The sequence below is a fragment of the Octopus sinensis genome, linkage group LG8 (assembly GCF_006345805.1).
Source record: "Octopus sinensis linkage group LG8, ASM634580v1, whole genome shotgun sequence".
Taxonomy (NCBI): Eukaryota; Metazoa; Mollusca; class Cephalopoda; order Octopoda; family Octopodidae; genus Octopus; species Octopus sinensis.
This window is the reverse complement of record NC_043004.1, coordinates 38,433,882-38,505,970: the sequence shown is the minus strand read 5'-3', so window position 1 is coordinate 38,505,970 and position 72,089 is coordinate 38,433,882. Positions and strand designations below refer to the sequence as shown.

The window sequence follows — 72,089 nt, the reverse complement described above, 5'->3', positions numbered from 1 at the left end:
GAATATTCCTCTTCTAATGGGGATGTCTTTGGTTTTCATGAGTCCCTCTTTTGTTTGGAGGTGTAGGACTGTTTGCCATTTATTCATAGAGTGCTCTATGAATTTTATGATTGTTGGTGCTACTTTGTTAATGGCTAGTGTTTCGAGGATCCATGTGTGGGGGATGCTATCAAACGCCTTTTTGTAGTCAATCCAGGCCATACTGAGGCCTTTCTTCTTTCTGTGGCTGTCTTCAGTTACGGCTTTATTAATCATTAGTTGATCTTTACAGCCATATGAGCCCTTGCGGCATCCTTTCTGCTCTTCTGGGAACAGTTTGTTTTCGTCCAGGTGCTTGTTCAGCCTTTGCGATATCACTGCAGTAAATGCCTTGAACATAGTAGGGAGGCAGGTTATTGGTCTGTAGTTTTCTGGTTTTGTTGTTTCATTTGATTTGGGAATTAAGATGGTTTTCCCCTTCGTGAGCCATTCAGGCATTGTCTCTGGCTCTGCTAGTATGCTGTTAAAGTTTTCAGCCAGCTTTTTGTGCATTCCTGTTAGATATTTCAACCAGTTGGGGATCTTGTCATGCCCAGGTGCCTTCCAGTTGCTTAGTTTTTGCAGTGCCTGGGTGACCTCTTCAGTTGTTATGGGGGTCCAAGTTTGTTCAGATGCCGAGTTTGTTATTTTGATACTCCTTTTTTTTGGTGGTTCGTTCGCCGACCATATAACAACAGAAAAAAGATGGTGTAGGCACACACCAGAAAAGGTCACAAAAATCGAGAAAGCAACCATACTCTGGGATATGCCAATACACACAGATATAGAAATTAAGGCCAACAAACCAGATATAGTTGTCAGTGATCATGAAGAAAAAAAATGTTTTCTAATTGATGTATCAATGCCAGCGGATGACAACGTGGCTCTAAAAGAAATGGAGAAACTTTCAAAATACAAAGACCTGGAAATAGAGGTAGCTAGAATGTGGAATCTGAAAACAGAAACAATTCCTATCATAATAGGTGCATTAGGCATGATAAAAAATATTCAGACAAATACATAACAAAAACACCAGGACTTACAACACATATATCATACAGAAAATTGCACTACTAGGCACTGCACGCATCCTACGCAGAACACTTTCCATACAATAACCATCAGAGCATCACAACAAATCACAGCACATACCCAAGGCACACAGAGCTGCGCTCGGTAGTGAAGTGAAAGCACGATATAAAAAATATACTACTGAATAATAATAATAATAATAATAATAATAATAATGATAATACCCAAGGCACACAGAGCTGCGCTCGGTAGTGAAGTGAAAGCACGCTATAAAAATAAAACTACTGAATAATAATAATGATAATAACAATAATAATAATAATAATAAAAAGATGGGCTACATTTGTCTTGGTATAAAAGATGGGCTACATTTGTCTTGGTATAAAAGATGGGCTACAGCAAATTATTATTATTGTTATTATTATTATTATTATTATTATTATTATTATTATTATTATTATTATTATTATTATTATTATTATTATTATTATTATTATTCTATGTTTGACTTTTGCTTTATATTTGTACAAGTTGGCTCCAAGTCTCACCCAGAGACCTCAAGAAACAACAGGGTTGGAAGTTCATGTTGTTGATATGCCTAGTGTGCCATATATTTGGGGGGTGGGGATGTTGTACTAATGAATGTCTAAAAAGAAAAAGGTTTTTTTTTTTTTTTTAAACCGAAAATTATGTTTGTTTTAAACCTTGAGATTACATAGAGAGTATTTTGCGTAGGATATGAGCAGTTCCCATGAGCACTATCTTTTGAACTTCTGCCATTTTTGGGTTTCCTGGTATCTGAGTTAGGTAGCTATCAGCCCCTTTTGCTATCATTCCCAGGGCACCTATGACAACAGGTATTGTTTTAGTCTTCAGCTTCCACATTTTGCTGATTTCTATTTCAAGATCTTTATATTTGCTCAGTTTTTGGTAGGTCTTGACAGATACGTTTATATCGATTGGGACAGTCATATCAATGAGGAGGCATGTTCTTTGTTTGAAGTCTTTCAATATGATGTCTGGCCTATTTGCATCTATCTTCCTGTCAGTTTGAATGGTGAAGTTCCAGAGGAGTGAGATGTGGTCATTTTCAAGCACTGGGGGTGGTTTGTGTTCCCACCAGTTTTTTTCGTGGGGCAAATCCAGGTTTTTACAGATTACCCAGTGAATATATTGTGCAGCTCTATCGTGCCTGTTGAGATACTCTGTAGGCGCTAGAAGACTGCACTTGGAGACCACATGATCAATGGTTTCATTTTGTTGCTTGCATACACGACACGTTGGACTGCTTCTGATCTTTAATATGTTGGCCTGGTAGTTTCTTGTTGGTAGGCATTGATCTTGAGCTACTATGATAAACCCCTCTGTTTCAGATTTTAAGCCAGAGGCCATTAGCCATTGATGGGTCAGGGCTTTGTCGATATCTGCATTATTCGCTCTCTTTGGGTATTTGCCATAGAGAGGTTTTTCTTGCCATTTATTATTCAGAATATCTAAGGCCGCAGTTTTGGCACGGGTTTTCATGCGCCTAGCTTTTTCTGTGCTTGTTTCTTGTATATCTATCTCTAATTCCGAAATTGGTTGCATTCGGAATTCACTTAGATATTCCTTTGCCTGTTTTGTTACTGAGTATGATGCTTTCTTGTTTTCATGTTTTGAGACAAGTTTTAACATCCAGTCCTCAGAGTTTTTCAGGTAGGTGTCTAGGCCAATTGTAGCAATCTTCATTGTTATTGCCAGTTGCAAAAGACCACGGCCTCCCTCTTTTCTTGGCAGATAGAGTCGTTCTGTATCTGCCTTAGGGTGGTGCATTCTATGCATTGTCAACAGTTTCCTTATTTTTCTGTCGAGCTGACATATTTCAGTAATTGACCAGTTAACAATATTGAAACTGTAAGTCACGACTGGTATAGCTAATGCATTGATTGCTTCGATCCTGTTTCTTGCATTCAGCTCTGTCTTGAGTATTGCTCTCACTCTTCGATAGCATTCTCTCCTGATCCTTTCCTTCATCTCTGAATGCCTTATTCCGTTCCCTTCAATTACCCCTAGGTACTTGTAGCTCTCCGCTGGGTCTAGTTCTTTTATGACATTCTGTTGGTCAAGGTTAACGTTAGATGTTTCTGTCATTTTTCCTTTGATAAAGGTAGCCTTTGCACATTTATCGAGGCCGAATTGCATTCTGATGTCGTCACTGAATTGTTTGACTATCGCTAGTAAGCCCTTGAGTTGTTGTTCTGATGTCGTCACTGAATTGTTTGACTATCGCTAGTAAGCCCTTGAGTTGTTGTTATTTATTATTATTATTATTATTATCATTATTATTTATGGGTTTTTCTTCTTCTTTCAAATTTGCTTCCATTTCTTGCCGAGTGTCTTCCCGACTCCTAGGGCAAAGAAACTCATAGTATACATTGGTAGGCCATTAAAACTAAACTCACTAGTTCGTTCATTTTTTTTTTTTTGATAGAAATAAAGTTAAATTAAAATACATGGATAGTAATAGTTCTCACATCGACAATGCTCTTCTTAATACGTGTGATGTACCAGTTAAGACAATCTTTTGCACTTCTTGCAGGGATGGTAAGCCAGGGATCATTCTCATATAATTTTCGGTTCCCTTCTTGATCATTCCTAGTGCTCCTACGATCACTGGTATTGTAACCGCCTTGAGATGCCAGATTTTCTCAATTTCATTGAGCAGGTCTTTATATTTTCTGAGCTTGTCAAATTCTTTCGCCGAGATATTATGATCACAGGGGATGCTCATGTCGATCAATAAACAAACTTTATTGTTTTGGTCTTTCACAACAATATCCGGTTTATTGGCTTTGATAGTTCGGTCTGTATGTACTGGAAAGTCCCACAAAATCGTTACATTTTCTCCTTCAGTTACAGCTTCAGGGTGGTGATTATACCACTTGTCGGCAGTTTTGATATTGTAATGCCGACTTATTAGCCAGTGTAGATATTGGCCAACTCTGTCATGTCTTAATTTATACTCCACTGGTGCTAAGACTTTACATCCAGAGATTAGGTGGTCCACTGTTTCAATCATGTCGTTGCAGAATCGGCATTTTGGGTCTGGTCCATTTTTCATCACATTGGCCTGGTAGTTCCGGGTTAATAGGCTTTGATCTTGAGCAGCCAGGATGAAACCTTCGCTCTCTGCTTTTAGCCCTGAGCTCCGTAGCCACTGATGGGTTTGCTTCTGGTCAACATCAGCTTGTTTGCTACGGGCCACATATTTGCTGTGCAGAGGTTTCTCCTCCCACCTATCAGTCAATTGCTCGTGCGCTTTTTTCGTTGCTATTATTTTCACCTTCTTTGCAACAATAGTTGCCGTACTTCCCTCGGGTTGTTCAGTTTGGGTATCCTGCACGAGATCAATAGCAAATTTTTTGCTTTCCTTTATGATAGAATGAAGCTTCTTTCGTCTCTCGTGATTTTCCACGAGCTTTAGCATCCAGTCATTCGTTATTTCAAGATATTTGGCCAGTCCAATTGTGGTTGTTTTGTAAGCTAGTTCAAATTGGATCAGGCCTCGACCTCCTTGGGCTCTGGGGAGGTAAAGGCGATCTACGTCTGCTTTGGGTGGTGCATCCTATTACAACTCAGCAGCTTGCGTATTTTCCTATCTATATTCTTTACTTCACTTATATTCCAGTTCAACACATTGTAGCTATAAGTAACAACTGGAACTGCTAAGGAATTTATAGCTAACACCTTGTTACGTGCATTAAGTTCAGATTTCAGGACTGCTCGTACTCTCCTATAACATTCCTTCCTGATCTTTTCTTTCGTGCTTGCATGCTGAATACCAGAGCCTTCATTTATCCCTAAATATTTGTATGTTTGTTTTTGCTCAAGCTCTCTTTTGACTGTGCCAACATCTAACACCGCTGAATTTGTGGTCTTCACTTTCCCTTTCTGGAAAGTGGCCTTGGCACACTTCTCAAGCCCAAACTCCATCCCGATGTCATCGCTGAAAGCTTTCACAGTGCGCAATAGGCCTTCAATTTCATTATGGCTTATTTTTTTATTGACAATTTTATATCCATACCCTGTTCTGTTTAATTCACTTGTAAGGGGTATTAGGGCTATGCAGAATATTAGAGGTGAAAGTGAGTCACCTTGAAAAATGCCACAGTTGATGTTTATATTCTCTGAGGAAAGTACTCCATTAGATTGGTATAATTGGAGATTCGTATTCCACAACGACATATTGTGCTTCAGGAAGCTTGAAATCACAGGGGAAATTTTGAAGATGTCCAGCGATTTCAAGATCCATGAATGCGGTATACTGTCGAAGGCCTTTTTATAGTCAATCTGCGCTTGTGAAAATTCTCAAGGATCATACGATTAATTAGCAGTTGATCTTTGCATCCGTATGAGCCTCGGCGGCACCCTTTTTGTTCAATGGGGAAAATATCGTTCTTCTCCATGAATGCATATGTTTTCTCCGCCAGGATAGATGTCAGGATTTTATACGTGGTGGATAAACAGGTTATAGGCCGATAGTTTTTTGGAAGTTTGGTTTCGTTATCCTTTGGGAGTAGGTAAGTAATACCACTTGCTAACCATTCAGGTGTTTTCTTTGGGTCTCTCATAATTCCATTGAGCAGCTGAACTAGCTTACCGTGTGCGCATGGGAGCGATGCGAGCCAGAAATTCGGCACCCTATCTTTACCGGGAGATTTCCGATTATGGGCCTTCGTGAGTGCATTTCTTAGGTCTGCTATTGTGATGTCTTCCCATGCTTGTTGTAAATTGTGGTAGGATCCTTCTGTTTGTATAATCCAGTCTGCATTTATGTTGTACGTCTTCTCGTCACTCCAAATCCTTTTCCAAAAGTTTTGAACTTCTTCCATGAGAGGGGGGGGGGTCTTTAACGGTTACTTTCTCCTTCCCTATTTCTCTGTAGATTTTTTTGGCAATGGATGTGAACAGCTTATTTTGCATGTAAAACTTGTTTCTCTTCTCAAATCTTCGTATTCTTTGTGCTTTTGCTTGGACTTTTTGTTTCAGCGTTTCTTTTATTGATATCAGTTCTTCTCTTGGTGAGGATCCAAATTTTCTCTTCATCTTTCTTCCTGTTCTGGATCTTACATCATTTCCACATATTAGTTAATTTAATATTGATATTTCCCCTCTCATAAATTCAATATCTTTTTCAATTTTACTTCTCCAGGTTTGATTTCTTCCCAGGTTTGGTTTTCTTTGTTTTTTCGTGGGCATACAGCTGGTTTCAATTGCCCTAGCAGAAGCGTAGATGATTTCCTTTAACTCAGTAAAATCAGGTTTTAATTCTTGTATTATTACTATCATTATTATCATCATCGCCATCACCATCATCATCATCATCATCATCAATGATATTGTTTTATGTGTAGTCACAGCAGTATCTTATTATTGTTATTTTTGTTTTTATCATTGTCACCATCACAGTACGTTGGCAGCGGGTTGAGTTGTGTCTGTCTGTCTGTCTCGTTGGCTGGCTGGGTGGTTGGCTGGCTGGCTGTCCTCAACGCCAGAATTCTTGCCTGTCAGATGATACTTTCATATTTGGTTAACATCTAAAGAGCCGAGGTGAAGTTTGTGTTGGCTGAACTCTGTGTGTGTGTGTGTGTGTGTGTGTGTGTGTATGTGTGTGTGTACGTGTGTGTAGATAGTTAGATAGATTATCACCACTATTACTATCATTATTATCATCATCACCATCACCATCATCATCATCATCATCATCAATGATATTGTTTTATGTGTAGTCACAGCAGTATCTTATTGTTATTTTTGTTTTTATCATTATCACCATCACCACCACTACTACCATTGTTTGGGGCAGTAATTGGTGAAGAGGTCATGCTCTATGGGTCTATAACTAGATTCAGCAGATGGTGGAGAGAAAGCCCAAGAGACAAAGGACATTAATGGTCAGGAGAGGTCAAACCTGTTTACTTTTTTTTTTCAGCGCTGCCTTGAAAAGCAATTCAGCTTGTTATATTTGTAATTAATGGTAGGAAGAGAGAAAAAAACTATGTATATATATATATATATATATACCCACACACATATGCATGTGTATATGTATACTCACACACACATATGTATATGTATATGTATACTCACACACACATATGTATATGTATATGTATACTCACACACACATATTATCTGATATTCACGTTGATGATTTTTTTTATTTCTGAATTCAATTGTATGTATATATTAGCAGGTGCTTACTTCCATAATTTTTTATCGTGCATTTAATTGTGTTGTTACATTAAAAGGCAATTTTACATATTCTGATAGTCAAGGAAGAAGGGACGACAAAATGTTCACACAAAATTGGAGATATTTATGTTTCTAATTTTTTTGTTAGGTGTTCGTTTGTATGTCCTAAGCTGTAGATATGTAAGTTCCTTAACTTATTTTGAGGGAAATTCAAATTACTCACAGAAAACAGTAGATCTTCCAGTTTTTTACAGTTGTTTTTTCAGTTGTCCTGCTGAGTTAGCTGCTGACAGGTCAGAGACTTATTATTATTATTATTATTATATTATTATTATTATTATTATTATTATTATTATTATTATTTTAATATTATTATTATTATATTATTATTATTATTATTATTATTATTATTATTATTATTATCATTATCATTATTATTGTTATTATTATTATTATTATTATTATTATTTTATTATTATTATTATTATTTATTATTATTATATTATTATTATTATTATTATTATTATTATTATTACTTCTCTCTCTTTTTACTCCTTTACTTGTTTCAGTCATGTGACTGTGGCCATAGTGGAGCACCGCCTATAGTCGAGCAAATCGACCCCAGGACTTATTCTTTGTAAGCCTAGTACTTATTCTATCGGTCTCTTTTGCCGAACCGCTAAGGTACGGGGGCGTAAACACTCCAGCATCGGTTGTCAAGCGATGTTGGTGGGGACAAACACAGACACACAAACACACACACACACATATATATATATATATATATATATATATATATATATACATATATACGACGGGCTTCTTTCAGTTTCCGTCTACCAAATCCATTCAGAAGGCTTTGGTCGGGCCGAGGCTATAGTAGAAGACACTTGCACAAGGTGCCACTCAGTGAGACTGAACCCGGAACCTTGTGGTTGGTAAGCAAGCTACTTTCCACACAGCCACTCCTACGCTCATGTATTATTAAAAGCTATTATTAAATGTTGCTTAGTTTCAACTGTTGACTTGTACGTGAGATATTCATAAATATGAGGTGGTTAAATGGAATAATAGGAGGAAACAATCAGCTTGGTAAACAGACCAAATTCTCAGGTCTGTAAATAGATTCGGCGGATGGTGAGGAGATCAGCAATAGACATTCCTGTGCGATAAGGAGACAAAAGAGGCCTCACACCCTTGGGATCAGAAGAGGTCAAATGTTATTACTAGTACTAGCGATCAATGAGAGTGATGACCTTAGCCTTGAAAAGAACTAATTCACCTTCTTCTACTTTTAATTACTGATAGGAAAAATTATATATATTACTAGTATTGTTGCTATACATACATACATACATACAAGCATACGTAATAATAATAATAATAATAATGATAATAATAATAAGTGGGTGTAAACACATGAACAAAATAAGAATAAACAAAAACAAATTATACGAACGTATATAAACAGAAGATACAAATATTACAGGCATTTCCCCCAAACACACACACACTAACTAAACATAGACGCACATAGAGATATACGCATGCGCAAATGAAGACACATACAATAGAAATACAAAATGGCTGACGGTTAGTAAGGAGAGACACACAAATAAGAAAGAAGAAAGCAAAGGACCACTGATGCGGTCACAGGAGTGTCACGAAAGAACTCTGGCCGAAATAAGATTAAGATTAATGTAATAAATAAATAACACTGAAGCAAAGTAACACCAAATATAGAGAACGTGTGTTTTTATTGGCTAAACTAGCAAAATGACCGAAATACAACAATATATAATAGTTGTCCGGGGTCGCGATGGGGACGAGAATGGGCCCCAATTTCGCCAATCTCTTTCTTGGCTACATTGAGGCCCAAGTGTTCTCCCAATTCTCCGGGCCGACCCCTGAACTATACGGTCGCTATATAGACGACTGCATAGGCGCCACCTCCCTTTCCCGCGAACTTCTCTGCCAATTCATCTCTTTCCTCTCCAACTTCCACCCCTCTCTACAATTCACTTCAACCATCTCCAACACCTCTGTCAACTTCCTTGATATCTCTCTCAGCATCGACCACCCCTCCCACTCTCTCACCACCTCCGCCTTCTTTAAACCCACGGATTCCCACCTCTATCTCAACTTCTCCTCCTCCCACCCCTTCCACACCAAACGGGCCATCCCCTACTCCCAGTTCCTCCGCCTCCGACGCTTGTGCAGCCGCGACCAGGATTTCGAGACCCAATCTCAATACCTGGCCCGCCTGTTCAGGTACCGAGGATACCCACCCACACTAATCTCAAACGCCCTCGCCCGCGCCCGTCGCATCGACCGCACCACCGCCCTTTCTCCTTCCTCTCACCCACCCCCCAACCGCACCCCCTTCCCCTCCTTTTCCACCCCTCTACTCTACCCCTTCGTCGGAAGATACTACGTGCCTTCCGTCGCCTCCAGCTCGATCCCACGACCCGCCCCATTTTCCCCAACCCACCCTTGTCCTCCTTCAAACGAGCCCGGAATCTACACGACCTCCTGGTCCATAGCACCCTCTCTCCTTCCCCCTCAGCCCCACACGGATCATTCCCGTGCTCTAGATCCCGCTGCAACACCTGCCCCTTCATCACCAACACCACTGCTGTCACCGGCTCCAACCAGCGAACTGTACGTATCAGACATTCTTTTACGTGCACTTCGTCTGGCCTCATATACTGTATTAAATGCAACCTCTGCGGAATGCTGTATATAGGACAGACGGGACGCCGTTTGTCAGACCGATTCGCCGAACATCTGCGGGACGTTCGCCTACGGTTCTTTTCTCCCGTCGCACGTCACTTCCGCTCGGCCAGCCGTTCCCCCGATGACATCTCAGTGTTTGATCTCGCCCCACATAACGGTCTTCCACAATCCAGGCTCCACTTGGAGCAACGCTTCATCTTCACTCTACAAACCAATACCCCACACGGACTCAACACAGCCCCCTCCTCTTAGTATCTGCGCTCCACCTCTCTTTCTCCCCCCTCTCCTTTTTTTAAAAAATCCTTATACAGAAACACACACACGCGTACCCACGTATCCACGAACACCCCCCCCCCACATACCAACTTCCAACACACCTACCTCCAACACACCACACACATACGACCTAGTTGCACGCACACATACTTCCACACCTATACACACCACTACACACCCCCACGCGCACACCCACGCGCACACCCACGCACACACACATATGCCCGTGCACACACACCAACAAAACAATACCCTACAGATAGGCACACCCTTATAAACACCCAGTAGAGACACACACACACACATACACACACGTCACGCGCATGTACATTACGCCCACAAAACCCCAGAGGAAACCCCACGCACACACGCATACATTTACACACACACACATACATACGTATACACACATACATACATACATTCACACATTTAATCACACATACATACATACATACACACACAAACAAACATACACATACACATACACATACATACATACACACATACACACACACACATACGTACATACATACTTTACATACATACATACACACACACATTCAGACATACACGCATGCATACACACATGCATACACACGCACACGTTTACACACATGCACACACACATACATATATTTGTATCCAGGCGCACGTTTTTCAGTTGAGGAATTGATGGAGTTCGTTTTTTTTTGTGGGTGTTTGTGAGTGTTAGTGGATCCGCGGGCGCGCGCCTGGGGTGCGGCCGGCCCCATATGCGTGCGTTGTGTGTTTGTGTGTTGTGTGTGTGTGTGTGCGTTCGTGTGTGTGCGTTCGTGTGTGTGTGTGTATACATCCATACACACATACATGCATGCATGCACGCGCGCACACATACATACCTACATACATACACGCACACACATTTACACATATACACACATACATACATACACACACACATACATACCTACACACATACACACATACACACATACATACACACACACATACATACATACACAAGACATACATACATACAGACATACACCTATACACTCACACATTCACACATACATACACACACACATACACACCCACATACACACGCACACGCACACGCATACATACACACACACGCATACATACATACATTACGCCCACACAACTCCAGAGGAAACCCCCCACACACACGCATACATTCACACACACACACACATACGTACATACACATACATACATACATTCATACTTTCATTCATACATACATACATACACACACACAAACATACACACACATACACACATACATACATACACACATACATACACATATACATATATACACACACGCATACACACAAACATACACACACACACATACATACAAACACATATGCATACACACACATATACGCACATACACATATACATACACACATGCATACACACACACATACATACGCACATGCATGCATACATACATACACACACACACATACACGCATGCACACATACATACATACACACGCATACATACATACATACACACACATACATACATACACACACACACTTCCGCACATACACACATACACACATACACACATACACACACACATACATACACGCACACATACATAGACACATACACATATACACACACATACTTACATACACTCATACGGACATACATACATACAGACATACACACATACACACTCACACATACATACATACATACATACACACACACATACCTACATACACACTCGCATGCACACGCACACACATGCATGCGCACGCACACACACACATTTACATATATATATACAATACACGCACACACACTTACACACGTACAAACACACACTAATTCACATACACACTGACACATATACATACACACAACATATACCTCCACATGCACGCACACATACACATATGTACACACATATAAGCACAGACACACACATACATACGCACACCAAAACATGCGCACACATACACACGCACACGCGCAAAAAGAAACTCAACGCACATACATACACACGCACACGCACACACACACAAATGAACCCACACATACATCCCATACGGCACACAACCATACATACACGCACACACATACATACACGCACACAATTATACATATACGCACGTACAAGCACACACGCACACATACACTTAGTTAAGCACAGTTACTCGCCATGCACACATAAAAAAGGAAACGTACACACACACATACTACAACAAAACACACAGACGATACATATACACGCACACACACATACCTCCCTGTTTCTGACCTGCCTTTCTGACTTGCTAGGGTACCCCCACACCACTCCTTTAATTCTACTACTGCCTGCCACTGGCCATTGTCCACCATACACACACATACACACACACGCACACACTCACACACACACCCTTGTCATCTCGCACACCCTTTTTACCATTCCTTCTTTGATTCAGCTTTCCTGTTTTTAAAAACATTTTCCTCCTTTTTTACCACTTCCGTCTTTTTAGTATGTGACCTCGTGAAAACTACCTGCATTTTTTTCCTCTGTCCTCCCGTCTCGGGATCTTTCTTTCTCCTATGTTTCCGACGAAGAGCACCTGCTCAAAAGGTCCCTGAATAAGGATTGTTTAAGGTTGTTGAACGAACGACCCATGTTTCCAAAGGTGAATTATCCAAACCTCTAAGAATTCCTTTCAACACACGGCTATGATGCTCCCCCACTACTTCTGGTTGTGATCAGAGATGCACATATCGTCAGCCACTAAGGGGCATGGTCAACTGGTTAAGGTCAAGCAACTGACAAGCAAATCTGTGGTATTGAGCAGAATATTTGCAGTAGCCCATCTTTTATACCAAGACAAAACAATGTACATGATAACACTTCCAATCAGTTAAGATCAGGAGCCACGAGAGCCACTGTCTGGTACTTCATCAGGGCATTGCCACCGTCTGGTACTTATTATTATTATTATTATTATTATTATTGTTGTTGTTGTTGTGGTTGTTGTTATTATTATTATCATTATCAATATCATTATCATTATCATCATCATTATCATTATCATTATTATTATTATTATTATTATTATTATTATTATTATTATTATTATTATTACTATTATCATTATCATTATCATTATCATCATCATTATCATTATCATTATCATTATCACTATCATTATCATCATCATTAGCATTATCATCAGCATTATCATTATCATTATCATTATCATTATCATTATCATTATTATTATTATTTTTTTTTATTATACCAATATACCAGCTGTTACTTCAAAAGCTTTTACTTTCTTCGGGGTCAAGTCTCACATTGTGGTTAACCTTTCCACTCGGCTTTTGATAAACACTTTTCTGGCCTTATCGGAACAATCTGTTGATTCTATATTATTCAATTATTAGGTCATATCTCTTGACTGTTGACGCTTTAGCCTGCAATATTTATATCAGCTCTTGAAGAAGTACATTAACACCTTTTTATATATTATTATTATTGTTGTTGTTGTTGTTATTATTATTATTATTATTATTATTATTATTATTATTATTATTATTATTATTATTATTCAGTAGTCTTATTTTTATCACGGGCTTTCACTGCACTACCGAGCGCAGCTGTATGTGCTTTGGGTACGTGCTGTGGTGTGTTGTGATGCTTTTATTTTTACTTTATTGAAAGTGTTTTACGTAGGATGTGTGCGGTGTCTGGCAGTGCTATTTTCTGTATGTTATATATACTTCTCAGTCCTAGTATTTTTATTATGTATTTATCTGAATATATTTTTATCATACCTAACGCACCCTCTATAATAGAAATTGTTTCTGTTTTTAGACTCTATTGTGTCTGTGAATATATTCTCCGTTAGCAAGGACTGGGAAGCCAGAGACAATAAGGTTTACTGTTTCTTATCTATCTCCTCATATTCTGCAGTTACTTGTTATGTTTTTTTTTTTCATTATATGTTTTTGGTAATTTCTGGTGGGGAGGATTTGGTCTTATACTACAATTAGATATCCTCCAGTTTCTGCTTTGAGTCCTGAACTTCTCAGCCATTGCTGGAATTTTGCTTTAGTTTAACTCTGCCACCATTCTTTCTTTTCATATATATTCTGTTTACGTTTCCTTTATAGTGTAGCGCCCCATTGCAGCGTCATGCTTCTATCCAGTGTTGATATTTCTTCCTTAGTCCATTTGAGGATGGACGCACTACATCTGACCACAACTGCCCAGATATTCATTGCGGTAATCAAATTTTTGGCATTCAGGCTGGATTTCAACACAATCTTCACCCTTATTTGATACGCCTTGCTGACCTTGACTTTCATTTCTTTGTGCAGAATCTCATCCAGCTCCAAAATTCCTAAATGTCTATATCCCCTACCATCGAGCTCACACAGGGTGTCTCCTGATGGTGACCACAATCCTCCGCAGCATGCGTTCTTCCCTCTTTTCATATTAAAAACTGAGCATTTGGTCATCCCAAATTCTATACCACTGTCTCTACCACACTTCTGGACTCTTTTGGTTAAGCAATCTATGTTTTTCAGATCCCCCATACAATTTCAGGTCATCCATGAAGAGAATATTATTGTTATTATTATTATTATTATTATTATTATTATTATTATTATTATTATTATTATTATTATTATTATTATTATTACTACTACTATTATTATCATTATTATCATTATTATTATTATTATTATTATTATTATTATTATTATTATTATTATCATTATTATTATTTTTATTATTATTGCTGTTGTTGTTGTTGTTGTTGGTGGTGGTGGTGGTGGTGTTGTTGTTTTTGTTGTTATGTTGTTGTTGATGACGATGATGATTATGATTATTGCGTTACTATTCAGAACATTTGGTCTTGTTTGTTTTGGTAGATTCTGTGAAAGCGGACAGCAGACCGCTGTCAGATGTCTCACAGGGTCTCTTTCCGCACAGTATACGCTTTGATACTTGGTTTTTAATTGCCGTGGGAGACATTCAACATCCGAGTGTCAATCACAAAATCCTAGCTTCCCCCAAGGGAGCAGAATTTGGGGCTTGCTCTGCTCTTATGCCAATTCCAATTTGTTTGACATATTTCTCGAACTTAGTTCTTAGTCCTCCTAGTGATCTAACAACTACTGGGATGACAGACACTCTTCTCGTAGTCCACATTCTTGCAATTTCCTCTGTTAGTAGATCATACTTTTCAATCTTTTCTAGTTCTTTATTACTTATGCGTGCATCTCCAGGTATTGCAATATCTATGATCTTGGTTTCTTGTTTTCCTTTATCTATTATGTGTTCAAGTATGAAATTTGTAGTAAGATATATTGTAAACTTTGATAGCTGCTCATTTTGCGCTTTTACTATATTTAGACAATCTTTATTTCTGTTAGAAAGCTGACACATCCATTTCTTTAATCTAACTAATTTTGCGCTTTATAAGTATTTCTAAGTCGTCTTTTGCTATTTTTGTTTAGAGATGGATAAGTCGGAAATTCGTACAGTTTTGAAATATGAGTTCTTTCTTGGAAATAGAGCGTCACAGACAGCTCGGAATATTAATGGTGTATTTAATTCTAATGTTATTACACACCAGGCAGAATCAAATTGGTTTCCAAAATTTCGTTCTGGTAACTTTGACCTCACAGATGAGCAACGCGGTCGACCAGAAATAAATCTGGATAATGATGACATGAAAGCCACCGTCGAGTCAGATCCATCTCAAAGTACCCGTGAATTAGCTTTGTTGATTGGTGTTAGGAAGCAAACAATATTGACTCACCTAAAGTAAAAAAGTTGGATAAGTGTGTTCCACATGAACTCAATGAAAATTAGAAACAGCAACGTTTAGAAGCCTGCATTATGCTACTTGACACAAAAAAAGAAACATTTTTGAAACGAAATTTTAACATGCGATGAAAATTGGATCCAATACAACAATCTAAAACGTTCAGCACAATGGTTGGACAAAGACTAGCCACTAGCCACCAAAGCACAATCCAAAAAGCAAAATTCATCAAAAGAAGCTGATGGTGTGTGTTTGGTGGTCTAGTGCCTGTGTGGTTCATTATGATTTCATTAAACTTGGTTCATCAATCACGGCCGAAGTATACTGCTGCCAACTGGACCAAATGATGCAGAAACTTACAAAACACAGCCTAGATTAGTCAACAGATTCACTCCTATTTTATTGCAAGACAACACCAGACCACACATTGCAAAAATGACATTGGTGAAACTACAAGAGTTGTCAACCACCATACTCACTTGATCTTGCTCCCACTGACTGCCACTTCTTCCAGAATTTGGATAACTTTTTGATAGAAAAACAAAATTTAATTCCGACGATGCTGTAAAACCGGCCTTACAAAATTTTATTAACTCTAGATTGCCAGGCTTTTATAGTTCCGGGTTGGACAAGCTAACGCTGAAATGGCAAAAGTGTATTCACGATATGGGTGCATACTTTGATGAATAAAACTATCCCTCGTATCTATAAAACATTAGCAAACATTTTTCTTTTCTACAAATTTCATACTTGACGACTTAATACCACGGCAATATGTGGTCTCCGAACCTTGAATAGAGAGTAACATCGGATTCTAAAATCCCACAGTATCTTATGTTCCTTGTTGTCGGTGACTCCTTCTGGTTCATGTTCGCATCAGTTCTGTGCTCTCTTCAGACCGTAATTTTCCCACAGCCTCCAGTTCACGAGCTTATCCATGTTATCGTGCCTCCATTTGTAGTGTATTTGGGTCAGCTTGCTACACACAACTCACAATATGTGAGAGTGTCTCGTTTCTGCTGCCACACACCTTACAAAAGGACGATTTGCTATTCTTATATGTTTGGAACTTGGTGTAATTAATTCTTAGAGCTTGTTCCAGGACACTGCATACCAATGCCTCAGTGCATCCTTTCAGATAACTTGTTTTTAGCCATCTCCAAATATCTTGCTCTTTACTTCGATTCTCTGAGTTATTGTCCATGCAGTGGCTTCATCATTCAGTTATGTACTATAATTCATCTTGTTTCTGAAATCTTTGTGTGTGCATCACATTTTCGGTATGTATTATATTGTTATCTCCAATAGCGACAAACCAGGATTCACTCTGCTGTTTCATGTACCATCCCAGACTATTCTTCTCGTTGACAACACATGATCTTGCATCTTATGAGACCTCTACCATCCTCTGTTTCTAACCACATAGAGTCTGTCAGTGTCGCGTTTGGGGTGTAGTTCCTTGTTAATTGACATCACCTTTCTAGTTTCCCTGTCAATTTCCTCTCACTCGTTCTTTGCCCACCTAGCAACACCTGCGCCATATCGCATTAAGGAAACAGCCCATGCGTTCATTGCCTAGTCTTTGTATTTTTCCATTGAGTCTACTTCCCGTAATTAATTTGCTTCTTCCGCTTAAAACTTTCTTGCATTTCACTTTCTTTCATTTTGTCGTATTCTAAAATCCCCCAGATATTTATTTACATTAATCTCAATATTCTTGATTTTTTCGCCGTGGGATAACTCTGCACTGTACACACCAACACCGGTTGTCAAGCAATTATGGTGGAGGGACAAACACAGACACAAATATACAGACATAAATACATATATACATACATATATACATACATATATATATATATATATATATATATATTATATATATATATATATAGAGAGAGAGAGAGAGAGAGAGAGAGAGAGAGAGAGTGGTTGTATACTGTCAGCTTAACGTGACAGTCCCATAAAGGGAATCCCCCACCGCTATTTAGTCCTAGGAAGCATCGGCGCTTCCTGTCGGCTTTGACACATTTCCTGTGTCCTTATATTTGCGAAGGGGAGACAAGCACCCCCACTAGCTAGGGAATCTCACCACCGCTATTTAGCCCTATTTGTTTCCCCTTCGCAAATATAAGGACACAGGAAATGTGTCAAAGCCGACAGGAAGCGTCGATGCTTCCTAGGGCTAAATAGCAGTGGTGTGATCCCCTTTACGGAACTGTCACGTTAAGTTGACAGTATACAACCACTCTATCGCTCCACCACCGCTCATGTCTCTCTGAGACATTTAGAAATTCAATATTTCTTTTATATATATATATATAAAGAGAGAGAGAGAGAGAGAGAGAGAGAGAGAGAGAGAGAGAGAGAGAGAGAGAGAGAGAGCGAGAGAGAGAGCGAGAGAGAGAGAGAGAGAGAGAGAGAGAGAGAGAGAGAGAGAGAGAGAGAAAAAATATATTTTAGTCCGAAATTACATTCCGATATCCTTACTGAATATCTGCACTGTTGAGACTTGGTCATTTATTTCACGTTTGATCTTTCCAATTATCTTTAAATCATCCTTTTATATAACAGACGATTTAATTTTCCTCAACTTTTCAAGATGTACCCCGATGTCACGTTCCGTAGTATCTTTGTGACGGGTATCATACAAATCACAAACAACAATGGTGATGGACTATCTCCTTGAAATATGCATCTCTTGGTAACCATCGACATAAAATTTCCACGTGAAGTTAACTCTGTATTCATTGATCCCCTAATAAAATTTTTATGTTATAAGACAACTATACAAGTTCTGAATATGGGATCATGTTATACGCTTTCTTATAATCCATCTACGTCATGCTCAGGTTACTAAGCCTTTTCTTGCAGTCATTCAGTACCATTTTGTCTATCAGAAGTTGGTCTGTAGACCCTCGGTTTTTCTTTCTGCACCCTTTCTGTTCCACTGGCAGTGAGTCATTCATTTCCAGGAAGTTATACACATTATTAGATACTCTTCCTGTCAGCATCTTCCATATCAGAGACAGATAGGTGATAAGGCAGCAATTATCCACTGCACTGCCTATACTGGGATCCTTTTGGGATTTGTACACTGTTGTTAATCATTATATACATTAGCGTGGCTATTCTTCTGTGTAGTGCTGGGAAATTTTTCAGCCAGTACCCTTGTACCCCATACGGTCTTGGGCATTTCTAGTTTGGGATCTTTGTTCTCTGTTCATTTACCATTTCAGTCGTTATTCTTATTTGCTGTTTCACTTCATATATTTCCGACCTTAATTGCTTCAATTATTTAGCATTTTTGTTATGCTTTCTTCCAATATACCAGCTGTTACTTCAAAAGCTTTTACTTTCTTCGGGGTCAAGTCTCACATTGTGGTTAACCTTTCCACTCGGCTTTTGATAAACACTTTTCTGGCCTTATCGGAACAATCTGTTGATTCTATATTATTCAATTATTAGGTCATATCTCTTGACTGTTGACGCTTTAGCCTGCAATATTTATATCAGCTCTTGAAGAAGTACATTAACACCTTTTTATATATTATTATTATTATTGTTGTTGTTGTTATTATTATTATTATATTATTATTATTATTATTATTATTATTATTATTATTATTATTATTATTATTATTATTATTATTATTATTGAGTGAGCGAGCAGAGCATGCCATCAAAGTGACACTGGGGTAAAATATACGAAGCCCAGTATACCCATCATGACTACCCGTCTGATAAGGGTACACCAGGCACATGCATCACAACCATATGTGCGCGACATGGTGATCTCATATCAAGATAAACAGCACATGACCTTGCAGGTGGAGCCCAGTTAGAATTTTCTTCAGATCGAGTAACCCATCCCGCTCAAAAGGTCCCTGAATAAGGGTTGTTTAAGGACGTTGAACGAAACACCCATGTTTCCAGAGGTGAATTATTCAAACCCCAAAGAATCCTTCTCAACACATGGCTATGATGCTCCCCCACTACTTCTGCTCGTGATCAGAGATGCACATATCGTCAGCCACTAAGGGACATGGTCAACTGGTTAAGGTCAAACAACTGACAAGCAAATCTGTGGTATTGAGCAGAATATTTGCTGTAGCCCATCTTTTATACCAAGACAAATGTAGCCCATCTTTTATACCAAGACAAATGTAGCCTATCTTTTATACCAAGACAAATGTAGCCCATCTTTTATACCAAGACAAATGTAGCCCATCTTTTTATTATTATTATTATTATTGTTATTATCATTATTATTATTCAGTAGTTTTATTTTTATAGCGTGCTTTCACTTCACTACCGAGCGCAGCTCTGTGTGCCTTGGGTATTATCATTATTATTATTCTTATTATTATTATTATTCAGTAGTATATTTTTTATATCGTGCTTTCACTTCACTACCGAGCGCAGCTCTGTGTGCCTTGGGTATGTGCTGTGATTTGTTGTGATGCTCTGATGGTTATTGTATGGAAAGTGTTCTGCGTAGGATGCGTGCAGTGCCTAGTAGTGCAATTTTCTGTATGATATATGTGTTTGTAAGTCCTGGTGTTTTTGTTATGTATTTGTCTGAATATTTTTTATCATGCCTAATGCACCTATTATGATAGGAATTGTTTCTGTTTTCAGATTCCACATTCTAGCTACCTCTATTTCCAGGTCTTTGTATTTTGAGAGTTTCTCCATTTCTTTTAGAGCCACGTTGTCATCCGCTGGCATTGATACATCAATTAGAAAACATTTTTTTTCTTCATGATCACTGACAACTATATCTGGTTTGTTGGCCTTAATTTCTATATCTGTGTGTATTGGCATATCCCAGAGTATGGTTGCTTTCTCGATTTTTGTGACCTTTTCTGGTGTGTGCCTACACCATCTTTTTTCTGTTGTTATATGGTCGGCGAACGAACCACCAAAAAAAAGGAGTATCAAAATAACAAACTCGGCATCTGAACAAACTTGGACCCCCATAACAACTGAAGAGGTCACCCAGGCACTGCAAAGACTAAGCAACTGGAAGGCACCTGGGCATGACAAGATCCCCAACTTCTGGTTGAAATATCTAACAGGAATGCACAAAAAGCTGGCTGAAAACTTTAACAACGTACTAGCAGAGCCAGAGACAATGCCTGAATGGCTCACGAAGGGGAAAACCATCTTAATTCCCAAATCAAATGAAACAGAAAAACCAGAAAACTACAGACCAATAACCTGCCTCCCTACTATGTTCAAGGCATTTACTGCAGTGATATCACAAAGGCTGAACATGCACCTGGACGAAAACAAACTGTTCCCAGAAGAGCAGAAAGGATGCCGCAAAGGCTCATATGGCTGTAAAGATCAACTAATGATTAATAAAGCCATAACTGAAGACAGCCACAGAAAGAAGAAAGGCCTCAGTATGGCCTGGATTGACTACAAAAAGGCGTTTGATAGCATCCCCCACACATGGATCCTCGAAACACTAGCCATTAACAAAGTAGCACCAACAATCATAAAATTCATAGAGCACTCTATGAATAAATGGCAAACAGTCCTACACCTCCAAACAAAAGAGGGACTCATGAAAACCAAAGACATCCCCATTAGAAGAGGAATATTCCAGGGAGATACGCTCTCTCCACTCCTTTTCTGCTTGGCACTGTCACCTCTATCTGATATGCTAAATAGAACTGGATGCGGATATAAATGTTACGGCAAAACGATCAGCCACCTTTTATATATGGATGACCTAAAACTATACGCTGCAAATGACAAACAGCTGGAAACACTATTAAAGACAGTTCATGGATTTACCAAAGAAATAGATATGAAATTTGGATTAGAAAAATGCGCCAAAGTAACCATGAAAAAAGGAAAACTAGTTAAGAGTAACAACATCACACTAGATGAAGCAAATGAAATAAAAGAATTAGACCAAAGCCAAACTTACAAATACTTAGGAATCCATGAACTAGATAAGACACAACACACACAAATGAAAGAGAAAGTAAAAAAAGAATATTATAGACGAGTTAGATCAATACTAAACACAGAGCTCAATGCTAAAAACAAGATAATAGGTATCAACACTTTAGCTGTCCCATTTATAAGTTACAGCTACAATATCCTTAACTGGACACGAAATGAACTGACCAAAATAGACAGGAAAACAAGAAATATAATGACAGGATCTAGGATGCATCACCCAAAATCTGACATAGAAAGACTATATATACAACGTATAGAAGGTGGTAGAGGCCTTATACAGCTGGAAAACTACTATAAAATAACCACCATAGGACTGCAAACATACCTACTTCAGAAGGAAGGAAAACTGATCCAGATAGCGGCAAAACACGAGCAAAACAAAAAACTGTTCTCAGTATTTAAGGAAGCTGACAAATACAAACAAGAAATCATACCACCTAATAAACATGAAGAAGAAGAAGAAGAAGATGAAGAAACAACAAAAGCTATAAAAAAATGAAATCCAAACTAAAAATAGAACAGCAACGAACCATGATAAAACGATGGCAAGAAAAGCCCCTTCATGGTAAATACTGGACTAAACTAAACGCAAAAGAAATAGACAAAGAAAAATCCCAGCAATGGTTGAGAAGCTCAGGACTCAAAGCAGAAACAGAGGGATTTTTAATTGCAGCACAAGACCAAAGCCTCCCCACCAGAAATTACCAAAAACATGTAATGAAACGAAATATTACAAGTAACTGCAGAATATGTGGAGATGGACAAGAAACAATAAATCATATTATCTCTAGCTGCCCAGTCTTGGCTAAGAAGGAATATATTCACAGACATGACAGAGTTGGAACCTACATACATTGGAAGCTATGCCAACATTATGGAATAACAACAGAAAAAAGATGGTATAGGCACACACCAGAAAAGGTCACAGAAAACGAGAAAGCAACCATACTCTGGGATATGCCGATACACACAGATAGAGAAATTAAGGCCAACAGACCAGATATAGTTGTCAGAGACCATGAAGACAAAAAATGCTTTCTAATTGATGTATCAGTACCGGCAGATGACAACGTGTCTCTAAAAGAAATGGAGAAACTCTCAAAATACAAAGACCTGGAAATAGAGGTAACTAGAATGTGGAATCTGAAAACAGAAACAATTCCTATCATAGTAGGTGCATTAGGCATGATAAAAAAATATTCAGACAAATACATAACAAAAACACCAGGACTTACAAACACATATATCATACAGAAAATTGCACTACTAGGCACTGCACACATCCTACGCAGAACACTTTCCATACAATAACCATCAGAGCATCACAACAAATCACAGCACATACCCAAGGCACACAGAGCTGCGCTCGGTAGTGAAGTGAAAGCACGCTATAAAAATAAAAATAAAACTACTGAATAATAATAATAATGATCTCTATTCCTGGGAACACTGAGTAAAAATCTTGAGAAGTACATGCAACAAATAGGGGCTGCAATAAGTGTGGATCACTTGCAGGAAAAAGCGCGGCTTCGAACTGCTCGAATACACTGAAAGGTGCTCAAAAACAAAGGGGTGTACTTTAGTTCACTGAAAGAATTCAGACAAAAAACATCCCCCTTCATTGATATGATGGTCCCAATCAATATAACTGTCAAGACCTACCAAAACTGAGCAAATATAAAGATTTTGAAATAGAAATAAGCAAAATGTGGAACCTGAAGACGAAACCAATACCTGTTGTCATAGGTGCCCTGGGAATGATAGCAAAATGGGCTGATTGCTACCTAACTCAGATACCAGGAAATCGAAAATGGCAGAAATTCGAAAGATAGTGCTCATGGGAACTGCTCATATCCTACGTAAAATATTTTCTATATAATCTCAAGTTTTAAAACAAATATAATTTTCTTATGGTTTCTTAAACATTCACTAGTACAACACTAAGTACAAAGCCAAATATATGGCACCCTAGGCATAACACCAACATGAACTTCCAACTTGTCTCTTGAGGTCTCTGCGTGAGACTTGGCGCCAAGTTGTACAAATGTAAAGCAAAAGTCAAACATATAGTAATAACAATAATAATAATAATAATAATAATAATAATAATAATAATAATAATAATAATAATAATAATAATAATAATAATAATAATAAGGTAGCACCAACAATTATAAAATTCATAGGAAACTCTATGAATAAATGGCAAACAATGCTACAGCTCCAAACAAAAGAGGGACTCATGAAAACCAAAGCCATCCCCATTAGAAGAGAAATATTCCAGGGAGACACGCTCTCTCCACTCCTTTTCTGCTTGGCACTGTCACCTCTATCTGATATGCTAAATAGAACTGGATGCGGATATAAATGTTACGGCAAAACGATCAGCCACCTGTTATATATGTATGACCTAAAACTATACGCTACAAATGACAAACGTATAGATGGTGGTAGAGAACTTATACAGCTGGAAAACTACTATAAAATAACCACCATAGGACTGCAAAAGTATCTACTTCAGAAGGAAAGAAAACTGATACAAATGGCGGCAAAACACGAGTAAAACAAAAACTGTTCTCAGTATTTAAGGAAGCTGACAAATACAAACAAGAAATCATACCACCTAACAAATATGAAGAAGAAGAAGATGAAGAAACAACAAAAGCTATAAAACAAATGAAATCCAAACTAAAAATAGAACAGCAACGAACCATGATAAAACGATGGCAAGAAAAGCCCCTTCATGGTAAATACTGGACTAAATAAAATGCAAAAGAAATAGACAAAGAAAAACCACAACAATGGTTGAGAAGCTCAGGACTCAAAGCAGAGACAGAAGGATTTTTAATTGCAGCACAAGACCAAAGCCTCCCCACCAGAAATTACCAAAAACATGTAATGAAAAGAAATATAACAAGTAACTGCAGAATGTGTGGAGATGGACTTATTATTATTATTATTATTATTATTATTATTGCCTTTGCACAGCTTCTAACGCTGGAGATGTACTACAGTGTCAGCTGTTCACCACCAGTGAACTAAGGTAAAGCCTCTTACTTTTCGAGCACCTTCCGGAGTATTCGAGCGGTTCCAAGCTTCCTATTCTCTCTCTCATGGTCGCACTGAATCATAAAATTCCATAGGATCTTTGCATTTTTATTCTCGACAATGCCTTCAGGTTTGTGGTCGTACCAATTTTTTGCTCTGTTAAGTTCATAATTGTTGCAAAGTATCCAATGGAGATGCGTACATTGGCTGGTAATATGCCATACGGTTTCTGCACTTATCACTTTCTGCTGTTTTGTCTATTCTGTACTTTATGGAGTTTGTTCTTAGTGCTTGCTCTTGGGCAACACAGATTAGACCCTCCGCTTCCCGTTTTAAACACTTTTAGTCGTCCACAGCCATCTTTTTGCTCTGTCTGTCTTATCTTCAACATCCCTAGGAAATTGACCATGCATTCCTTTCTTTACCCACCTATTTTCAGTTTCATTCGTTTTCAATTTCTTGTACAGTGCTTTATCTTTGCAATCTTTCATCCTACACAAGCCTGACCTTTTTACTTGTAATAATAGCGGTTCTGTGGCATTTTTTGCATACCATGCTATGTTGTTTTCTTCTGCTCTAATGCTGTGTTTGCATCCAACAAGTCCTCCTCCCCTTCTGTTTCTTGGTACATACAGTCTGTCTGTGCCACTTTTTGGGTGGAGTGACCAATATCTAGTTAGCAACTTCCTTGTGTTTCTGTCTAAGCTGTTTAGTTCGTTTATCGTCCATGCGATTACCCCTGTTCCATATATAAGAAGTGAAACCGCCCACGGGTTGATAACTTCCATCTTATTCCGTCCGTTTAATTTCTACTTAAGGAGCAGTCTCAGTCTGCGCAAGTACTCCGTCTTAAATTTTTCTGTCATTTCTTTCTTCATCAATTTATCCCTTTCCAAAATCCCCAAGTACTTATAGCCCGTCTCTTCTATCTGTTTCATAAACTCCCCGACATTTGATTGTGCCTTTCTTCAAGAATAACACACCACACTTTATCAGTCCGAACGCCATTCTGATATCAGCACTGAAGGTGTACACCGTATCAACGAGGGAACTGACTTGGGATTCATCTTTACCATAAAGTTTCAGGTCATCCATGAATAACAATTGGTTGACTTCTTGTTGGCGGCTTTTGAATACATACCCAGCTTTTGCTTTCCTCAGAATCAGTGTTAGTGGTACCAAACACAGTACAAAGATCAGTGGGGACAGACAGTGCCCTTGGAAGATGATAGGACTATTGCAATGAAAAGGATGCTTACATTTTCAAATACTCAGTTAGAAAGGAAAGGATAGGTATTCACACAGTAGTTGTAGATATTAAATGTTGTTTTTTTTTTTAGCTTTTGCGTTCGAAATCTGTAGGTATGTAAGCTTCCTAGGTAATTTTATTTTGAGGGAGATTTACAATATTCACAGGAAATTGTAGATATTCCAATCTTTAGAAATAGTAGGAGGAAGAGATTTTCACCTTCTTGGATTTTTGAATTTCTGAATTTCTGAATTTCTTTTTCTTTTGTAATTTCTCTTTACTTTTCAAAAGTTTTACTGTGGCTTACAGTTTTTATAGTTGTGCAGTATTTATATATTGGTAGGTGCTTACTTCCTCAATTTTTTTATCGTGTATTTAATTGACTTGTTACAATAAAAGGTATGTTTACATATTCTGTTAGTCAGGGAAGAAGGAAACACAATATGTTCACACAAAGTTGGAGATATTAAAGTTTCATTTGTTCATTTGTATGCCCCTTCAGAGAAAACTGTGGCGTTTCTTACAATCAAAAGGATGTTTACTATTTCGAATATTCAGGGAAAAGGTGGTGGGGGCTAATGCAGTTTCGCACCTCTCCTTGTAAATTTCAGTCTTTTGAAAAAAATTTTCGGATTCCTACGTTTTCGATTTCGGAGATTACGAATATGCAAAAAAAATGTTTTAGATTTAGCTCAAACCTCACCTCCAACCAAATATAACTTTTTGATTTTGTGTACTTGAAAGAGATCATAGTGAATTGACGAGCATATGCAAATCGAAATTAAATCCAGACAAAAACAAAGTGAAGAGAATTTGCGTTTTATTTGTGTAAATAAGAATTTAATATAAATTAAATACACCATTTTATGAGAAACAAACATTATTGTTTAATGGTTAGTGTTACAAAATTTAATAAGGGGTTCACATTTCGCCCCCTCCTTCAATTTTAAATTTTGAACTTTTTCATCCATCTATTTATTTATCTCTCTATCTATTTATCCCTGTCCATTTATTCATAAAATATATTTGTCAACTAAATGTGGTGTTCCTATAGAGGACGGCGTACTATTGTTTTTAACCCAGGAAGACATTATATGCTTACTGAATTTAAAATTTTGAAAACGTAGTTTTTTGTATATTCGGAATCTTCGTCGTCTAAAACATAAGGGGAAAAAATTTCGAAAAAGTTCAAAATTTAAGAGTAGGGGTAACATTTTTTTCTTTTTTGTTTTGCATATTCGCAATCTCCGACATCTAAAACGTAGGAATCCGAAAATAATTTCCCCAAAAATGCATTTTTCAAGGAGAGGTGCGAAAGTGCATTAGCCCCGAAAAATGAACTAAAAGAAAAGGAACGTAAAAATTTTACAGAAAATTGTAGATATGAAGGTTTTAAAATTTACTGGAGATGATCTTTTGTCTGTCCAAACAGAGAAAACTGTAGTGTTCTTGGAATGAAGAGGATATTTACATTTTCGAATACTCAGTTAACAAAAATTATAGGTATTCACAGAAAGTGTAGATATTACAGGTTTAAAGCTGATCCTATATGTATTCGAAAGCTTTAGATATGTAAGTTCCTTAACTTATTTTGAGAGAAATTCAGTATATATATATATATATATATATATATATATATATATATATATATATATATATATATATATATATATATATATATATATATATATATATTATATATAATATATATATATATATATATATATATATATTGGTAGGTATATATTAATTTTGCCTATATTTGTCTGTATATATATGTAAGGCATGTACGAACGTTTGTATGTTTAGTGTATATGTGTATGTTTTGGTCTTTTGGTATGTATATGTATAAGTAAATGTATATGCGTTTTTATGATGTTAATTCTTTGTAAGCCTATATTTTTGTTATAAACGAATATAAAATTTAAATTTATTTTACTGTTAATTTATTTACCCTCGATATACAGGTTTACTCCTTCTAAATCTAATTTTTGATGTTTTCTTCGATTTTAAATAATATGATTTTGAATATGATTTTGATTTAAAATATTTAAAATAAGATTTTCGATTTTAAATACGATTTTAAATCATAATTTTAATTTCATATAACCAGTTATTGAAAATGCCGTTAGTTGAAAGGACCAATGAAACAAAACCTATTTCAAATGTGTATCTATCAATGAATTGTATATTTATACATATAACCTTATTTCTCAACCAAAATTGAAACGGGACGTGAAACTCTGAGTAACACTTTTTGTAATGACTTCACATATTTCTTAATAAAGTATATATGTGTGTATAAGTGTCTGTGTGTGTATACATACATACATACATACATATATATATATATTATATATATATATAATATATATATATATATATATATACGTGAGTGTGTGTATATATATATATATATGTCTGTCTGTATGAATGTATGTATGTATGTATGTATGTATGTATGTATGTATGTATGTATGTATGTATGTGTGTGTGCATGTTTGTGTTAAGAGTGGTAATAGAGAATGCGGTGTATGAATGTTCCTTATATAAAATAAACAGAACGAAAGGTTAATTCTTACATGCCAATGAAATTTATTTCTTCATGTAAATTACCAATGAGGGAGAAGGTGATCATCTTGAGGCATCTACCACCATGGCACCCTATTGGTTCGCGGATATATTTGTCCGTAAAAACAGTAGTGAGTACGTGTTTCGAAAATTGCATCTGCACAACAAGCATACGTGCTTGGTACGATATTATTTCCCGTTGGAAAAGTAGTTGCTATAGCTTTTACAACACCACCGCAGCAAAGATTCTTGGTCTTATCCATTTTAACTGTCCCGCAACAAACATCATATATTGATGTTCTAGCAGTTTCTGTTGCACCACAACATATTTTTGTTAGTCTGTCAATCACTTTACCGGAACAACAGTCTTTAAGGGATAAATCTATAGCTGTCGCACCGCAACATCCATTTACTGTTGCTGATTTTGCAGTGACTGTACCACCGCAACATATACTGGCATCTCTGTCAAATGCTACATTTCCGCAACACGCAGGCCGTTTAAAACCAGTTATAGATGTCACCTGTGAACTACAGCATATGCTGCTGTAAATATTGAACGGTTGGTTATTGCAATAATCTAGAAAATAAAAGAAACATTAGAATTTTATTTTTTACAGATTACATTCGACAATAAGGGAATACAAATAATGTTATATATTCATTTACGTGTACGCATCTATTATCTATCTACACACGCACACACACACGCACACACACAGATACATATATAAAACATACATATATATATATTTGTTTTTTTTTTATTTATCTAGTTTCAGCTCACGAGCTGTGGCCATGCTGGAGCACTGCCATTCGGTGTTGCTACATGATTTTACTTCACGAATGCTTTTTAGCAACTGCCATTTGGTGCATGAGAGAGTTTGATGCAGCTGCCCTCATCTGCACCTCCTGTCGTGAAGTTGGTTCATCTGGGACACTTGACAGGAAGAGATCCAGTTTTATTTTAAAGACATCTGCATCCACCCCATGCAGGTCTCTCAGGTCCTTCGGGAGGATATTGAAGAGCTGTGGGCCTCTGAAGCCCAGGCTATCACAGTATCTTGTCCTACATCTTGATGGCAAATTTGGAGTCCTTGGCACCACGCAGTGGCGCCCAGTTCTGGCATTTGTGTAACTCTCGATGCCAAAGTTTGGAACAATTCCTTCTAGGATCTTCCAGATGTATATTATAGCATATCTTTCTCGCCTACGCTCCAAGGAATAGAGTTTTAATCTCTTGAGTCTTTCCCAGTAGCTTATATGCTGCACAGAGGCTATCTTCTTCGTGTAGCTTCGATGGATCGCCTCACGTCCTGTGATCAACTTGACACTGGATGGTGGCCATAGCTGAGAGCAATAGTCAAAGTGGCTTAGGACAAGTGTCTTCCAGAGGACCATCATGGTTTCTTGTTCTCTTGTTCTAAAGGTTCTAAGAATCCATCCGGCCAGCCGTCTACATTTCATTGCCAGTTTAGCAACATGTGCATGAAAGGTTGCATCATCGCTCATGTAAATACCCAGGTCACGCACTGATTGTGCCTCTGGGATTGCAATCACTCCGGGTCCATTGTATTCATTGGGTATTGCATTTAGTTTTGCATGCTGATAGCATAAAGCTTGAAACTTTTCAGCATTGAACTGCATGCTATTCTTTTCAGCCCACTTGTATATTTTGTCCAGCTCACATTGCAGGTGTTTAGTGTCTTCAGGGTTCTGTATTGCCTGTGAAACTTTTGTATCATCTGCATAACTTGTGATCGTGGCTCTCTGCGTGGCTGAGGGCATGTCTGAGAGGGCCATTATGAACAGCAGTGGTCCCAAAACAGTGCCCTGCGGAACACCGCTCACTATTTGCGTGTTAATGGAAGTGGCCCCATTGGCTACTACCACCTGACTTCTATCCTTCAGAAAATCATGAAGCCATTCTCCCAATTTTCCAACTATGCCAAGATCACGCAGTTTGTGAGATATCATTCCATGATCGACTTTATCAAAGGCCTTTGCAAAGTGTTGTAGGCGCTGAGTTAAGCAGCTTCTTCCTGGTCGGAAACCATGTTGGGTGTCAGGTAGCAAGTCATTTTCTTCAAGGAAGGTGATTAGTTTCCTTCTGACTATTCGTTCTATGACCTTGCTGATGTGTGAGGTCAGAGAGATAGGTCTGTAGTTCTTGGCCTCCGCTCTGCTACCTCCTTTATGAATAGGGCATATTTTACCTTCCTTAAGTTTTCTTGGAAGTTTGCCAGTTGCAAGGAAGCTCTGAAAGAGGAACTGCAGTGGTCTTGCTAGGACTCTCTTACATACTTTTAGAAGGATTGCCGGGAATCCATCGGGGCCGGTAGCTGAATTTGTTTTCATTTCATCTATAACCTTTATTACATCGTATTCCTTTATATTGATGTAATCAATCATCGCTGCCTCTGATTTTATATCTGCAGTGGTAAAGAAGTCAGTTGGATTGCTGATTTGGAAATGCCCAAGGGGTGGAGTGAAAACACTCTTGAATTGCTCATTCAGTATTTCACGGGAGAGTTGCAGACACTTTTCAATTTCCAACAGTTTTATTTTCAGGCGGGACTTTTCACTGCTTTCAATTTGTTTGTTTAGGCGATTTGAAATTTTTGTACGCCGTCTCATTAGAATTTTCCTCTCTCTGGGGATTTTGTTCTTGTGTTCTTGAGAGTATTATGGGAACAAGCTTTACAGACATGGATGTACTCTCAGACGGACTTGTCCCAGGTGTGCGCAGGGTGACGAAATCGTCCTGCATGCAGTTGTCCAGTGTCCCTGTATTACTGAATTCTCGAGCTTTGTCGAACAGCTGTTATCTCGTGTAGGACGGTCCGGTTGTCAGCCGAGTCCATCGTGAATATCGCACAGCCGCCTTCCTTTGCCGGGAAGGAAAGACAGTTTCCTCCTGTCTAATGGCTATAGCGAAGGAATTAGTGTGATGAACGAGACTCAAAGCACTGAAGGCAGATATTTTCCTCTTCAGCCTAACCCTCATCGACTTTTTCAAGTTCCACTTGATAAGGAAATGAGGGTAGAGCGGTAAGTTCTGCGCACCCAGTAATTTTGTTGAAAGGTGGGTGTATGTGGCGAGGATGGCCTGTGTGAATGGGCTTACTCTGAACTTCCGTTTGTAAATCGGGGAAGTTAAGAAGGAGAGAGGTGTCTACTGAGATACACCTGTCGGGATAACCAGGTTTAGTGGGGTTCTGCTGTTGTCCCTGTGAGGAGCTCCACACTTCCGGGGGATTTTTATTGTTTAATTGTTTTGTTATTTTTTTTGTTACTTGTTACATACATTGTTCAATATCCCACTTGTTCATTGTATTATATTGTTCCTATTTGTTCTGTGTTCAGCCCTTGTGGCCAATAAAAGAATTATTATTATTATTATTATTATTATTATTATTATTATTATTATTATTATTATTATGATGATGATGATGATGATGATGATGATGATGATGATGATGATGATGTAAGCGGCGAGCTGGCTGAATTGTTAGAAACCGAGCGAAAAGTTTGGCGGTATTTCGTCCGTCGTCACGTTTGGGGTTCTAATTCCTTCGAGATCGACTTTGCCGTGCCTCCTTTCGGTGTCAATAAATTAAGAACCAGTAAACACTAGGGTGGATGTAATCGACGAGTCCCCTTCCCTAAATTTTCAGGCCTTTAGTAGAAGGGTTTATCATTTTTTTTTCCTTCTTTCTTCAAATTTTCTTCCATTTCTCGCCGAGTGTTTTCCATACACCTAGGGTAGAGAAGCTCATTGTATGCATTCCCAGATTACACACGCAAATTCACAGGTAAAATATGTATTTAAAAAATTAATAAATAAATAAATAAATTCGTGAATGGATGTTGTTTTCACAGCGATAATGCTCTTCTCAGTACATGAGTCGTTTCAGTTAGCACGAGTTTTGCACTTCCTGAAGCCTAGTATAATTTTCAAATAAGCTTCAGTACCTTTTTATATTATTCCTAGACATCCTACAATCACTGGTAGTGTAGTCGCCTTGAGATGCCACATTTTTTCAATTTCTATTAGCAAGTCTTTATATTTATTGATCTTGTCAAATTCTTTCGCCGCTATATTGTGATCGCAAGGAATATTCATGTCAATTAATAAACACACCTTTTTGTCTGATCTTTTATAATATCCGGTTTATTAGCTTTTATAGTTTTGTCGGTATGTACGGGAAAGTCCCATAGAATCGACACATTTTCTCCCTCAGTCACAGCTTCAAGATGGTGTTCATACAATTTGTCAGGGGTTTTGATTTTATAATGCCGACATATTGTCCATTGTAAATACTGGCCGACTCTGTCATGTCTTACTTTATATTCTGCAGGTGCTAAGACTCTACACCCTGAGATTAGGTAGTCTATAGTTTCAATCTCATCGTTACAAAATCGGCATTTTGGGTTAACTTTATTTTTTATCACATTGGCTTGGTAGTTCCGGGTTAATAAGCTTTAGTCTTGAGCGACTAATATGAAACCTTCACTCTCTTGCTTTTAGGCCTGAGCTTCGTAACCATTGATGCGTGTGTTTCTAGTCGACATCAGTTTGTTTGCTACGGGCCACATACCTGCCATGCAGAGGTTTCTGTCCCCATCTGCTAGCTAATTTTTCATGTGCTTTTGTCTTCACAATTAATTTTCTTTTCTTTGCAGCATCAAGCTAATCAATCTGGTAGGTATCTAAGAAATCAGCAGCGAATATTTCGCCCTCATTCAGAATAGAGTGAAGTTTTTTTCGGTCTTTTATGTTTTTCAACAAGTTTTAGCATCCAATCGTTGGTTGTTTCAAGGTATTTGGTCAGTCCGATTGTGGTGGCTTTGTACGTAAGTTCAAGCTGGATCAAGCCTCGACCTCCCTGAGCTCTTGGAATATAAAGACAACCCACGTCTGCCTTTGGATGGTGCATCTTATTACAAGTTAGTAGCTTGCGGATTTTTCTATCAATTTTCATTATTTCACTGGTATTCCAGTTAGGCACATTCAAGCCATAAAGAACAACTGGGACTGCTTAGGAATTTACGGCTAACACCTTATTATATGCATTCAGCTCAGACTTCAGAACTGCTCGAACTCTTCTATAACATTTCTTCCTAACCTTCCCTTTCATGTTTGCATGCTGGATACCAGAGCCTTCATTTATTCCTAGGTATCTATAGGTTGGTTCTTGCTCAAGTTCCTTTATTACTGCCTCAACATCTAATTCGATTGAACTTGACTTTACCAATTTCCCTTTCTTAAAAGTGGCTTTAGCACACTTTACAAGGCCAAACTCCATCCCGATATCATCACTAAATCCTTTCGCAGTATGTAGTAGTCCTTCAAGCTCTTCATCATCTTTGCCATATAAAATAGATGGCTTATTTTCCTGTTGTCAATTTTGTAGCCATGCAGAAAATTAGTGGTGAAAGTGAGTCACCTTGGAAAATGCCACAGTTTATGCTAATATTGTTTGAGCGCAATACTCAATTAGAATGATATAATTGGAGCTTCGTGTTCCATAGTGACATATTGTACTTTAAAAAATCTGAAATCACAGGAGAAAGTTTGAAAATGTCCAGCGATTTCAGAATCCACGAATGTGGTATGCTGTCAAAGGCCTTGTTTTATAATCAATCCATGAAGAGCTGAGATTTCTGCGCTTGTTATGGCAGTTCTCAAGGATCATGCGATTAATTAGGAGCTGATCTTTGCATCCGCATGAGTCTCGTCTGCATCCTTTTTGTTCAGTGGGAAAGAGGTTATTCTCTTTCATAAATGTATAAGTTTTCTCCACTAAAATAGATGTCAAAATCTTATAGGTAGTAGATGAACATGTTAAAGGCCGGTAGTTTTTTGGGTCTTTCGTTTCGTTATGTTTTGGGAGGAGCTAAGTGATACTATTTGCCATCCAATGGGGAGTTTTTTTCGGGTCTTTCATAATATTTAATAAATAATATTATTAACATTTTGTGTACGGACGAGAGTGATGACAGCCAGAAATTTGGTACCCTATCAATACCAGGGGATTTCCATTTATGAGCCTTCGTTAGTGTCCTCCTTAGGTCGGCGATTGAGATGTCTTCCCATACCTGTTCTTGTAGATTTTTGTAGTCATCTTGGGTGCGGTTGACCCAGTTTGCATTTTCATTGTATGGGTTCTCATCACTCTAGATCCCTTTCCAAAAGTTTTCAACTTCTTCCATTAGGGGTGGATTTTCAATGGTTATTTTTTCTTTCCCTATTTCCTTGTAAAATGATTTGGCATTGGATTTGAACATCTTATTTTGTTGTAGTATTTGATTCTTTTCTCAAATCTGCGTATTCTCTGAGCTTTTGTTGAACTTTTTGTTTAATTGTTTCTTTCGCTGACATTAGTTCTCTTGTTGAGAGTCCATATTTTCTCACAATCCTCTTGCCTTTTCTTGTTCTTACCTCATTTCCAGAGATTAGCTCAGTTAATATTGATATCTCCCTTCGCAATGATTCAATCTCAGTTTCAATTCTACTCCTCCAGTTTGATTTTCTTTTCGAATCTGGTATTGTTGGCTTTTTGTGTGTTAAACAGCGTCGTTCGATTACCTTAGCAACAGAGTAAATAATTTCATTTAACTTATTAAGATCGGGTTTTAATTGTATGATTTCTTGTGTTACGCAGTCGCCAATTTTTATTTGTTTTATGTTTGTATGCATTTGAGAGTTTATGGAGTGGTTCCCTATCACTCAATATATTATTATTATTATTAATATTATTATTATTATTATTATTATTATTATTATTATTATTATTATTATTATTATTGTTATTATTATTATTATTATTATTATTAATCTTATTATTATTATTATTATTATTATTATTATTATTATTATTATTATTATCATTATCATTATCATTATTATTATTATTATTATTATTATTATTATTATTATTATTATTATTGCTATTGTTATTATTATTATTGTTATTGTTATTATTATTATTGTTATTATTATTATTATTATTATTATTATTATTATTATTATTATTATTACTTTTTTTTTCTTCTTTCAAATTTGCTTCCATTTCTTGCCGAGTGTCTTCCCGACTCCTAGGGCAAAGAAACTCATAGTATACATTGGTAGGCCATTAAACCAAACTTAGTAGTTCGTTCATTTTTTTTTTTAAGTTAAATTAAAATACATGAGCAGCAACAGTTCTCACAGCGACAATGCTCTTCTCAATACGTGTGATGTACCAGTTAAGACAATCTTTTGCACTTCTTGCAGGGATGGTAAGCCAGGGATCATTCTCATATAATTTTCGGTTCCCTTCTTGATCATTCCTAGTGCTCCTACGATCACTGGTATTGTAACCGCCTTGAGATGCCTCATTTTCTCAATTTCAATGAGCAGGTCTTTATATTTTCTGAGCTTGTCAAATTCTTTCGCCGAGATATTATGATCACAGGGGATGCTCATGTCGATCAATAAGCAAACTTTATTGTTTTGGTCTTTCACAACAATATCCGGTTTATTGGCTTTGATAGTTCGGTCTGTATGTACTGGAAAGTCCCACAAAATCGTTACATTTTCTCCTTCAGTTACAGCTTCAGGGTGGTGATTATACCACTTGTCGGCAGTTTTCATATTGTAATGCCGACTTATTAGCCAGTGTAGATATTGGCCAACTCTGTCATGTCTTAATTTATACTCCACTGGTGCTAAGACCTTACATCCAGAGATTAGGTGGTCCACTGTTTCAATCATGTCGTTGCAGAATCGGCATTTTGGGTCTGCTCCATTTTTCATCACATTGGCCTGGTAGTTCCGGGTTAATAGGCTTTAATCTTGAGCAGCCAGGATGAAACCTTCGCTCTCTGCTTTTAGCCCTGAGCTCCGTAGCCACTGATGGGTTTGCTTCTGGTCAACATCAGCTTGTTTGCTGCGGGTCACATATTTGCCGGGTCACATATTTATTATTATTATTATTATTATTATTATTATTATTATTATTATTATTATTATTATTATTATTATTATTATTAATATCATTATCATCATCATTATTATCATTATTATTATATTATTATTATTATTATTATTATTATTATTATTATTATTATTATTATTATCATTATTATTATTATTATCATCATCATCACCATCTTCATCATAGGTTTCGTTGGAGCTCCTGGAGTCCTGCATGCGTAGCGGGCTTACTAGATGCAGCCTATGGCACCATGTTTTATTCGTTCTTTTCAGCTATCCAATACTTTCCTTATAATTTTGTCCGAGGCAAGGAGGCAAGCCTTTTGTATCAGTTCTACTAGGCACTCTGTGGAGGCGCAATATCCCAGTGGTTAGGGGGCGGACTCACGGTCATAGGATCGCGGTTTCCATTCCCAGACCGAACGTCGAGGGTTTTTATTGAGCGAAAACATTTAAAGCGCCACGGAGGCTCCGGCAAGGTTTCGTGGAAAACTCTGCTGTGCTCTTTCGCGACAACTTTGTCTCACTCTTTTTTCCTGCTTCTGTTATATCTGTATTTTAATGGGCCAGCCTTGTCACACGCTGTGTGACGCTGAATCTCTCCGAGAACTAGGTTAAGTGTATACGTCTCTGTGGAGTGCTCATCCACTTGCACGTCAATTTCACGAGCAGGCTGTTCCGCTGATTGAATCAATTGGAATTCTCGTCGTCGTAACCGACGGAGTGCCATAGTACTAGGCATGCTATTCCAGTTTCCTTTCTATTCCTCTTGAGGCGCTCTGATACTGTTCCCAAGGACCCAATAATAATTGGCTTTATCTTCACCTATATTTTCCATAGCCGGGCTATTATTATTATTATTATTATTATTATTATCATTATCATTATCATTATTATTATTATTATTATTATTATTATTATTATTATTATTATTATTATTATTATTATCATTATTTAGACGGTGACTAGGTAGAATCGTTAGCACGTCGGGCAAAATGTATCACGTCTTTTTGTCCATCTTTACGTTTTGAGTTCAAATTCCACCAAGGTCGAGTTTGCTTTTCATCCTTTCAGGGTCGATAACATAAGTACCAGTCGAGTACTGCGGTCGCTGTAATCGAGTATACCGCTCCCCCAAATTTCAGGTCTTATACATATCGAAGAAAATATCATTATCGTTATAACCATTATTATTATGTAAGGCGGGGAGCTGGCAGAATCATTAGCATTCTGGGCGATATGCTCAGCGGTATTTTATCAGTCATTACGTTCTGAGTTGAAATTCTGTCGCAGTTGACTTTCACCCTTTTGAGGTCGATAAAATAATTTCCAATGTAACACTGCGGTTGATGTAACCTTCCCTAAAGTTGCTGACTTTGTACCAAAATTTAAAGCAATTATTATTATTATTATTATTATTATTATTATTATTATTATTATTATTATTATCATTATTATTATTATTATTATTATTATTATTATTATTATTATTATTATTATTATTATTATTATCATTATTATTAGTTATTTGTCTAAACATTGATAATTCTAAATTGACGATCAAACAAAAAGTGCGTGTGTTTAATTGCCAAACATGGCCATCCCCAAATATAACAATATTTGTTTCAATGCACAATTTCACATCAAGAATATTGCAAAGCAAACACAAAATCATATACATACATACACACATACATACATATATGCATATATATATATATATATATATTATATATATATATATATAATATATATATATATATATATGTGTGTGTGTGTGTATATATGTATATATGTATACTAGCAGTATCGCCCGGCGTTGCTCAGGTTTGTAAGGGAAATAACTATAAAGCATTTTTAGAGAGTTATAGCCAAAAAATAGCAAAAAAATGGAAAAAAATGATGGTAAATTTTTTTTTGAGAGTTAAAAAAGGATGGAGTTGCGTCCCCTAGACAGTTTGTGGTTCGTGTTTCTGATTCTCGACCCCATGTCGAATTTATCGATTTTTTTCAGAACTGGGGAAACTTTTCAAAATTTTGGCTGCGTTAGTTTTGAATTATGACATTGGGCTATGTGTGTGTCAAGTTTCATCAGAATCGGTTGAAAGCCGTGGTCAGGGTGAGGGTACAAGCAAACAGACACACAGAAACACGCACAGACAAACTGCCGTTTATATATAGATATATATATATATATATATATATATATATATATATATATACAGACATGCATATATACACACATGCCTACCTACATGTATACATACATACATACATACATACATACATACATACATACACACATACACATATACATACATCATAAGACTTGTAAGGCAGCCCCTTGAGCAATACTCTTTGTCTGATAGCCTAGAATACATGCCCAAAGACGTCGCACGACCCTACCGCAACGTATCATCAGATGAATGGATGAGTCTATATGAGCAGAAGACTATGCATGGATATATATATATATATATAGCAGGTGGTAACAAATGGTTGTCGGGCTAGTTATGTTTAATAAAAAAAAAAAACTTATTTACATAAGTTTTAAAAATAATTTCCTTCGAAATAGTCATCTTGCGCAGCAATACATCAGTCCCAGCGTTCCCACCACTTATGGAAACCGGTCTGGAAGTCGTTTTCCGTAACTAGGTCGAGGACCTTCTGCGACTCGCTCTGGGTCTCGACAATGATGTTAAAACGGCAATCTTTGAACTGCATTTTCATCTTGGAGAAAAGATGGAACTCCGCAGGAGCTAACTCTGGTGAATAGGGCAGGTGCCGAAGCGGTACCATGCTTTTGTCGAGAAACTCATTGGTGAGAAGAGGTCAGTAAGAATCCAGTCCTTCGCACTCCACAGATTCGGTCACTTTCGGCGAATGTCCTCCCTCAAACGCTTCAAAACTTTGGAGCATAACTCGCGATTGCCCTGGGGGACAGATTCTTGACGCACAATATCACATTTCCAGGAGTGACGCTTGTGGAAGATCTTCCAGATGGCTCTTCGTCTTCCAGGGAAGCTCTTCCGCATTTGAAGCGCCCCTTCCACTTGAAACATTTCGTATGCCCCAGTGCCTCGTCGCCGTAAGCTTGCCGAATCATGCTCAACCTTAACGCAAAATTTCACATTGGCGCTTGGTTCCAACTTCCTGTGTGTAATAACAATCGCAGGCTACAGCTTACACGTGATCACAAAAACAAAAAAAATTCACAACTTTGGAAGTAAATACAATTCCACTCAGTACACTGCCTAATGAAAGCCACTGATACCTCTCACTGTGCGCGCAACAACTATGCTTACTGCGCTGTCATCTGTGTGCACGCTACATAACTAATGTGCGAACTTTTTGATACCACCTCGTGTGTATATATATACACACACACGCATGGGGCGTATTGAAAAGTTCGTGGCTTACGGTAAAAAAAATACAGTAGGATCACTTAATTGTGATTTTATTGAACACATTCACCTTTCAGATTCTTGGAGGCCCGTGTAGGGTGTGGGAATCAAGATTGTAAAATTGTGATTTCGATTCCTGGACCGGGCGACGCATTGCGTTCTAGATTAAAACACTTCATTTCATGTTGCTCCAGTTCACTCAGCTGGCAAAGAATGAGTAATCCTATGACGGAGCGGCGGCCCTGCTATTTGGGAGGTTTAGCCGCCATGGAAACTTGGAAACCGGCCGTTATGGATCGGCTTGACTGTAGAAGGTAACTTTCCTTTGTCGTTGCCTCTCAGATTCACACATTTATTTCACAGATCTTTCGTGACACCCTTAAAACCAGGAACTTTTCAGCACCCACCCGTATGTATGTATGTATGTATGTATGTATGTATGTATGTATGTATGTATTATGTACATAAGTCTTGAGATTATATTGCATAGGTTACCTCCTGGCAAGTCGTGATCCACTGAAGTCAAACCCGCGCCACTTATTGATTTTACTGCTCATTTTAATTTCCTGCTTCTCTTTTTCATGCTTAAACTAAGATTCATAAAGTCCAATATCGATGAGATAAAGATAACGGGGTAGGTTTAGGTGAAACCGAGAGCTCCTTGTCCAAACTTACAGGTTGGCAGCTAATGTGTGACAGCTGCCTTCCCAAGATCCAGTGACTAATTGGGATCCAGTCAAGCACTTATGTTTGGGCAGGCTTTTCAGAACTACCTCTGCTCACCCTAATCGGTGAAGGTCCGATAAAAGGAGGGCTAAACATCGGAAGTTACTTTCAGCACTTGAACGGATAGCCACACTCGGCAGGCCACCTTTCCTGTAGTCGTAACACTAAATCTGGAAACAGCTGAAATCTTACAGCCAAAGCGAATGTGACATTAGAACTTGGAACGTGAGAACCCTTTTGGATACTGACCACTCCGACGGACCCGAAAGACGAACTGCCCGGGTCGCTAAAGAACTTGCCAGGCTAAACATAGAAATTGCTGTACAGAGTGAAACACGACTTTCAGATGAGAGTGCGAAGAGGCGGGTACTGGATATACTTCTTTTAGGAAAGAGGAAGATTTCGGAGCGAGACCTATGTTGTTGGGTTTGCGGTAAAATTTCAAATCGCGTGTTTTTCCGCCTTGTTTCGACTCTTGACGTCAATGATGACATCATGAATGAGTCTTATGAACAACATCCCTAATGTTCCATCAACTGATAAGCTCAGTGATTTTAACGCCCGAGTCAGGAACGATTACTGTACGAATGTGATTGGTAGAGAGAGTGTTGGAAACTACAGCTCTGGTAGTCTACTGCTGCTAGATCTGTATCTTTCTACTTGCAGCAGAAAATGTTAACATTCTTGCTGACAAACATGACACCATAGCTAGAAGTGATATTTTTGTTTTACTATATCGTGTGTCAATAACAGAAGAATTCCCGATAAAAGTCCCTTTCCAACCATCACAGCCTTGGATGAATACTCCTCCGTTATATCAAGGGTACCAGAAAGCGATGAAATGCATCAACGCAAGACAAAACTCCGGGGTCCGATAACATCTCATTCGAATTGGTGCAACATGATTGATCATTGCTTCAAACTAAACTCTTCACCCTATCCCTAAAGATGTGGGAGGCACGTGATCTCTCAAAGGATCTCTCAAAAACGCTATCACAATCAGTATATTCAAGAAAGAAGATAGAAAACCCTGTGGGAACTATCATGGAGTTTCGCTACTTGCTATTGTAGGAAAGATCTTTGCTCGAATGCTCGTGAAGCGTCTCCAGATTATCAGGGAAAGAGTCCTTCTAGAATACTAGTTTGGTTTCCGGAGCGTACGGAACCATAAACATGATATGGCCATATCTTCAGGATGAACGCTGAACGACTTTCACCTCAAATCTTCTGCAGAAAACTGGCAACCGGGAAAAGGACAAAGAGAGGCACCTGGTGCTTGCTATATTAAGGGACGTTTTATCAATTTCTGGACCTCTGTTTTGCTGATGTCAACTTGAGGTGAGCAACGGGCGCAGCATTGCTATATGAAAGCCTCTGAGACTTGGACGGTTTACGAACACCGCGACTAACGGCTGAACCGCTTCCACATGAGTTGTGCCAGACAAGGAGTTTATCTCTCCAGCTGATCTGCCAAGCATCTGTGCTTTTGAGGAGAGTGCAGGTAGGTAGGCTACTTTGTTCGAATTCCTGACACACGACTATCCAAAAGACTGTATTACAGTTAACTAGTAGAAGATAAGTACACTCAAGGTGGAGAGAAAAGCACTGCAAAGACACATGTAAAGCCTCACTGAAGTACTTCCAGATCAGTTCCGACACTTGGCAAATGCTTGGCGTCACATTCTACGAACAGAATAGGATTGCAGGAGAAAAAGGAAACGTGAACTGCGTAAGTCCAGAGCTAGCTGCCTGCCATTGTTGCCAGAAAGACTTACCAGTGCCTGACGTGCAGCGGAATCTTCCGAGCACGCATCGGTCTGATCGACCACAGCCGGACGCACTGGCACTCCGCTTCTCTCATGTAATGGCCTTGATTATGGTCGTCAACAATGGACGAACATTATTATTATTTATTTGATATATATATATATATATATATATTGGTAAAAACAGTAAGATAACAAAAGAAAGAAAGAGACCTTGACTATTGAATAATTATCACATATTATTTTATATATATATATATATATATATATAGAGAGAGAGAGAGAGAGAGAGAGAGAGAGAAAGAGAAAGAGAGAGAGATGTGTATGTATCCGCTTTTCATCAATTGCTTCCATACTTGTGATGCATGAATACTTTGACCTCGGACACATGTCTCTTCATTTGATTTTTTTTATTAAAAATAAATAATATTGCTTTTTATATTAGATTCACGTCTTTGAAAGATTTTAAAATATTTACTTCCGGTTTTCTGGCGTTAGTAATGTAACAACTACATGTATGTATTATCTCTCTATCTCTATTACTCTTTCTATATCTCCCTATCCATCTCTCTCAGTCCCTGTCTCTTTATATCTGTCTAACTCTCTGTATCTAAATGTTTATATCTTATCTATCTATATTTTTCTCACTATAAATTTTTGAACACCATTGTTTCACTTTTAGTTCAATCGCTGTTGTTTTCACTGTAAGTTTTCAATCGCTATTTACAAACAACAATGAGAAATTACTGACAGAAAGAAGTTCGCAATACTGATGGAAGTAATTTTATAATTTACAGACAGTAGTAACTTCATAAATGTCATTCCAATCCGTGCACTTCGTTAAATATGCCTACAAATTTCTTATTTAGCATTGCAAGATTTTCGGGTTTTTTAATCTTTTTTTTTTCTTGTTGGCGGAATTACCGATAAAAGTAAGTTCATAACTTCTGAAAGAAGTAACTTCAAAAATTTCACTTAAATCCGTACACTTTGTTAATTTCCCTAAACATTTCTTATTTATTTTTGCAACGGTTTTGTGTTTTTCTGTTGTTGACGGCTTTCTTCACGTTTCTTCCATACTGGCTCTTTGGTTCTCTGAGTGACAAATTTCGCTTCAGCCCGTACAATTCTTTATTTTCTGTAAAAATTTCTTATTTATTCTTATTTACTTTCTGCCCGTCGTATACAGCTACACAATTTCCGTTACCAAGTTATTTTCATTGTTTACTATCTTCTGCAACCGTGTATTTCTGTATACGTATATAACCATGCCTACAAGGAAAGTGTCAAATTTGTCTACAATGACAAGGTCAGCCAAAAGAATATCTCTGTCCAGGGAAAGAGAGACAGCCGCAGAAAGGAAAGCACACCAAGAAACGAACACTGTGCACTACAAAAGCCAGAGTATCTCAAAGTGATTAACAGAGGTATGCACTGCTGACAAGAAATAGGAACTCCACTACATAACGAAGAGCAGTTGCAACTGCTCGGAGAAGCAACTTCTATGAAGCAGCTTTCAATTATGATCCAGCAGTTCCTTATGCAGAGGGTACTAGAGATTCCGTTGGTGTAGTGACAACTGGGTGCATACATAGTAAATCAAGGAAGTGGCCTGGAAAGACACCTGCACTGTGCTGCAGTGGTGGAAAGGTTAAACTCCTAGCAAACCCCCCAACCTCCAGTGCCATTAAAGGAACTTTTGTCATCCATTGACCAAGATTCCAAGCACTTCCAAAACAAAATTAAGCAATACAATGCTGCACTACCAGTGTCGGAAGTTTGAAAGTGCTTAGTTACAAAAAATTAATTTCTCGATCTGCCGTTCAAAGGGAAAAGATCCGCTTTTCCGGCGTCCCGACGGAAGAATAGTCTTTTTCCAGTTCATGCGGTGCAATAAAGCAAATAATAAATTTATGGGTTGATAATAGTCAGCAATACACGGAAATATTACCGATTAGCGTCGTAACATTATTTCGTTTCACATGTTCAAGGGCTGAATGCAGCTCTCACATTTGCGATATAACAAGATTCGAGGCTTTTGTTGTCTCTTTGAGCTGCAGGTGCATCTTAATATAACATGCTATAATATAGTACGTTAATATACACACTACAACGTTCTTCAACTTTTAATATAACATACTAGTATGTTATATTAAGATAAGTTAGTGGGTTATATTAATATAACATGTATGTTATATTAAGACATGCTCGTTTGTTATAGTATGACATGTGCGCGTCACTTGATTTATTCTCATTACAAAATTATCCTTCTCGGGTAAGCTCGTTATTAGTGGCGTATCCAGTGACAAAGTGGAAGCAATTTTGCATTTTAACTAACGCAACAGTTCAAAATAGATATAATTTGTTCGATGTCTTACAATGTGTCATTAAAGAAAACGTAAGCAAACTTTGCGTTGTCAGTTTCCAAGTGGAATAATTAGCCCAACATTATAATGATCTTTTTCGAACAACTTCAACGTAGCCGTGTAGTTTCTTAGTGATTCTTGGCAATCTAAATTTACCATTGCTATAACGTTGCTGCATCTTTTGATTTTATCAACTGATGTATGAAACAAAGATAAGTCATCGCTTCTACATCCTGGTAATTGTTCAAGCATAATAATAGATCTAGTGCAATAATAGATCTATGCCGACTCAGCTTCAAACTATATTACATTTGCCTAGCAAAGAAAAACAAAAGATTTTTTCCCCTATTCTTATCGAAAACGCCTTTGTGTGCTGTAGTCTATGAGGAAAATAAAAGAAACGAAAGCAATAGCAATCTCTTTTCTTTTTAGTATTATACGCAAGCATACTTGGGGATAAATATTTCCGTCGTATTCCTGGTTTGCTTCTACTTAATATGTATATTTTACTAAGGTTTCTGTTAGGTTTTTATCTTCTGTCAAGCTCCATTCAAACATTTCTGTTAACAGACAGTCCGATATTTCTTTCTGATAGGATTTTTCTAATCCGACTTCAGTGATAAGCTTTATGTTACCTGCCATTTGTTTCATCATACTTAATCTTGTTTAAACTCTGCTGCAGCTATATTTTATCTATATAATCATTATATGATATTAGTTAATCGTAAGAGTTTATACTCAAGTTAATCAACTTCTGAAAATTATTTGAACTGAACGAACAAGAGGGATTTTCGGATCTTTACCTTTTGACCGACAGATTTAAAAAATAATTTTTTGAGCTAAACACTTTCAAACTTCGGACACTGGTAGAATGGTAGAATGTGTCATATAAAACATCTTTTACTCTTAGCATTTTGAGAAAAACTTATATTTACGAAGTTATTTCATGTTAAAGTTGTCCTATTTCGGTAATTCCAACCAATCAATGAAGTGTATTCAGCTGAATAAAATTACTGCCGTTGTTTGTCAACAACAACTATCGGCGGTACATTTTTCGTTTGTCACAGTTATTTATGACATCGTTCGTGCGTTTCTACTGGTTTTAGTTTAAAGGTTTTAGGGTTAGGGTTTTAGGTTTAGGGTTAGTGTTTTAGGTTTAGGGCTAGTGTTTTAGGGTTATGGCTAAGGTTTTATGGTTAAGCTTAAGTTTTTAGGGCTAGGGTTAGGGTTTTAGGGTTAGGGTTGTCATAAATAACAGTGACAAACGAAACATACACCACCGGAAGTTCTTGTTGACAAACAACAGCAGTAATTTTATTTAGCTGATTACACGTTATTGATTGGTTGAAATTACCGAAATAGAACAACTTTAACGTGAAATAACTTCGTAAATGTAAGTTTTTCTCAAAAGATGTTTTATATGACACATTCTACCGTTCCACCAGTGTCCGAAATTTGAAAGTGTTTAGTTACAAAAAAACTATTTTTTAAATCTGTTGGTCAAAAGGTAAAGATCCAGATTTTCTTTCCGGTCATACAATCTTCGAGAAATATCAGTGAACTTCAAATTACAGCTTTACGTTTTTAATGAATATAACTTATTGGAATATGTCGCCATAGATATTTAAAAATTTAGGATAGGTACGATTGGAACGCCTTTTCATCACAGCTAAAAACAACTGATACTTATTAATAAACAATAACTGTACTTACTTTATCGCTTTTAAAAAAACTGAAAAACAAATTCAAATCTGGTGGGTGTTAAGCAAAACGTAAATTGACTAACCTAAGCACCTAAGTAATTTAATCAATCGTTTCTACCACTTCACAAAATTTCTAAAGCTCTAAAAAGCAATATATAAAATATATTCATCTATAATATGTGCTTGCAGAACAACTTAATGTCATATTGTTGAAGCTGTTGTAAGTTCGATTACAATGTGCGACGTTTTCTGTTTAACAAGGGATTCGTGATTTTGATCGGATTTATTATCATTTGAGAAGTTAAACCTCCGATTCACAGTCGTGTTCTCTCCTAATTTGTCCTTCTCTACCTTTACTAACATCGTCTATTTTCCTTGCAACTTACTTGTCTCATGTCATCCCAACTCATGCAGTCAAGACTCAGTAAAATCTGCTCGTTATCCATGGTCAATTTATAAGCCAGGTTGCTCACTTATTTTCATGTGCGCACGCACACACACATTTATGGGTCTTTGGGACTGCTAATCTGCATATCTATTTCTTATAACTCTCAAATTCCACCTGTTTCATACGAATACTAATTGACACTGCTTCTCTTAGAGGTGGTGCAAAGGTGGTCATACCTTTTTCTTCAACAGACATTTCTAAGGATCTTATCTAATGTCTTTTTTTTAAAAGGGTAGTTTGTGATTTGAGCCCGATTTAGCCTTAATTTCTGGCTAGTTAATCACATGGGACATCGTCTGAAAGAAATTTTCATTCCTACTGATTTTCGGATAGAGAAATTAGTTTTATACATAAAAACCCGGTCAAATTAAATATTAGATTGGCTGAAATGTCCGGTGGCTTTTCTTTAGAGACTAAACCTTAAGGATTCTGATAAGTAGCTGACTTCAGTCTGTCTGTTGTGCATGTATACTCTTCAAATACAAACACTTCAACGTAGTTTGACGCAGGCTTGCAACGAATCAGCTTGTATATTATGTGCTTGTGATCTCCCTGAAAATGGAGAGTCACAACGATCGTTATCGGCAACAGGCATTTTTTTTTATTTAAAAAGAAAGAAAAATGTGGCGCAATCCTGTAGAAACGTGCTTAATATGGATAAGATGTTGTGATGTAACGTGTATGCCACAAGTGGTTTTCTAAATTTCGATAGAGAAATTTTTCGGACCAAGATGCACCTTGCTCTGGCCAGCCAACTGAGATTGGTTGTGACCCCAACCTATGTTATACGACCAGGATAATCGCAGATATTTTCTAAATATCAAAATCGGACGTTGAAAAAGATCTGTATCAACTCGGTTACATCAGCAGATTCTATATTTGGCTCTCACAAAAATTGGATTATCCATAACAACTAAAGTGCAAAAGATCTTGGGGGAATGGCAGTGAACGAAGACAAACAACCTCCAAAGTAGCTTGTTTTCAAGTTGGTGGAACTGGAGGAGTATTTTCTTTTACGAGGTTTTTCCCACGACAGAATCATCAATTTGGGTGTGTAGTGTGACCAGTGATTATCTTGAAAATTCAAATACTTGCTACTTATAAGAGCATTACCTTTCATATGACAATGTCAGACAGCATACTTCTTTGTAGACACAGTAGAAGTCACTGAAGGTTGGGTCGGAAGTTTTATTGTGCCTTCCATATTCGTCCTGCATTGTCTCTTCACGTTTCCGCCTTTCTCATTTTCTTCAAAATTCATTGGATACACAAACCTTCCACTCCGAAAAAGATTCAAAATTTCGCCTGGAAAAGCTTTTCACTAGTAAAAAGGGAAAATTCTTTGAGCAGGGAACTATGGATTTGTGCACAAGACGATAGAATAAGCAGTAATTATAAGTTTAAAGCTAGTGTCTTATTTTCGCTTTAAAAACCGAACGGACGTTTGGGCCAACCCAATACATTCAAGGCTTGTGTATATATATGGTAAATCTTTTAACTATCATTAATTTTCTTGAAAATTGACACACGAAATAAATACACATTTCGCAGACAGTAACACACTCCTAATTTACAGCTTAAGAGGCTTATATTTTGAGAATTACAAAAAATATGAGCAAACCAAAGATATCTCTTAGAATGTGTATTTTGGATTTTGTATTCGATATTTTACTGGAATGAACCCACACTTGCCTTAAATGATACATAAAATTGAGATAATTGCTGGTTTTCAAACGAATAAATAATTTACATTATGCAATTTTTAAAATTTCTATGATCAACAATTTTAATTTTACAGTGATAGATTATGCAATGTTGGTAAAATAAACTTAAAACAAACATCGGAATCGTCACAGCTAGAAACCCTTTCGAATAATTCTCTGGTATTAAATATGTTCAATGACAATGCAAAAGAACTGTATATATTTTATGCAAAGCAAAATTGAACAGACAAAACATTTTTACATGCTCATGAAGTTTATTAATCAATACAGATGTAAAATCAATGATGCCACATCTGCCACCATGGCACCCAACTACTTCGTGGATATACATGTCCATAGTAACAATAGTGTGAATTTGTTTCGAAAATGGACGATCCACAGCAAGCAAATGTGTATGGCACGTTATTATTTCCTCCAGGAAAAGTGTCTGTGATTTTCTTTACCACACCCTCACAACAAAGTGACTTCGTGACATCCATGGTTACCGCCCCACAACAAACATCATATATAGTAGTCCTAGGAATTGCTTTCGCGCGGCAGCATACTTGAGTTTGTCGAACGATTGTAGCGCCGTTACAACAATCGCTAACTGATGTATCTATCGCTGTCGCACCGCAACAACCGTTGGAAGTGACTGTTCTTGGTTTTAATGCACCCGCGCAGCATACATTCGCGTCTATATCAAATCCTACATTTCCGCAGCAAGAAGGATGTCTAAATCCATTTATGGGTGTAAGCTGTGCATTGCAGCAAATATGACTGAAAATGTTGTAAGGTTGGTGATTACACATATCTAAAGGCAGAAATAAAACAATAGAAAAGAATATTAATTAGGGTTAGATTTTAAAATGACTCATGTATACGAATAACAGTATGATTCTTTCAAGCATACATGCTTACGCACACATTCATCTATTGATATATGTTTATATAAAAGATATGAGAGAAAGAAAATGAAATTCATGAGTCTCTTTAATTACTGTGATCATTTCAACCGTTCATGCTCTGTACCTTATAGGTGAGATGCTGCAAAAACAGTCGTGGTGTATCTTAGGTGCAGATGTGTCTCTTAGATGACTTTTTAAAAAGTACCTCCTTTTTATTTGTTGTTCCTCTTGTTTCTGTTACAATGCATTTTGGTAAATGTCGCGCAAAGGAATGAAGATATGAAGAGGTTTTCTCATAAAAGCAACAAAATAACGAATACAAGGCATCAAACGAATCTAATAAAATGTGGTACACAAAGAGAGCAATGTCGATATGTGTACACGGGCTACGGGTATATATGCATATATCAATGTGCTTGTGTGCGTATGTGCGCATGAATATATAAATATATATATATATATATATATATATTATATATATACCAATTATATACGTTTTTATTATTTTTTTGCAATTTACTTAATCATTGGTATTTTATTGTTATTTTAATTTTAATATTTCTATTATATGTAATTTTCTAGATGGTGTAATTTAATTGTTCATTTTGAATTGATAAAAGGTGTTTTTCCTAATTATATATATATATAGGCGCAGGAGTGGCTGTGTGGTAAGTAGCTTGCTAACCAACCACATGGTTGCGGGTTCAGTCCCACTGCGTGGCATCTTGGGCAAGTGTCTTCTGCTATAGCCCCGGGCCGACCAATGCCTTGTGAGTGGATTTGGTAGACGGAAACTGAAAGAAGCCTGTCGTATATATGTATATATATATATATGTGTGTGTGTGTGTGTGTGTGTGGTGTGTGTCTGTGTTTGTCCCCCTAGCATTGCTTGACAACCGATGCTGGTGTGTTTACGTCCCCGTCACTTAGCGGTTCGGCAAAAGAGACCGATAGAATAAGTACTGGGCTTACAAAGAATAAGTCCCGGGGTCGGTTTGCTCGACTAAAGGCGGTGCTCCAGCATGGCCGCAGTCAAATGACTGAAACAAGTAAGAGAGTAAAAGAGTAAAAGAGTATATATATATATATATATATATATATATATATATTGTGTGAAATTTGATTTAATATTTCTAAATTGAAATTTTTTCTGTAAGTTAGGATTAATATTCCCTCAAATAATTATATATATATATTATATATATATGGGGTGGATTGTATATGATTGTGTATGTATAATTCTATATCCGTTAAGGTGGTAGTGTATCTAAATGGATACGTGTTAATGCATATGTATACACACGCACACATATACTCACACACACCCACACACACGAGGGTGTGCTGAAAGGTTCCTGCTTTTCTGTGAATCGATTTTGATAAAACTGTTCCCAGCTGGTTTGTTCACTATGGCAACATCATTGATATGTTTTCCTTATTCTGTGTAACGTCTTTTTTATTTCAGATTCTTCAGTTTTGGGATGAACCACACTAATAGCTTTTGAATGGAAATAGGCCATATAGACTTTTTCCTTTGGCTGGAAAGGGAGGACAATTCTTCTCTGTCTGGTGGTTATGCAAAAGAGGTTGTGTAGTGTAAGCGATTGAAAGAGTTGAAGATGGGTAACTTCATCTTTGGCCAAACCTCATTAACTTTTTCAGGCTCCATCTGAAAAGTAAAGCGAGGCAGGAGCGGGAGGTAATGTCACCCAGTAAGTTCGTTGAAAGATGGGTGAATGTGACAAGAATGGCTCGCGTGAATGGGCCTATTCTAAGTTTGCATCTGTAGGCCGAAAGGAAAGAAGAAAGTGACTTCTTCGGGAGCCATTGATGTAAATATATTTTTTCATTTTTCTTTTTTCCCTTTTAATTATGTGAATGTGTACGTGTGTGAGTACTTGTATATGTATGCATATATTTTATATGTATATATGTGTGCTTGTGTATATATATATATGTATGTGTATATGTATGTTTATATATATATATATATATATATAGATATAAATATAGATAATTTATATGCATATATATATATATATATATATATATATAGATAATTTATATGCATATATATATATAAATATAGATAATTTATATGCATATATATATATATATATATATATATATATATATATATATTATATATATATATATACATATACGTAAATAATTTAAATGCATATATATATTGTTGTATTTCACGATGGTTGTTTTTATTTGCCAAATAAACACGCGCACTATATATTTCTCTTCACACTGTTCTTATTTATTACTGTTCTCATGTCCAGTGATCGGAAATCTTTCGTTACACATCTGTGACCTCGTCAACGACACTTTTCATTATTGTTTGTATTGTTAGTCTACTTAGTCCATTCTGTTTTTCTGAGGTGTGTGTCCTTGTGTGCGCATGTGTTTGTGTCCATTTTTGGGCGTATGTTATTGCCATTGTTGTCACCGCCTCTGCCGCAGACGTTGTTAATCGTTTTCTTGACATTGCTGTGGTCGCCTGTGATATTTCTAGTGTGTGTGTATGTGTGCGTGTATGGATTAACTTCGTATGTTGTACGTATCTATGCTCTTTATATAGATTTATTTATTTATTTTATCTATCTCTGTATCTTGTGACAAATATATTTATATATTTGTTTATTTATTTGTATATTTATTTATAAATTTATACATCTATCCCTATTTCTCATAAGTATTACAGTTAAGTGCATATATGTCTATTGTGCGTATATTACCCTGTATGTTTCTGTGTATCATTTACAATTTTTTCCTTGTCTTACTCTCTCTCTCTCTCTTCTCATCCCTTCTGTCTTTAGTCATGTGGTGTGGTGTAGTGTTAGCTGTTACTGTTCCATTCGTGTTCTCTACTGAGGCTCAGTCTAACAATTATGACACACACACAAGCTTACACATACACACACACACACATACACACACACACACACACACACAAATAAGGACACAAACGCATGTGCACATAAGGAAACACACATTAGAAGAACAGAATGTACTAAGTGGACAAACAACGCACACGAAAACGCATAGTATCACTGAACTGGTCACAGATGTGTGGCGAAAGATTTCCGGACAATAGAGATGAGTTAAAATAATAAAATAAGAACAGTAATAAACGAGTGTGGAAAAATATATAGCGCGTGTGTTTATTTGTCAATAAAGAATGACCGTCCCGAAATACATTATCGGTTTCACCACACGATTTCACATGGGGAATCTTGCAACACAAATTAATAACCGAACATATCTTTAGCGCAAGTAGCTAGTGTCTGAAAACAACATATATATTGTGTCTATGGGTGTGCATTTATGCACCAAACACCTATATGAGAAGATTGTTAGCGGATGCCCGAAATTGACACAAAGCGAATAAAGAAGACGACATGACAACGTGGCAAGAATAATCCATTGGGTGCTCTGTGGGAATCACGGCCTACTAAGGACATGAGCATGGAATGAGCACACTGCAGAAGGAGTCACTGAAAATGAGAATTGCAAAATCCTGCAGTATGCAATGATCCAGTGCGATCACCTGACCAGACATCGGAAACCGGACATTGTTGTGGTGAATAAAAAAGAAAGAATATGTATGGTAATCGACATAACACATAATGACAACATAATAAACGTGAGAGAAGGAAAAATAAACAACTATGAAGATTTAAAGTGGGAAATACGAATGTTGTGGTGAATGAAGAGAGTAGATGTGATACCAGTAGTAATTTCTGTTTATTTAGAAACCTTCAATGAACAGGCCAGACACTAAACTATAAAGTTCACAGGGTACAGCCTTAAAGGTGACACCGCTCCGCTAAGCGTAGAAAATTTCTGTTTCGCTATTGACTTAAAATACCCAGTTTTTCCGATGTTTGGCGATCTTTCGTTTGTAGTAGCACGTTTCCGTCGATGATTTTCGTAAAAAACTTTTTTACATATGGGCTTGCGGGAACATTTGAAGTAATGAGAGCGAAAGAGACTAAGAGAAAGCGATTTTATGACGAGGGAATTTCTTTTGAAGTTACCGAAGCATTGATGTACATGTGTGTGTGTGCGCGCGCGCGCACACACACACATGTACATCAATGCTTCGGTAACTTCAAAAGAAATTCCCTCGTCATAAAATCGCTTTCTCTTAGTCTCTTTCGCTCTCATTACTTCAAATGTTCCTGCAAGCCCATATGTAAAAAAATAAAAGTTTTTCACGGAAATCATCGACGGAAACGTGCTACTACAAACGAAAGATCGCCCGATTTTTAAACTTCTGTAATATTTTTCTCCATTTTTTTTTCTCCACAACATCATGCCTTCAAAGCAAAGAAACTGAAAGGCTACATTATTATTGCAGATTTTCAGATTTTTTACTTCCTTTTAGAAAACGCATATTTGCGAATGAAAAATATTAATTCCTCTGAATCTAACGAAAATACTAGCTTAGTGATTGAATTGGTCTGTGAAAGAGTGATTACGGCTGCGGAATTTTACAATGTCAACAAGTAATCTTCAAAAGCAGTGAAGAAAGTGAGAGAGAGAGAGAGACAAAAAGACATAGAGAGAGTGATGGTAAAAAGACAGACGGAGAAAGGGAGAGAGGGGGAGAATACAAGCGCTCTCAACAATAGGTTCAGAATTGTAGCAGTGAGGGTGTTTCAAATAGCTAACTTTCATATGTCTATGGGTGAACAAAATTATAAGTTTTTAGAATTTAAGCTTTAAGCAAAGGAGAAGGGTTTTAAGTTAATCTGAATCGAACGAAAATACTTGCGATAAAATAGCTTCCTCCCTGCTAATTGACCTTTTTTCTTTTCCTTTATCTAGTTTTTCTGCTTCTGTCGATATATATATATATATATATACATACACACACACACGCATCTCTTCTACCAGCTTTGTTTTTTATTTTCTTTTTGTGTATTTAATTTTTGTTTTATGTTTTTTATATTTTATTATATCTTTTAAATATTTAAAAATTTCTTTCTTTCATTCACTTTTATTTAAGTTTTTACGTCCTGTCAATGCCGGAGTGGCGGGGGGAGGTAAGCGCCTATCATTTATGAAATAATCACAATGGCCCGTGCAAGAGCCGTTCTCTGACAGTCAAGCCCGTCTCCTTCGCCAAACCGACAGGAGAAGAGTGGGAAAAGGCGAATATCTGGCGCTTTCAAATAACCAGTGTTCTGGGTAGGCTGTACTCGTTAACCCTGGATGGCAAGCAGCCTAGGAGAAGGAACACCCTGAGTTCAAACCAGGGAAGCAAGGTCCCTGTCACCTTGGCGGCCTAATATAATAGAAATGGTGTCTCGATAAAGATACCGGTTGGTAGTAACCTAAAAAAGTACCTAATTTGTGAGTGAAAATGCCAAGTAAAATAGATGACGATAACGGCGCGAACGAGAGTGGAGACAATGTGAGGTGCCGCACACAGAAGGTCCCTCAGCCAGCAGGTTCTGTACTCGGCAGGTGCTCCACTGAGCAGCAGGGTGGGCCCGGTCGTAATCCAACAACTGCTAGCTATGCTAAAAGATATAAGCGGAGTAAACAATTATATAGGCGCAGGAGTGGCTGTGTGGTAAGTAGCTTGCTAACCAACCACATGGTTCCGGGTTCAGTCCCACTGCGTGGCATCTTGGGCAAGTGTCTTCTGCTATAGCCCCGGGCCGACCAATGCCTTGTGAGTGGATTTGGTAGACGGAAACTGAAAGAAGCCTGTCGTATATATATATATATATATATATATATATTATATATATATATATACATACACACACACACGCATCTCTTCTACCAGCTTTGTTTTTTATTTTCTTTTTGTGTATTTAATTTTTGTTTTATGTTTTTTATATTTTATTATATCTTTTAAATATTAAAAATTTCTTTCTTTCATTCACTTTTATTTAAGTTTTTACGTCCTGTCAATGCCGGAGTGGCGGGGGGAGGTAAGCGCCTATCATTTATGAAATAATCACAATGGCCCGTGCAAGAGCCGTTCTCTGACAGTCAAGCCCGTCTCCTTCGCCAAACCGACAGGAGAAGAGTGGGAAAAGGCGAATATCTGGCGCTTTCAAATAACCAGTGTTCTGGGTAGGCTGTACTCGTTAACCCTGGATGGCAAGCAGCCTAGGAGAAGGAACACCCTGAGTTCAAACCAGGGAAGCAAGGTCCCTGTCACCTTGGCGGCCTAATATAATAGAAATGGTGTCTCGATAAAGATACCGGTTGGTAGTAACCTAAAAAAGTACCTAATTTGTGAGTGAAAATGCCAAGTAAAATAGATGACGATAACGGCGCGAACGAGAGTGGAGACAATGGTGAGGTGCCGCACACAGAAGGTCCCTCAGCCAGCAGGTTCTGTACTCGGCAGGTGCTCCACTGAGCAGCAGGGTGGGCCCGGTCGTAATCCAACAACTGCTAGCTATGCTAAAAGATATAAGCGGAGTAAACAATTATATAGGCGCAGGAGTGGCTGTGTGGTAAGTAGCTTGCTAACCAACCACATGGTTCCGGGTTCAGTCCCACTGCGTGGCATCTTGGGCAAGTGTCTTCTGCTATAGCCCCGGGCCGACCAATGCCTTGTGAGTGGATTTGGTAGACGGAAACTGAAAGAAGCCTGTCGTATATATATATATATATATATATATATATATATATATATATATATATATATATATATATATGTATGTGTGTGTTTGTGTGTCTGCGTTTGTTCCCCTAGCATTGCTTCCCCGTCACTTAGCGGTTCAGCAAAAAGAGACCGATAGAATAAGTACTGGGCTTACAAAAAGAATAAGTCCCGGGGTCGAGTTGCTCGACTAAAGGCGGTGCTCCAGCATGGCCGCAGTCAAATGACTGAAACAAGTAAAAGAGTAAAGAGATAGTAAGAGAATTAAAAATGAAAGTTATGGAGTCTTATTACCGGAGCACAACAATGGATGCTTGTCAGAGTGTACAGAAAACGAATGCACATTGAATGGAAGACCAAGGAACTGCTCGAAATTACTGAAGTAGAAACTAAACGGACGAAATAAGATTGAAGCTATCAACACCTGGGCGGTTTCACTACTTAGATATGGAGCAGGGTTAATCGCATGGACAGTAGACGAACTAAACAGCTTAGACAGACAGACAAAGAAATTGCTGACTAGATATGGGATACTTCACCCAAAACCTGACACAGACAGACAGTATGTACCAAGAAATAGCGGGGGTAGGGGACTGATTAGATGCGAAGACAACATTAGAGCAGAAGAAAACAATATAGCATGGTGTGCAAAAAATGTCACAGAACCACTATTATTGAAAGTAAGAAGGTCAGGCGTGTATAGGATGGAAGATTGCAAAGATAAACCACTGTACAAGGACTTGAGAGTGAATGAATCTGAAAATAGGCGGATGAAGAAAAGAATGCATTGACAATTATAGAGGGATGTTGAAGAAACAAACAGAAACAAACAAAAGAAAAGGATGGCTATGGATGACTAAAAGTGATTTAAAACTAGCAAATGGCGGCTCTAATCTGTGCTGCCTAAGAGCAAGCATTAAGAACCACTTACATCAAATACAGAATAAACAACATATCAGAAAGTGATAAGTGCAGAATTTGTGGACAAAAGGGTGAAGCCGTACGGCATATTACCAGTCAATGTACGCCACTAGCACAGAAGGAATATAAGAGTCGTCATGGCAATATAGCAAGGATTGTCTATTGGACACTTTGCAATCAGCATGGACTTGACAGAGCAGAAAAGTGGTACGAACCCGAATGTATCATCGAATATAATAATGCAAATATCCTATGGGATTTTATGATTTACTGCGTCCATGAGATAGAGAATAGGAAGCCAAGCATAGTCTTAATTGAGAAAGAAAGCAAACGATGCCGGATCATAGATATAGCATACCCAGCTGATAACAAGGTATGCGATAAAGAAGAAAGAAAATTAGATAGATATGATAAGTTAGCTTAGCAAGTTAAGCAGTTGTGGTCGCTGAAAAATGTGGTAGTAGTACCAATAATTGTCGGAGACCTGCGAACAGTGAGTAAAAATCTTGGTAAGTAACGATTAAAGACAAAGTCGACCTCGGCGGAATTAAAGCTCAGAATGTAGCATCTGACGTGCTAACGATCCTCCAACTCGCCACCTTAATAACAATAATAATAATGATAATAATAATAATAATAATAATAATAATAATAATAATAATAATAATAATAATAATAATAATAATAATAATAATAATAATAATAATAATAATAATAATGATGATGATGTTCCAAATTTTTGCCACAAGGGCAGCTCGGGGAGTGGATTAAGTCGATTACATCGACCCCTATGCGTAACTAGTATTTATTTAATCAACCCCGAAAGGATATAATGCAAATTGACCTCAGCGGAATTTGAACTCAGAAAGCAGCGGCAGACGAAAAACCGCTAAACGATTTGCCTGGCGCCAATGTGATGAAAAATGGAGTCGACCTAAATGCCGATACTGCAGCAATGGAATTGAAACAGTGGACCACCGAATCTCTGTGTGTAAGGTTTTAGCATCTGTAGAGTACAAATCAAAACATGACAAATTCGGCCAATATCTAGCGGCTAATGTGTCGGCATTATGAAATAAAAACTGCTAACAAGTAGTACAATCACCACTCTGGGGCTGTAACTGAGGGAGAAAATGTAACAATTCTTTGGGACTTTCCAGTATGTACAGACCGGACCATGAGAGAAAATTAACCAGATATTTTTGTGGAAGATTAAAACAATAAAGTTTGTTTATTGTTTGCCATAATAGCTCGGGAAAAAAATTGATAAGTTTTAAAGATTTGCTAATAGACATCGAAAAGATGTGGGGTCTCAAGACGGTCACATTACCAGGAATGATCAAAAATGGAACTGAAAATTATTTAAGAATGATCCCTTACCATCCATGCAGGAAATGCAAAAGTTTGTCTTAACTAGTAGATCAGGCGTGTACGGAGGAGAGCATTGTTGCTCTGAATTTTCTTTCTATTTTTTCTCTTTATTTTCTTTGTTTATTTTTTATTTTATATTTTTCCTTTTTCTCTCTGTTTTTCTTCCCCTCTTTCTCTATCACATAACTTTGTTAAAAAAAATCTGGTGTGTGTTTTTAGGCTCCCACCAATGTATTCAGTGCGATTCTCTGCCCTATGTGTCAGAGAGACACTCAGGAAGAAATCGAAATAAAATTGAAAGATGATAATGAAAATAATAATAACAGGCTTCGGCGCGGGCCTCACTGGGCAACCGACCAGATTTTTGGAAATAGTGGTGGGCGAGGGCAAATAATTGATTAACCATGTCATAATTATACTCCTTTTGTCTTCAGTTTTAATATTACTTGGCCGAAGTTTGTTGTTATTAAATTAATAAGGATGGGAAGAAACCCTAAACTAAATGAGATCAGCTGTGGATTCTGTTGCGTAACTATGAGAGTTGTGTCAAAACAATGCACTTGTAGACCACGTTTATCTTCATGCCGTTCTAGGTCAGTGAGCAGCTTCGAGAGACCATGAAATTGCACTTGTGTACGCCTTTAACCGGAGAGTTAACTGATTCAAAGTATATCTGGTAGCAGTTATTGCGATGCGGATTGACTGTATGGGGGTTAAGATTCCCGGCCGGTAGCGGCGTTTCCGATCTGGGGTTGGCGGAATAAACCAAGAGAGATACCTCAGTAGCAGTTTTGTCATGTTTGATGATAGGGTGTGTATCGTCAATATCGTCCCACCTGAGAATTCACTTTATTTTCATGAGCCCTAGTTGTGTGTGAAGGCATGATTTTCTGACTTTTCAGTTTTAAACTGATGGCGGTGGCGATTATGGACCTTAGGATCGGAGTTGTGAAGAAGGGCATCTTCACGGTCAGATATTTTATAAAGCCAATGCTCTGGTGAGAAATATCTATAAAGGATCTCGAAAAAATTCCCTGGGAACAGAGATTTCCACCAAGTTGAAGGATGGCTGGTTATACCAAATAACACCCCACACATAGTTATGTTTAATGTCGGGGTTTTAATGGTTAGGACTGTCGGACGGTATTGGGTGGGAGATGATTCTGGTGTTACAAGCAGCGTAGGTAGCTGATCGCATCCTAGCAGCGAGTGGCTGATTAATCTGATTCATAATTCTACCGCTACTACTATCATCACTAGCAAGTTTACTTCGGTGGTCGCTTTTATCTTCGATTACACCACCATCGCGGCAACCGGTAATATCGCAACTACCACGATTGATAATATTCTCCTCAGTACAATTAGTAGTGTCTGTCATGTTCGAAATATGTGTTTACAAGGCTATTGGATTCGGTAGCGACTGATAACCCACGTCACGAGTAGTTGTGTCTTACTTGTGTCTCATCTTTGAAATTTATATCTGCAGTCCGTGCGAGATGGTGTTCCGAGATGCGGCTCGGTGTATGTTTAACAAAAGAGGGACCACAGAGAAAGTGCTTTGATGAAGTACTTACATAATACTCGATCCTACTAGGATCGAGAAGCTGTCAATGCCATCATGGGTTTCATTATAGAATTGGGCGTTAATATCTACTCCTTGGCCAAGAGACGCATTATTTGCATTGATATAAACTACTGACATGTTATTATAAGGATAAGGAGGATCTGTTATTAGAATACAGCAACTCGCTGAGTTTTTGACAGGGAGAGAATAACCATCTTCGAAAGTCTTGTGTCAGGTCTAGGACGTTAACAGATTTTATTTCGTGGTCGAAGGGGATGTTTTGGTAAGTTTTCTTTTAATATTCTATGTAGATTTCCCCCACTTTTCTTCAAAGACAGCTAGAAAATAATCAACTGCAGTAAGCTGATCGGCGACCTTATAAACCACACCGCCCAGATCTGGGAAGCAATTACCGGATCTTTTCGGTTTGAACGGCAGTTTTTTTTCTAGCGGTGTCATATGAAATTGTTACCCATAATTATGACCCTAGTATCGATCTATTGCATTTCAATCTCTTTTAGGGTTAAGGTTAGTTAGGGTTAGGGGTGGGGGGAAGGGTATCTTTTTTTCTTCACAAATGTAAATAAACCCAATCTGTTTCTTAAACGAGGGACATATTCATACGGCACAGAATGTTTTTTAATTCAATATACATCATTGATTGGTTGAAATTGCAGAAATTGAAGAAAAAACAACAAATATCTTACAAACTATAGAATTTTCTCAATAAAGCCAAGAGAAAAAGATGTTTTATAAAAACATTCTACCAGTATACGAAGTTAAAAATTTTTTAGTTACCTAGAAATGATGTTAAAAACTACCGTTCAAACCGAAAAGATCCCAATTACCTAATTCACAGGGCAAGTATAAACCCACTAGACTAGTCGACTGCAGGGAGGCAGAGTAACCCATGGTAATAATAAAGTTGTCAATGCATGAGTTCCTAACTCACGTTATACATTCCTTTCTATGCACGAACATATATATCATACCGCCCCATTTTCCCCAATGATTACCTTGTATCTCTCAGGTATGTTTATGATTTGTATATTGAAACTGCTTGAAGATACATTCAGTATGATTAATTGCTTCTTGTATATTAATTTTATAAATTACATGCATAAGTCTTCATCAATTATCGAACACAGGGATATATGCAACATGAAATAAACAAATTCATGCTTCATATCCATCTTTCATAACCTATATATGTGTGCGTGCGTGCGTGTGTGAGTATGAGTGTGTGTGTGTGTGTGTGTGTGCGTGTGTGTGTGTGTGTGTGTGTGTGTGTGTGTATGTATGCATGTATGTAGGCTTGCTGTTATGTCTGTATGTATATCTGTGTATATATTGAACGAAAGAGAGAAGAGAGGGAGAAGAGAGAGAGAGAGAGAGAGAGAGAGAGTAGGTGGAAGCAAAATATGCTTAGTAGAGATAACATCGACGCCAAAACTCTACCAAATGAAAGTATAACGCTATTTTTTACCATGGGGATAAGCCGTCTTTAGGGCAATTTCTAATTCGACTCAGACCTAATTTCATTGAGTAAAGAAGCCTAATGAATGTTTTCATAGAGAAATCTCGTCTATTTAAGGGTAAAGTGGGGGAATCTAGGGGATTAAGGTTTAGTTCGATCATGTAATCCAAATTCTGTGACCAATTTACAGTGTTAGTCATTTAGTAAGAACGTTCCAGTTAGCAGTATTTTTTTTTTATGTGACCCGGAAATATGAGAACAATTATAAAATATGAACTTGTTACCAGTTTTGTGAGTAATACTGTTTATAGCCTATATTTATATTTTGTGAATATGTATTCATATGACATTTGTTTAAGACGAGACATTTCAATTCAGTTGCTTTTTTATCTTATTTTTTCCTCTCGCAATAAAGCGCCAGCGACTTGAAGTTGCAAAAGAAAAAAAAAATGTATTCGTCTTACCTTACTTTCCAAATGACACTCATGAGATATGCAAGATGAAATAACATCTAGGAATTGAATTTTGATTTACCTTACTCTATATAAAGCAATTCCTATAAATTCCTTAAATTCACAGAAAGCATATTTTTTATAGTTTTACGTACGTAAAGGAAGAACATAAAATTATAAATAGAATTGTAAAATTATAAACAGAATTGTAAAAACTTCTTACAAGTTGTGTGAGGAACAAATGGCGGGTGCAAGGCAGTTACTGAGCTAATGACAGCAAGTAGAGCCAATGCGATGAAGATTAGAATTTTGGACATGATGTTCCTTGTTCTCTTCTCGATTCCAAATACAGTTCCATATGCAATGATAAGCATTTATATATTCTTCTAAACTGTGAATATTAGTAAAAGGTAATATGAAATTCTCACACTATTGTTTTCATATCTTGGCCCTGACTTCAAAATATGTGAGTTTCTCACGGCATAACAATGAGGTATACAATTTTTGCAAGACTTAGGTAATGGAATTAATGATGCCTTAAAATAATTCTAAAAGTATGATTAACCAGATTGACAGGAAAAGTCATTGAAATACTATTTTTCATGCCATAGTCATTAACTGTCCCTAACTTTAGCCCTAATACAACCCTACCTGATTAGCACTTATAAAGTTATATATATATATATATATATATGCGTACATTAGGTGTTATGACTTCACCTGTTCTAGGGAAAATATATGGAAAAATGTGTTTTTATCGTTTTATCTTGTACTTTGTATTTCTATCTGTTTACATGTTGAGAACACTTTATGCTATAGATCAGTTTTAAACAATCTGCGAAATTTGGAGAAAACTTTTGATGACACTGCTCTCTCAAATGACTTACTGTAGGGGAGTAAAGAACCTGCAGTGCTTCGGCATTTAATATCCGAGTTTATTACCGCTTTTACCTGCAGCTATCAGCCTTTCTTTATAACCCGTAGAGCAATTTATATATACAAGAACAGAAATTGTGACATATATAGTGTGCCATCGCCACCAGCATTTACCCCTAACTACCCGATACATTGCTTCTGGATTTCAGCTTGCATTACTTAGAACATTTTTCTGCCAAATCTTTGTGCTTTTAGAGAGAGCTTAGTTATCAGGAGAAAAGCGCCAAATGTTGACACGTGTTTCTGCCTAAATAAATGTAATCAGCACAGCTGCCTTCTTTTATTCAAGCTATCTGTATACCTTTCATTAACAGGATATCAGTCTTGGAGGATGCTTGATCTTGTAATTAACTGTTTTTCATTCGGGGTTGGTCCGAACTACCACCAAGCAATCACTCTATCTTTTCTGGAAATACGATATGACAGTGTGAACACATGCATAGATTGTGTAATGTGTAACTTATATTACTCAAACCACGTGTTGGATGAAATTTAAGATGAAGAACCAAACAAACGAAATTACCTTTCAAGCATCATATTTATTTATTGAATTAAATATAATTTGATATTCTCTTGACGGAAAAATATCAATGACATATGAAATGACATTAACACGAAATTAATATTTTGTGGACCGAATAGTAACAGCAATTTTGCAAATATTTATATATCTATATATAAATATAAACGTAGGTGTGGCTTGGCGTAAAATGTTTGCTTCCGAACCACATGATTCCGGGTTTAGTCTTACTGTGTGGTACCTTAGGCAAGTGCCTTCTACTATAGCCGCGGTTTGACCGAAGCTTTGTGATTTGATTTAGTAGACGGAAACTGAAGAAAGCCCGTTATATATATATATATATATATATATATATATATAATATATGTATATATATACTATATATATATAATATATATATATATATATAATATATGTATATATGTATATATATACTATATATATATATATAATATATGTATATATATATCTATATATATATATATAATATATATATATAATATATATATATATACTATATATATATAGTTGTATATATAATATATGTATATATATATATATATATATATATATATATATGCTATGGAAGCACTCCGTCGGTTAAGACGACGAGGGTTCCGGTTGATCCGAATCAACGGAACAGCCTGCTCGTGAAATTAACGTGTAAGTGGCTGAGCACTCCACAGACTCGTGTACCCTTAACGTAGTTCTCGGGACATTCAGCGTGACACAGAGAGCGACAAGGCCGGCCCTTTGAAATACAGGTACAACAGAAACAGGAAGTAAGAGTGAGAGAAAGTTGTGGTGAAAGAGTACAGCAGGGATCACCACCATCCTCTGCCGGAGCCTCGTGGAGCTTTAGGTGTTTTTGCTCAATAAACACTCACAACGCCCGGTCTGGGAATCGAAACCGCGATCCTATGACCGCGAGTCCGCTGCCCTAACCACTGGGCCATTGCGCCTCCACAATATATAATATATATATATATATATATATATATATATATTTCAACAATTGAGGGCAAAATTAATTAATTATTAATCAATTTCACCAAGTGTTCAGTATGCAAAGGGACCATTCAAGGCGAATTCAAATTATTACATTATATAAAAGGGCTTAGTAAAATAAATTACTTTGCCGCATACTGAACTCATTAGAAATAGCAGCTAAAAAACTTTTTTAAGGCTATTTCTAATACTTAACGAAAATCTCTCTCATTTATATATATGAGAGAGATTTTCGTTAAGTATTAGAAATAGCCTTAAAAAAGTTTTTTAGCTGCTATTTCTAATGAGTTCAGTATGCGGCAAAGTAATTTATTTTACTAAGCCCTTTTATATAATATATATATATATATATATATATATATATATATATATATATATATATATATATATATATATATATATATATATATATATATATATTAGATAGATAGGTGTTTGTGTACGTGTGTGTGTGTTAGTTTACGATCCAGTAACTGGCGGTTCGGCAAAAGATACAGATAGAATGAGTACCACGTTTAATTCGATACCATTCTATTCGATCGATTAAAACTCTTCAAATCGGTATGGATGCAGTTAAATGACTGACACAAATAAAAGATCTATTACATACAGCACCATTTCCATAACAAGCGTCAGCAAGACGTCATTAGTAATGAGATTCGTATAGTAACAGAGATGTGTACCTGAATTAAAGAAAATTGACCGCAGCATCATTTAAAAATTTCTGCTCTTCCATAATCAAGAAAGTTTTGACAGCAGAAATATGTCAAAGAATAAGAGAGGACTCCATAGCAAGTTAAGGGGGCGCCGTCAACTCACCTCTCGAAGACCTCATAGCTCCATAGTAAAATAATAATCAAATAATTCAAAGAAGCCCAGTAAATTTTAATATGAAATTATTGAAATATTATACAAAGATATACAAAACAATAGGCAGTGTACTCCTATACACATACACACTTTCACATACATATGTCAGTCGTGACTGTGTGTTAAGAAGTTGCTTCCAGTTAGCCAGAGTTCATTTGGTTTGTTGTATTTGTACGAAGTAGACTTTTTTTCTTTCTTTTTTTTTTGCTGTGCGGATTTTTTTTGTCTGTGCGACGTTTTTCCTCTTGTGTGATGGAGGGTCATCGTGTGAAGAGTTGTGAAAAATGTATAATTCTTATTCGGAATTTGAGTCGCCTGAGGAGGACTTGGCAAAGTGTTTGGAGAAAATTGACAAGCAAATGGACACTAAGAGTTACGCAGCAGTGGCAAAGGGAAGAATTGAAGACGTAAGTCTGGGGGAGTTAAGCAAGTTCAAGGAAATGCTTGAAAGGGAGGGGGACGATGTGAAGGTTTCCCCCCACAAAGAAGTGTTAAAAGATAAGGTGGAGTGAAAAATCGTCTACAGAACGTATGTGGTGACAACAAGGAAGATAGAAGTGGTGTCGGGGGCACAAGTGGAAAAGGTGTTAAGGCCAGTCTGACAGGAGATATCTTACCTTGCCAGAGGTCGAAAATATGGAACGGTGGAGGTGTAGTCGTCGGAGGAATTAGTCAATTACTTGAACAAGACCGATAAGGTTATTGAAAAGAAGAATTATGCAGCGGCGGTGAGGGAAGAAGAAATTGATCAAATAAACTAGAAAGGGCTGAGCAAGTTCAAGGAAATACTTAAAAGGGGAGGAGCGACGTGAAGATGTTCCCCCTTCATAAGTGTTAAAGGAAAAAAATCGAGAAAACCATCATTTATAGAACATTCTCCATAGTAGCCGGAAAGATTGAAGTTATGTCAACGGTTCAGGTGGAAAAGGCGATCAAACCAGTCTGGCAAGGAATTACCTACCTTGCCAGAAGTAGAAAATTTGGAACGGTGGAGGTGACATTTTGCGAGGTAGCTATCGTGAGGCTGCAATCAGCAACGCCGCTGAAAACTAATGAGGTATTTCTTCTTTTACCTTCCAGGGTTAGGGTAGAGGAAATAACCCCGGAGGTCGATGTAGCCTGGCTGGTGGCTGCCATACTGCTAGGCATGGAGGAGAAGGTGGTGGCCCTACAGGCTACCAGAAAACCCCATAGGAACTGGCAGGGACAAACCCTTGATATGTTGGTACAAGTGTCGGAGGAAGATATACAAAAGATGATAGAGAATATCACAGTAGGAGACACAACGTTGAAAGTAGAGTTAGGGGAAGAATACCGAGATGCTATAAATGTGGCCTTTCAGGCCACATTAGAGCGGAGTGCCCTCTACCACCAGAAAAGGCTAAGGAGAATGAGAAAGTGGTAGATGATCCACAGTCCGTGGAGGAAAAGGAGATATGATACTACAGAGTACCACCATCGAAGAAGAGGAGACAAGCACCAACTGGGAGAGAGCAGGGATGAAGAAAAGAAAAAAGAGGCAGACACATATGGTAAAGGATGACTGCCAACCCATACCAACCCGGCCCCTACCCACACCCACTTTACCGCAACCACTCCCTACAGACACAAATCCTCCTCATGCCCTGTCTGACATAAAAAATATGTACAAACACACAAGAGCCACAAAAGTACACCCCCCCCCCGCCGCCCTGTAAAGACAAATATGTCATAATGTATAATGGGCATAATGAAGAACTGTGCGATGAATTGGACTCGTAGGACGGAGCAGTAAAATGTAGATATAACGGGAGTGAAGGGTCTGTCCGAGAACATTACGTGTTGGCAGACACGGAGTACGTACGGAGATTACAGAAGTATGCGGAAAATATGGACTGCGAGTGGTGGGTAAAGGATATAGACACCACTGTATATTTAATTTAATTAAAAAGTTAATTAAATAATTGCTTCCAAACAATTTCAAAAATGGTTGTTGCAAAGGGTTCAATGAAGTCACTCGGAGGTAGGGCTGAGCGACTTCGTTTCATCTTTCATTGAGTAATTTCATTTCATTTCATTCTATATGTTTTTGTTGTTTTTTTTTGTCCATACCTTGTGCTGTCCCCTGTATGTAAGGCCTTTATGGCTAATTCCATAAACTAAAGAAGCTTGCTTCCGGTTTGAAGTCTTCGGTCGTGTCTTTTTTTGCGCTCTGTGAGTTGTTATTTTTTATTGTTGAAACTTTTATTTATTTACGTTCGTAAAGGAAGAACATAAAATTATAAATAGAATTGTAAAAACTTCTTACAAGCTGTGTGAGGAACAAATGGCGGGTGCAAGGCAGTTACTGATCCAATAACAGCAAGTAGAGCAGATGCGATGAAGATTAGAATTTTGGACATGATGTTCCTTGTTCTCTTCTCGATTCCAGATACAGTTCCATATGCAATGATAAGCATTTATATATTCTTCTAAACTGTGTTGATGAAAACATATTGTAGAAAACTTATTTTGAACTGTTGCCTGTTTTCAGGCTGTGTTGGACAATTTTATTTCCCGGTTTTCCGGGGAATTGTGAAAATTCTGTAGTTATTTGGCAATTGTTTATTTGATTGGATTGTTCAACGGAGTGCATTTTTAAAAATTTAGCTTTTGTAGGCATTGTTGAACTGCGCCCCAACATCAAACGTCTCTCTACGTTGAACTCTCTGCGTCGAACTCTCTGCGTCAAACTCTCCTCCCTCTCTTTTTCCTTGTTTCGAGGGCAGTCCGCTTTTTTGTGTCCTCTTTCACTACACAAAAAACATTTCACAGGTCTACCCTCTACCATCACATTCAACTTATTTCCTTCAGGTAATACTATTTCTTCAGTTATGGAGTTCAGGTCTTCCAAGGTGGATTGATTCTTCATTTCTAACCCGTATCCACAAAAGACGACCTTTTCAGTTCTTATTGCCTTCAATATTTTCGGCTTCTCTTTCATGTGGAATAAGACTGCCGCCATAATCCACGTCTCGTTGTATTCGGGTGGGATTTTACCCACCCTTACTCTCGCCATTCTTTTCGTATCTTTTCGGTTTGAACGGCAGTTTTTTTTAAATAATTTCTAGGTAACTAAAAAATTTTAAACTTCGTATACTGGTAGAATGTGTTTATAAACATCTTTTTCTCTTGGCTTTGTTGAGAAAATTCTATAGTTTGTAAGATATTTGTTGTTGTTTTTCTTCAATTTCTGCAATTTCAACCAATCAATGATGTCTATTGAGGTGAAAACATTCTGTGCCGCATGAATATGTCCCTCGTTTAAGAAACAGATTGGGTTTATTTACATTTCTGAAGAAAAAAGATACCCTTCCCCCCACCCCTAACCCTAACTAACCGTAGCCCTAAAACATTGAAATGCAATAGATCGATACTAGGGTCATAATTATGAGTGACAATTTCATATGACACCGCTAGAAAAAACTGCCGTTCAAACCAAAAAGATCCTTCTTTTCTCGCAGTAACTTGGTAGGAATATCCACACGTCATTCCTAATCGTGTCTACTGCATGCTCTGCTGCTACTTCCTCGGATGCGAACCTGACTTCTACCACTCCGAATTTCTGACCTCGCGTTACAAACGTCGCCAGGTGTTTAATATTTTTTAGTATTTTTTCTATACTGTCAGTCGTCGCAGTTTCGATTTTTCCTGTGGATAATTTTTACGATTTGTACAGGACCGTTCTTTTTTGTAAACTTTCCGAAAATTCCTTTGGCGGCAACAGAGAGAGAGAGTGCTGTTCCTAGACTTGTTAACAATTTTCCACATTCTATAATTCTGTCTATTTCTACCTTTACGTCTCTCACTGTTAACGCGGCAATATTGTCACTACCTGTTGCCGCCGCTGCATAGCTCTAGCTCGAAGTATTCAAATTTTCCTTTATACAATTGAATTAAAAACAACCGAAATATACGGATACGGCCGCACAGGGAAAGCCTTCAACATTCGGTAATAATTAATTCACAATCAATTAACATGTAACTCACAAAAATTAACTCCAACACTCTCCCGACGTCGAACTCGCATCTTTATTAGCAACAAGGGCGCAACATAGAGGGGGACAAACAAGAACATACAGGACACCACAGAGGGAACAATCCATAAAACGGATATTTTCCTTTTGAACGGCAGTTTTCAACACAATTTCTAGTTAACTAAACACTTTTAAACATCGTATACTGGTAGAATGTGTCAAAATAAAACATTTTTTCTCTTGGCTTTCTTGAGAAAATTGTAATTTGTAAGTTTAACGTAGATTAATTTTTCGAATTTTAACCAATCGATCGCCTCTATTGAGCTAAAATCATTTGCTGCGTCTCCAACGTTTTATCTTCAGCTCCTTTTCCAGTTGCAGCCGCATAACTGTGGCCGCCTGCTGGTGTTTTCTCCATTTTCCTCAACGGGAAAAAATAACATAACAACAATTAACAATATTAACAAACAGCAATAACGAACAATCAATTAACGCTCTACTCACAAAAAGCACTCAGTCTTGAACGACTCAACTTCAAAACTACTCCCCTGACAGTTCTTATTTATTGTAATCGGTTAGTCCAATTTCAGTCACCCGGGGGAGTTCAGGAAATCATCCATAAAATCTCCCCTTTTTGAGAATTTAACTCCACCCGGAGCTTGATATCTTTTGCGTTTAGTGTGTATTTCAAGTACTTCGGTGCGTTTTCATTTTCTCATACTAGAAAGTGTAGTGCCCATACTTTGTTTAGGAAGATTAAACGTATCATAAAAGACATCTATTGAAATTTCGTTTCTTGAGACTGTTTCCTCAGGAAAGTATTTTTAAACAATTGATTTATATATCTCTTATGTTCGTAGTTGTGAACTTTTACCAAACATAACACTTTCTTTATCTGTTTGAAACTCATTCCATCTTCCCACATTTCTTTACTGTTTTTATGTATTTAAAAAAAACTTTGACACCAACTTTGAAAAATTTGTATTTTATTTGTTGTCTGATGATTTTTCTTTTCTTTTTTTTTTACTCGATAACAACTTTTCGAACACTGATCTATCTTCCAAGCAAGTGATATTCCAGACGGGGCATTGAAACTTGACGTCACTCAATATATCCTCAAAAACTATTGAAGTGCCAGGTCATCTATTATTAGCCCACATTTTCTTCCCTAACCCCACCTCCCACCTGGCTCATTCATCTCCCCCACTCACACTACCACACTTTCCCCTGCCTCTCCAACATACTCACAGGCACCCATCATTGTCCTTTTATATCACTTACTCCTTTACATGCACTTCTAGAAATGTCATTTACTGCATCTCCTGCTCTTTCTGTCCTTCTCTGTACATCGATCAAACGGGACGCCGCTTGGCTGAATAATTCGCGGAACACCTTTGACATATTAGATTCGGCAATGGCACCTCGTTCTCGCACCATTTCCGCTCTACGGGTCATTCATTACAACGCCTGTCTGTGTTTTGATTGTCTTTGCACAGGGGCCATCGGGACTCCCGCCATCGCCGTGAACAGGAATTCATCTTCTCTCTTCGCTCCTTTGTGCCAGTGGGGCTCAACTCCCCTCTCTTCTTTATCTGACTCCCCTCCTCTTTCCTCTTTTCATCTCACACCTACTCCCTCTCTCCTCTCTTCATCTCACACCAATTTCCTCTCTTCACTCCTACTCACCTTCTCCCTCCATCGTTACCGCTCCATCCACACCCCACCCCTACACATCCCAACACCACCATCCCAAATCCTCTAAACCCCACCACCCTACCCCACTCAGCCCTACACATCCCACTCCCATATACCCCAGCCCTACTCTCACACCCTGACCCCACACCAACACTCCACCCGCACATCCGCACCACAAATCAACACCCACCCTCACATCCCCATACCCCACACCCGCATCTCACACCCCAACATACCACTCTACATCAACACCAACACACCACACACCACCACACCACACCACCACAACACAATACACCACACTACCATACAACGCAGCACCACCAACCACATCACACCACTACGTACACACTAGAACCGACCATTCCAAAGCACCCACACCATCATCTACGCACCCGCACATTACAGACCTAAACACTTACACATCTACATGCCAAGGTCACCAGCCCCTATTTACACGCACACATTTACACACTCTCACTTATACACGCACGCGCACCATCGCTTTTTGGGATCACCAATACTTTAATATCTCCCCTTCTTCCGAGTACTCCAGTATAATCACCTCTGTCCAGCGAACCGCCATGACTGACCGCTAGCCGCTAGAGCTTTTTTAAAATTCTCTCTCTGTTTATTTTCTCGTGTTCCTTTCTGTTGAAGAGCGTAGGCTCGAAACGT

The 72,089-nt window shown here is 37.5% G+C and overlaps 1 protein-coding gene across 2 annotated transcripts; it reads right to left on the bottom strand.

Moving 5' to 3' along the window:
* Positions 1-28,957: 28,957 nt before the first annotated feature.
* LOC115214801 (galaxin-2-like) lies at positions 28,958-62,776 on the bottom strand. 2 transcript variants are annotated; one of them, XM_036505360.1, is made up of 2 exons: positions 62,611-62,776; positions 28,958-29,534 (listed from the first exon to the last, which is right to left on the bottom strand). In XM_036505360.1, the coding sequence occupies exons 1-2, from the start codon at positions 62,759-62,761 to the stop codon at positions 29,035-29,037; spliced, it is 651 nt and encodes a 216-aa protein (XP_036361253.1). In that variant the 5' UTR covers positions 62,762-62,776; the 3' UTR covers positions 28,958-29,034. The 2 variants fall into 2 exon arrangements, with proteins under 2 accessions (XP_036361253.1, XP_036361252.1); XM_036505359.1 differs by lacking the exon at positions 28,958-29,534 and adding an exon at positions 49,307-49,865.
* Positions 62,777-72,089: the final 9,313 nt, after the last annotated feature.

Excerpts from the sequence above, each read along its gene's own strand:
- LOC115214801 (XM_036505359.1), bottom strand. The coding sequence starts at position 62,761 with ATGCTTATCATTGCATATGGAACTGTATTTGGAATCGAGAAGAGAACA. Across the intron at positions 49,866-62,610 it reads ATTTGTTCCTCACACAACTT|ATATGTGTAATCACCAACCT; the intron begins GTAAGAAGTTTT and ends TTCTGCCTTTAG.